The sequence below is a fragment of the Homo sapiens genome, chromosome 17 (assembly GCF_000001405.40).
Source record: "Homo sapiens chromosome 17, GRCh38.p14 Primary Assembly".
Taxonomy (NCBI): Eukaryota; Metazoa; Chordata; class Mammalia; order Primates; family Hominidae; genus Homo; species Homo sapiens.
Window position 1 is genome coordinate 35,291,116 of NC_000017.11, and position 54,360 is coordinate 35,345,475.

The following is a 54,360-nucleotide window of genomic DNA, read 5'->3' on the forward strand; positions in this document are numbered from 1 at the left end:
GTAATCTCTTTCAAAATTCCAGCTTCTCTTTTTGCAGAAATTGATAACATGATCCTAAAATTCATATGGAAATCAGGGGATCCATAATAGTCAAAATAATCTTGAAAGAGAACAAATTTAGAGGATTCACTCTTCTTGATTCAAAAATTTAAAGCAGTGTGGTATTGCATGAGGGTAGACACATAAATCAATGGAATAGAACTGAAAGTCCAGAAATAAATACATTTATGATCAACTGATTGTTGACAAGAGCGTCAGGTTAATTCCATGTGAAAAAGACTAGTCTTATCAACAAATAGTGCTGAGACAACTGGATATCCACATGCAAAAGAATCAAGTTAGACCTATATCTCATATTGTACACAAGAAAATAACTCAAACTGACTCATAGGCTTACTTGTAAGAGCTAAAATTATAAAGCTCTTAGAATAAAACATAGGAGCAAATCTTTGTTAGCTTGGATGAGGCAATGATTTGTTAGATATGACAGGAAAAGCACAAGACGGGAAAAAAGATGAACTGTACTGCATTAAAATTCAAATTTTTTGTGTGTTTCAAGGGACATCATTAAGAAAGTGAAAAGATAGCCAGGTGCAGTGGCTCAAGCCTGTAATCCCAACACTTTGGAAGACTGAGGTGGAAAGATTGCTTGAAGCCAGGAATTTAAGACCAGCGTGGGCAACATAGAAAGACCTTGTCTCCATAAAAAATAAAAATTAAAAATTATCTGGATGAGGCTGTGCACACCTGAAGTCCTGGCTACTCAGGAGGCTGAGGTAGGAAGATCTTGAGGAGTTAGAGGCTGCAGTGAGATATGATTGCACCATCGCACTCCAACTTGGGTGATAGAGACCCTGTCTCTAAGAAAACAAAACAAAACAAAGAACCAGTGCTTCAAAAAGTTATATGACTCAGCAAGGAAAGCAAAACCATATGTCCTCAGAAAAATTTGTACACAAAAATTCATAGCAGCATTATTCATAACAGTCTGAAGTGGAAACAATCCAAACATCAATCAACTGATGAATGGATGAGCAAAATGTGGTACACAATGAAATTCTCCCATACAAAAAGGTGAAGTACTGATACGTGCTACGACAGATAAACTGTGAAAACATTATGCTAAGTAAGTGAAAGAGGCCAGACACATATTGTATGTATTTATTTATATAAAACATCCAGAAAAGGCAAATCCATAGGAACAGAAGTTAGATTAGTGGTTGCCAGGGACTGAAGGTAGGGAAAGGGAGATTGAGGAGTGACTGCTCTGGGTATGGGGGTTTCTTGTTGGGGTACTGAACGTGTTCTGGAATTAGATAGTGAAGATGGATGCACGACTCTATGAAAATACTAAAAATCCCAGAGTTGTATACTTTAAAAGAGTGAACTTAATAGTATGTAAATTGTATCTCAATACAGCTGTTATTATAAATAAATAAATATGCTTTGTTTCTCAAAAAGCATTTTTTTTGTTGTTGTTTGTTTATTTTTTTTTAGCAGTGGGGCTGTGGACCTGGGTCCAGAGTATGGAATGATGCAGGTTGGAGGGGCCATCCCACGCACGCTAGTAAAGTTAGTGAACATGAATGAAACATGGAAGTGTATGTGTCTTGATTATGGTCTTCACTCTGGGATCTGAGAGAAACACACAGCTCCTCAGTGGTTCAGACTTGCAAATAATTTATCTTGAGTCTTATCAGCTTACAGCCACCTAAAACACGAAGCTATGCTAATGTTCCCTGTGATAGCCTTGTTTGGGTTTAGAAAATTCTTATGTGGCCAGTTGGGATCTGAGGTATAAATCTACTCTTAAATAAACAGCAGGAATTGCCTTTAAAGACTTGCTCCAAGACAAATGAAGAATTTGTGGCTTACCTGATGTAGTTGTGACTATGAAGATCATGGAAAAGATTAAGAATGTGCTTTACTGTGGCAACATTCTTGGCATTTGTGGAAATTTGCTTTTGAGTAAATTTATTAGGTAAGCAATTTGACTGCGATGATAGCAAATAAATATTATTACTTATTTGCTATCCATTTCATTTTCCTAAATAACTTAGAGAGGGATTCTTTCTGGTTTCATTGGTAAAAGTAATGTTACATATTCTCAATACATTGCAGTTTAGTATTTAACTTTGCTTCTTTGTTAACTGGGAAAGCATGACTTGGTTTCTAAAAATTTTAACAGAATGAAAAACATCTGCCAGGCAGTGATACAAAAATTCTTCATGAATCATCTCAATAGATGCAGAAAAAGCATTTGATAAAAGTCAGCACCCTTTCATGATACAAATCTTCAACAAACTTCAGAAGAACTACCTTAAAATAATAAAGGCCCTATACAACAAACCCACAGCCAGCATCATACTGAATAGGAAAAAGTTGCAAGCATTCCCTCTAAGAACTGGAGCAAGACAAGGATGTTCATTCTCACCACTCCTATTCAACATAGTGCTGAACTCATAGGGCAATCAGGCAAGAGAAAGAAATAAAAGGTATCCAACTTGGAAAAGAGGAAGTCAAATTATCTCTGTTCACTGGCAATATAACCTTATATCTAGAAATTGCTAAAGACTTCTCCAAAAAGCTCTAGATCTGATAAATGAATTCAGTAAAGTTTCACAATACGAAATCAGTGTACAAAAGTCATTAGCATTTCTCTGCATTAATAATGATCAAGCAGAGAACCAAATCAAGAAGGCAATCCCATTTAACATAGCTACAAAAAATGAAGTAAAATAAAATAAAATGCCCAGGAATATATTTAACCAAGGAGATAAAAGATCTTTACAAGGAAAACTACAAAACACTGATGAAAGCAGTTGTAGATGACACAAACAAATGGAAAAGCATCTTATTCTCATGGATCAGAAGAATTAATGTCATTAACATGACCATACTGCACAAAGCAATCTACAGATTCAATGCAATATCTATCAAAATACCAATGTTGTTTTTCGCAGAGTTGGAAAAAAACAATCTTAAAATTCACTTGGAACCAAAAAAGAGCCCAAATGGCTAAAGCAATCCTAAGCAAAAAGAACAAACTCGGAAGCAACACATTACCTGATCTCAAACTATACTACAAGGCTATGGTAAGCAAAACACCATGGTACTGGTACAAAAATAGACATATAGATTAATGGAACAGAGAACTCAGAAATAAAGCCACACACATACAGCCAACTGATCTTTGGCAAAGTTGACAAAAACATACACTGGGGAAAGGATCCCCTTTTCAATAAATGATGGTGGGGAAATTGGATTGCCACATCCAGAAGAATGCAACTGGACTCCTATCTCTCACGATATACAAGATGGATTAAAGACTCAATTATAAGACGTGAAACTATAAAAATTCTAGAAGAAAACCTAGGTAAAACTCTTGTGGACATTGATCTAGGCAACGAATTTATGACTAAGGCCTCAAAATCACAAGCAACAAAAACAAAAATAGACAAATGGGACTTAAACTAAAAAGCTTCTGCACAGAAAAAAAAATCAATAGAGTGAACAGACCTGCAGAATGGGAGAAAATATTTGCAAACTATCCATTCAACCATTCAACAGGGGACTGGCATCCAGAATTTGTGAAAAACTCAAACTTCAACAACAATAACAGCAACAACAACAAAAGTGGGCAAAGGATTTGAATAGACATTTTTTTAAAGAAGACATACAAATGACCAACAAGCATATAAAAAAATTTTCAGCATCACTAATTGTCAGATAAATGCAAATGAAAACCACAATGAGATATCATCTTACATGAGTCCGAATGGTTATTACTAAAAAGTCAAAAAATAACATATGTTGGCAAAGATGCAGGTCACATTTCTGACCCCTCCAAGAGCAGCTGAAACAACTGTTGCACAGAACCTTCAACTCTTTCCAGCCTCCAGGGTGAGACACAACTGTATATTCTAAAGGGTGATAACTGATTGGAAGGCTTTCCATCTAAGAAGTTTCATACACAGGCTCCTACCCCAGCCTGTGTATGAAACTAGTAGATCTAAGTGCTGGGAGTCCAGAGGCAGACATGACAGGAAAGTTCTGGAATATGTGAACAAACATGAGTACACGGAATGGCAGAGCATGAAAAGGGATAATAGGGTTGTAAAGCAAGGCAGTACAACAGAAAGGCTCTCGGTATCTGTGAATGTGTGTCTGTCTGGTTTGTCTGTCTGGTAAGAGGAGTTGGTACATTAGACTGGGAAGTCAGGGAGGCCTCAGTGAGCAAAAAGCTGCCATGTGAAACCCTAGGGCAGGTTCTTCTCAGTCTTGACATTCACACTGTGATTGAGTGTGGATATGAAGGATGGGACGGGCGGGGCGGGCATTGTGTCAGGTCTTGGAGAGGCCAAGAGAGGCAGAGGCAGGGGCAGGGTAGAAAAACAGAATCAGAGCAAACATTGTCAGTTGCAAATTATCACTTTTGCAACACTGAATTTTCTTGTTTTTCTCCCCTTTCCCTTTCCTTGGCTGGTTAGTTAATATATTTTTATAGCGCCCTTTTCTTTCCTTTGCATGATTGTGAAATCTTGCTGTTTACCTCTACTTTTAACACCATCCTTGTAAAGTCCCACAGTCCTCACAGTGGTCAGGCTGCATCAGCATAATGGAAAAAACAATATTTCTCCTTGATTTAACTTTGGAGAGAGTCTGACAGAAGGAGTGAGTGCTCTCAAATGCCTTCAGTTCTGCTGAGTCCTTAGGAGTCCAGTTAGGCCTTCCTGGGCCATCACTGCTTGAAGCCCAATTATGTGATTTGTCACATCTTCCTCTAGACTATACTCATGCCTAAAGAATCTCCATCCTTGAAACTCCCATTTCCTGCGTTAATTTCCAGGAAATGGACTCCCTTCAAGGATCCTCAGAAAGAATCTAAAAAAGGGTCCTTGAAGGCAGTTAATTTCTGGTTAAATAAAACATCTGCCATCTTTTCAGAATATAGACTTTTCCTTCTTACCATAAAAAACGTGAGCTTGTTCTGGGCAGTGATTTCTTTGCTAGGTCCCAAAAGTACAGGCAATGAAAACAATAATAGACAAATGGTATTGCATCAAACAAAAAAAACTACTGCACAGCAAAGGAAATAATTAACAGAGTGAAGATACAGTCCACGGATTGGGAGAACATATTTGCAAATTATACAGCATAAAATGGGCTAATATCCAAAATATACAAGGTATTCAAATGACTCAATCGAAAGAAACAAATAACTTGATTAAAAACTGGGCAAACAATGTGAATACACATTTTTCAAAATACACACAAATGGCCAATAGATATTTGGAAAAATGCTCAATATTACTGATCAGGGAAATGTAAATAAAACCACAATAATATATCACCTCATGCTGTTAGATTGACTATTACAAAAAAGATGAATGAAAACAAGTGTTGGAGAGGATGAGGAAAAAAGAAAACTCTTGTACACTGTTGGAGGAAATGTAAATTAGTACAGTCATTGATATGGTTTGGCTGTGTCCCCATCCAAATCTGAGCTTGAATTGTATCTCCCGGAATTCCCACATGTTATGGGAGGGACCCAGGGAGAGGTAGTTTAATGATGGAGGCCGTCTTTTCCCATGCTATTCTCATGATAGTGAATAAGTCTCATGAGATCTGATGGGATTATCAGGGGTTTCCTCATTTGCTTCTAGCTCATTTTCTCTTGCCACCACCATGTAAGAAGTGCCTTCACTTCCCGCCATGATTCTGAGATTTCCCCAGCCATGTGGAACTGTCCCAATAAACCTCCTTTTCTTCCCAGTCTTGGGTATGTCTTTATCAGCAGCATGAAAACAGACTAATATAGTAAATTGTTACCAGTAGAGGGGTATTGCTGAAAAGATACCAGAAAATGTGAAAGTGATTTTGGAGCTGGGTAACAGGCAGAAGTTGGAACAGTTTGGAAGCCCCAGAGGAAGACAGGAAAATGTGGGAAAGTTTGGAACTTCCTAGAGACTTGTTGAATGGCTTTGACCAAAATGCTGATAGTGATATGGACAATAAGGTCTAGGCTGAGGTGGTCTCAGATGGAGATGAGGAGCTTGTTGGGAACTGGAGTAAAGGTGGATCTTGTTATGTTTTAGCAAAGAGGCTGGTGGCATTTTGCCCCTGCCCTAGAAATTTGTAAAACTTTGAACTTGAGAAAGATGATTTAGGGTATCTGGTGGAAGAAATTTCTAAGCAGCAAAGCATTCAAGAGGTGACTTGTTAAAGGCATTCAATTTCATAACAGAAGCAGAGCATAAAAGTTTGGAAAGTTTGCAACCTGACTATGCAATAGAAAAGAAAACCCCATTTTCTGGGGAGAAATTCAAGCCAGCTGCAGAAATTTGCATAAGCAGTGAGGAGCCTACTGTTAATCCCCAAGACCATGGGGAAAATGTCTTTAGGCCATGTCAGAGACCTTCACAGCAGCCCCTCCCATCACAGGTCTGGAGGCCCAGGAGGAAAAAGTAGTTTCCTGGGCTGGACAGAGGATCCCTGTGCTGTGTGCAGCCTAGGGACTTTGACAGAACAGGAGCATCACCATCTTGGACAAACACCACCATTCTAAAGTTCCCCTTAATCAAAAACCACCTAAATCCACAGGGCATCAGCCTAAAGGCTAAGGCCAGCATGACCATAAACCATAAATGACATCTCTGACCAGAAACATTTCAACCATAAGATAAACCCCTCCCCAGAGAGATGTCAGCCCCAAGACAACCTCCCCTCCTACCAGAGACATTCCAAACCCACAATAAACTTCTTCCCCACAAAGAAACATTCCAAGCCTATGATAAGCTCTCTCACCCTAAAATCAACAAATACGCTTAATCTGTAAGAGAGTGTGCTCCTGACCAAAATCAGCCAGAAGCCCCTCTCAGGTTTATTCTCCAAAATAAACCTGTCTTTGACTGGTGAGTCACTTTTCGTGTTTCTTTCCTCTTTCTTTAACTCTTACATTTGCTGCCAAAACTCAGGATGGGTGCTGGGGGTAGAGGTTCTCCTGCAACCCAAAAAGCAGTGGACAGCAGCTGCTCATCCTGCTGGATCCTGAGAGTCTCTGGCCACCCATCTTGTCTTGTCTCTCACTTCACTTTTCTAGCAATTTGTCTGAGGAGGACAACTAACCTGAAGGGGACTGTGAGGCTCAGGCTGGGGCAAATCTCCAGTGAACCCTCAAAGCCCTCAGGTCTTAGGAATCCACCTCTGGCTGCCCACAATGGGTATTTTGCTCTCTTCCCTCCTCCCTCATCCTCTTCTCTCTCTCTCTCTCTCTCTCTCTCTCTCTCTGTCTCTCTCTCCCTCTCTTCCTTGTGAAGCTCTAGTCCAAGGGGCCCTTTGCCAATTCCAATCAGAACATCCAACATCGGACACTAATCCAGCTGACTAGTAAGATCTGCCCTCTCCTGACTTTCTCACAGCACCTGGGAGAGTCAGGTCAGCTGTCCCGGTCCTCAGAGGACCAGTGGGACTAAGCTAGAAGAAATCTTGGAGATGCCCAGTTTCTTCGCAGCTTGATCATCCTCTTTATAAAGAGGATTCCAGGTTTCTGTCTTTTATCTGTGGATGCCTAGAACAAAAACAGACACCTTCAGCTTCCTCTTACCAGTCCACATGGGTGCCAAACAATCCCACTTTCCTAAGTCCTCTCCATTGGGCTGTCTCCTTCACAATGTTGCTAAGCTTGGCTTAAAGGAAGCATAAAGCCAAAGAGTATGCTTTTTTATTGCAACATGGCCTGGCCCCAATACAAATTAGATAATGACAGCTGGTAGCCTGAAAATGGCACCTTTGACTTTCAAATTCTCAGGGACCTTGACAACTTTATAACTAGGAACAGCAAATGGCAGGAGGTTCCCTATATTCAGGCTTTCTTTTACTTTAGATCCCAACCCTCCCTGTGTCAAACTTGCACCCCTCATGAAGTCTTTCTTCTTAATGATAACCTTCCCCAGGTCTCTCCTTTCTCTGAAACTCCTTCCTCCAAAACCCCTTTGACCCTGCAGATGAACCCCCTCCATATTCTTATCCCCCTGCATCTGCTCCTCAACCTATCTGAATCCTCCACTTCAGTGACGCCTCCTGCCCGCAAGCTTTCAGCTCCAAACCCTGCTCCTTCTCCTTCTCCATCTGTTACCCATTCAAAAACTGCTCCAACCAGTCAAACCACCCTGCCATTCTCCGTCTCCAGGAAGTGGCTGCGGTTGAAGGCATTGCTCCCATTCATGCCCTTTCTCCACATCTGATTTGTCGCAGATCAAACAGTGCCTGGGATCTTTCTCTGAAAATCCCCCTGACTAGTGCAGGGAATTCCTGCACATAACCCAATCCTTTAATTTAACATGGCATATTTATATAATTCTAACCTCCACCCTCACCCCTGATGAAAAACAGCTCTCAATTTAATTAAAATGAATATTCAAGCTATGAGTATATTCAAAAGGCCTTTATGTTTTTCTCTTCATAAATCTTGTTTTCCTGGAAAAGGTTTTTTTCCCCAGTCAACTGAATTACTTTTCTCCACTCTGTCTTACCACTCTTGGTGCATATATGAAAAATCCCAAAATGACTTCTGGTGGCCTGGGACTCCTTGGGAAAACAGAAAAGCTGCCACAAATCCCGTTTTGGGAAAAAATCTGTTTTCCTTATGGAACCCCTGGAATTAAAGATGAATAAGTACCTCTCAAAATCTGTCTTTGTCTTCCAGCTATGCTTGTTTATTAGGCCCTGGAAACTGTTTTCATAGCCCTGTTCTTAAAGGGTCTCACCCAAAGGCCAGTGATCCAATTGGGAAAGGGGCAAAAAAAAAAAAAATTCTAATTACTGGATCTTCTTCTGGTTGTCTGTGTGGCTATGTATGTGTTATGTGTGCAATGCCTATTTAAAAAGCTCTAATTAATTGACCTAAGAAAAATAAGCACTTAAATCAAATATTTTTAACAGAAAAGTAAAAGCTGTGGGACCTTTCAGTTCATGTGACTTTAATCTTTAAAACTTACTAGTACAGTAAGATTAGAAATGTCTTAAAAGTTTCCAGCATACATTTTTGTTTGCATTTATTAATCAAGCAATTTCATAGTTATCTCTGCCAAATACTATAAGATGTGAAAATTTTGCATAGAGGCCACAAAACTATAACTCAGCCCAAACAGAATAATCTTTGCTTCTGTAATTTTTTAATCAATGAAACATTAATATTGGTTTAATAAAGATAGCTACATCTTGAACTATTTAGTGAAATACCCTAACTTCTAATCTTGATATTAAAGAAAAAAGAATTTATGGCCAGGCACAGTGGCTCACGCTTGTAATCCCAGCACTTTGGGAGGCCGAGGCAGGTGGATCACGAGGTCAGGAGATTGAGACCATCCTGGCTAACATGGTGAAACCCCGTCTCTACTAAAAATACAAAAAATTAGCCAGGTGTGGTGGCAGGTGCCCATAGTCCCAGCTACTCGGGAGGCTGAGGCAGGAGAATGGCATGAACCCAGGAGGCAGAGATTGCAGTGAGCTGAGATCGCGCCACTGCACTCCAGCCTGGGTGACAGAGCAAGACTCTGTCTCAAAAAAAAAAAAAGAAAAGGAAAATTTATATAAAAAAGAATCTTATATGGTAAATTCTTGTCCTAAAGTAAATTAACTGGTTGTTTAAGGAGAGGGATGTTTACAAGTCAGAAAGTCAAGGCATGTCAGAGATTGTCTGTGTAAGTCATGAAAAATTTTATAAAAGGGAGAGTATGGACAAGATGGATGAATAGGAACAGCTCTAGTCTGCAGCTCCCAGTGAGATCAGAGCAGAAGTCAGGTGATTTCTGCATTTCCAACTGAGGTACATGGCTCATCTCACTGGGACTGGTTGGACAGTGGGTGCAGCCCATGGAGGGTAAGCCAAAGCAGGATGGGGCGTTGCCTCTTCTGGGAAGCACAAGGGGTCAGGGAACTCCCACCCCTAGCCAAGGGAAGCCATGAGGGACTGGGCCATGAGGAATGGTACATTCTGGCCCAGATACTATGCTATTCCCATGGTCTTTGCAACCTTCAGACCAAGAAATTCCTTCGGGTGCCTACACCACCATGGCCCTGGATTTCAAGCACAAAACCAGGCAGCCATTTGGGCAGACATTGAGCTAGCTGCAGGAGTTTTTTTCATACCCCAGTGGCACCTGGAACCCAGCAAGATAGAACCATTCACTTCCCTGGAAAGGGGGCTGAAGCCAGGGAGCCAAGGGGTCTAGCTCAGCAGATCCCACCCCCCATGGAGCCCAGCAAGCTAAGATCCACTGCCTTGAAATTCTCTCTGCCAGCACAGCAGTCTAAAGTTGACCTGGGATGTGTGAGCTTGGTGGGGGGAGGGGGGTCCACCACTACTCAGGTTTAAGTAGGTGGTTTTCCCCTCACAGTGTAAACAAAGCCTCTGGGAAATTGAACTTGGTGGAGCCCACTGCAGCTCAGCAAAGCTACCGTAGCTAGACTGCCTCTCTAGATTCCTCATCTCTGGGCAGGGCATCTCTGAAAGAAAGGCAGCAGCCCCAGTCAGGGCCTTATAGATAAAACTCCCTTCTCCCTGGGACAGAGCACATGGGGGAAAGGGGCAGCTGTGGCCACAGCTTCAGTGGACTTAAACTTTCCTGTCTGCCGACTCTGAAGAGAGCAGCAGATCTCCCAGCACAGCACTCGAGCTCTGCTAAAAGACACATTGCCTCCTCAAGTGGGTCCCTGACCCCCGTGCCTCCTGACTGGGAGACACCTCCTAGCAGGGGTCAACAGACACCTCATACAGGAGAGCTCTGGCTGGCGTCTGGTGGGTGCCTTTCTGGGATGAAGCTTCCAGAGGAAGGAGCAGGGAGCAACCTTTGCTGTTCTGCAGCCTCCACTAGTGATGCCCAGGCAAACAGGGTCTGGAGTGGACCTCCAGGAAACTCCACCAGATCTGCAGCAGAGGGGCCTGACTGTTAGAAGGAAAACTAACAAACAGAAAAGAGTAGCATCAACATCAACAAAAAGGATGTCCACACAAAAACTCCATCCAAAGGCAACCAACATCAAAGACCAAAGGTAGTTAAGTCCACAACAATGAGGAAAAACCAGCGCAAAAAGGCTGAAAATTCCAAAAACCAGAATGCCTCTTCTCCTCCAAAGGATTAGAGCTCCTCACCAGCAAGGGAACAAAACTGGACAGAGAATGAGTTTGATGAATTGACAGAAGTAGGCTTCAGAAGGTGGGTAATAACAAACTCCTCCGAGCTAAAGGAGCATTTTCTAACCCAATGCAAGGAAGCTAAGAACCTTGAAAAAAGGTTAGAGGAATTGCTAACTAGAATAACCAGTTTAAAGAAGAACACAAATGACCTGATGGAGCTGAAAAACACAGCATGAGAACTTCATGAAGCATACACAAGTATCAAAAGCCAAATCAGTCAAATGGAAGAAAGGATATGAGAGATTGAAGATCAACTTAATGAAATAAAGTGTGAAGACAAGAATAGAGAAAAAATAATGAAAAGAAATGAACAAAGCCTCCAAGAAATATTGGACTATGTGAAAAGACCAAACCTACATTTGATTTGTGTACCTGAATGTGACGGGGAGAATGGAACCAAGTTGGAAAACACTCTTCAGGATATTATCCAGGAGAATTTCCCCAACCTAGCAAGGCAGGCCAACATTCAAATTCAGGAAATACAGAGAACACCACAAAGATATTCCTCGAGAAGAGCAACCCCAGACACATAATTTTCAGATTCACCAAGGTTGAAATGAGGGGAAAATGTTAAGGGCAGCCAGAGAGAAAGGTTGGGTTACCCATAAAGGGAAGCCCATCAGACTAACAGCGAATCTGTCTGCAGAAACCCTACAAGCCAGAAGGGAATGGGGGCCAATATTCAACATTCTTAAAGAAAAGAATTTTCAACCCAGAATTTTATATCCAGCCAAACTAAGCTTCATAAGTGAAGGAGAAATAAAATCCTTTACAGACAAGCAAATGCTGAGAGATTTTGTCACCACCAGGCCTGCCTTACAAGAACTCCTGAAGGAAGCACTAAATATAAAAGGAAAAACCAGTACCAGCCACTGCAAAAACATATCAAATTGTAAAGACCATCAATACTATGAAGAAACTACATCAACTAATGGGCAAAATAACCAGCTAGCATTAATAATGGCAAGATCAAATTCACACATAACAATATTAATCTTAAATGTATATGGGCTAAATGCCTCATTTAAAAGACACAGACTGGCAAATTGGATAAAGAATCAAGACCCATCAGTGTGCTGTATTCAGGAGACAAATCTCACATGCAAAGACAAACATAGGCTCAAAATAAAGGGATGGAGGAATATTTACCAAGCAAATGGAAAGCAGAAAAAAAAGCAGTGGTTGCAATCCTAGTCTCTAATAAAATAGACTTTAAACTGACAAAGATCAAAAAAGACAAAGAAGGGCATTATATAGTGGTAAAGGGATCAATGCAACACGAAGAGCTAACTCTCCTAAATATATATGCACCCAATACAGGAGCACGCAGATTCATAAAGCAAGTTCTTAGAGATGTACAAAGAGACTTAGACTCCCACACAATAATAGTTGGAGTCTTTTACACCCCACTGTCAATATTAGATAGATCAATGAGACAGAAAATTAACAAAGAAATTCAGGACTTGAACTCAGCTCTGGACCAAGTGAACCTAATAGACATCCACAGAACTCTCCACCCCAAATCAACAGAATATGCATTCTTCTCAGCACTACATCACACTTATTCTAAAATTGACCACATAATTGGAAGTAAAACACTCCTCAGCAAATGGAAAAGAATGGAAATCATAGCAAACAGTCTCTCAGACCACAATGCAATCAAATTAGAACTCAGGATTAAGAAACTTACTCTAAACCACACAACTACATGGAAACTGAACAACCTGCTTCTGAATGACTACTGGGTAAACAACAAAATTAATGCAGAAATAAATAAGTTATTTGAAACCAATGAGAACAAAGACACAACCTACCAGAATCTGTGGGACACAGCTAAAGCAGTGTTTAGAGGAAAATTTATAGCACTAAATGCCCACAGGAGAAAGTAGGAAAGATCTAAAATCAACACCCTAACATCAAAATTAAAAGAACTAGAGAAGCATCTGGCCCCACCAAAGTGTTAAAGGCGCACCGGAAAGAGAACATAAACTCCGCGAGCTAGGCACCAAAACTATGTCCCTTACAAGCAGTAGGAGGAGAATTTGGGCCCATTCATGTGCATGCCCCCTTCTCACTCTCAGATTTAAAACGAATAAAGAGCAGAAAACAAATAAAGGCAGATTTAGGGAAATTCTCAGATAATCCTGATAACTATATATAGGTCCTGCAAGGATTGGGGAGTCCTTTGATCTAACATGGAGAGCTATCATGTTGCTTCTTGATCAGACATTAAGTCCTACTGGAAAAGAAGCAGCTTTAGCAGCAGCTCAGCAATTTGGGGATCTGTGGTACCTTAGCCAGGTAAACGATCGAATGGCCCAGGAGGAGAGGGAAAAATTCCCCACAGGGCAAGAGGCAGTCCCCACTGTAGACCCTCATTGGGATACTGACTCAGATCATGGAGATTGGAGCCACAGGCATTTGCTAACTTGCATTTTAGAAGGGTTGAGGAAGACTAGGAAAAAGCCTATGAACTATTTAATGCTATCCACAATTACACAGGGAAGAGAGGAAAACCCCTCAGCTTTTCTAGAAAGGCTAAGGGAGTCCCTAAGAAAGCACACCTCCCCAACTCCAGATTCTGTAGAAGGCCAACTTATTTTAAAGGATAAATTTATCACCCAATCATGGCTGACTTTAGGAGAAAACTCCAAAAGTCTGCTTTAGGCCCAGAACAAAATTTGGAGACGTTATTAAACCTGGCAACCTCGGTGTTCTATAACAGGGACCAAGAGGAACAGGCCAAAAGGGAAAAGTGAGATAAGAGAAAGGCTGCAGCCTTAGTCATGGCCCTCAGACAGGCAGACCTTGGTGGCTCAGAGGGAACCAAGAGAGGAGCAGGCCAATTGCCTAGAAGGGCTTGTTATCAGTGCGGTTTACAATGACACTTTAAGAAAGATTGTCCAACCAAAAACAAACCGCCCCCTCGCCCATGTCCAATATGCCAAGGCAATCACTGGAAGGCACACTGCCCCAAAGGATGAAGGCCCTCTAGGCCAGAAGCACCCAACCAGATGATTCAGCAATAGGACTGAGGGTGACTGGGGCAAGTGCCAGCTCATGCCATCACCCTCACAGAGCCCTGGGTAAGTTTGACCATTGAAGGCCAGGAAGTGGACTTCCTCCTGGACACTGGTGCGGACTTCTCAGTTTTAATCTCCTGCCCTGGACGACTGTCCTCAAAGTCCGTTACTATCCGAGGAATCTTAGGACAGCCTATAACCAGGTATTTCTCTTGCCTTCTCAGCTGCAACTGGGAGACTTTGCTCTTTTCACGTGCATTTCTTGTTGTGCCTGAAAGTCCCACACCTTTATTAGGGAGGGACACATTAGCCAAAGCTGGGGCCATTATCCATCCCAGTCCTAAACACCACCAAATCAGTCCCATAATCCCCAATTTACCAGCCACACAGGCCTCAAATCTCACATGCATAAACTTCAGCATGGCTCTCAATAAGAACACCTCCCAATGTCAGTCCTGGATATCAATAACCTCAGGTTTCACCTGTCTAACTTCAGGCATTTTTTTCAACTGGGATAACACAGCCTATCAATGCCTAAACGGCATTCGGAAAGAACTATGCTTTCTCTCCTTTCTAGCACCTCCTATGTCCATATATACTGAACAAGAGTTACAAAGTCTCCTTATACCCCAATCTCGCCACACATGAGCCCTTATTGTAGGAGCCGGAATACTGGGTGGGCTTGGGACTGAAATTGGAGGCATAACCTCCTCCACCCAATTCTATTATAAATTATTACAAAAATTAAAGGATGACATGGAACTAGTTGCCAACTCCCTAGTGACCCTACAAAGCCAGCTTAATTCTCTAGCTGCAGTAGTCCTTCAAAACCAGAGAGCCCTAGACTTACTAACAGCTGAAAGGGGAGAAACCTGCCTCTTCTTAGGAGAAAAATGTTGCTATTTCATTAACCAGTCAGGAATCATTACTAAAAAGTCAAAGAACTAAGAAAATGAATAGAAAGTAGAAAAAAAGGAGCTTGAACACTCAGGGCCCTGGAATATGTTTAACCAATGGATACCTTGGCTCCTCCGCTTTCTAGGCCCTGCGACAGCCATCCTACTATTATTCGCTTTTGGGCCTTGCATTTTTAACCTCCTTGTCAAATTTGTTTCCTCCAGAATCAAGGCCATCAAGCTACCAATGGTCTTATAAATGGAACCTCAAATGAGTTCAACTCACGGCTTCTACCGAGGACCTGTATCGACCCACTGGTCCCTCACTAGCCTAAAAAGTTCCCCTCTGGAGGACACCACAACTGCAGGGCCCCTTCTTGGCCCTTAATCAGCAGGAAGTAGCCAGAACCACCACCGCCCAGTTCCCAACAGCAGTTGGGGCGTCCTGTCTAGAGGGGGAGCTGAGAGGAGGTGCCCACTGGGCTTCCTGGGTTGAGTAGGGGCTCAGAAAGCTGTGAAACTCACTCATTTCCTGCATCAGGACTTACTTTGGTCCTGGATGAATAATATTGAAGATATATGCTTAAAATATTCCTAACATCAGAATTTGCACACGTGTTTTTTTCCCCAAGAAAGCTATAAACAGCAAAAATTTTGCTGTGAGCTTCCCTGTGTCCTCTCTCCCTCTCTCCCCTCTTCCTCCCCTGAAACTAAAAGGAATGTTAAAAGCCCATTTTTCTGTGACCAGCAGACCTTAGCTATGCCCCCAATTCCAATTCCTTGTAAACACAATTTGTAAAATCCTGTGAGATCCTGTCTCCTTTGCCATGCCACTGCAAGGTTATAAAGTCGATAAAACTTAAGTTACAATTCCGGTTTTTCTCAAGATCCGAGACATGTTAATTGTCTTTGTTTCTCGCTCTGGTAACATCTTCCCTCTGCATGTATTTCTCACCTTAAAGACTCTAAGAGGTGATCAAAAAATCTAACACTGGCTACCCGCTCGGGACTCCTTCCATGCTGTAGAAGCTTTGTACTGTCACTCTGCTTAATAAAGCCTATAGCTTTTTTTCTCTCAGTCCAATCCTTGTCTCTCTCTCACCACGAGCTGCCGCCACACCAAATCTTTGGCGTGGCTAAGGCAAGAACCTTTGGCATTACAAATCTAGGAGCTGGTTTTTTGAAAAGATTAACAAAATAGATAGATGGCTAGCCAGACTAATAAAGAAGAAAAGAGAGAAGAATCAAATAGACACAATAAAAAATGATAAAGGGGATATCACCACCGATCCCACAGAAATGCAAACTACCATCAGAGAATACTATAAACACCTCTGTGCAAATAAACTAGAAAATCTAGAAGAAATGGGTAAATTCCTGGACACATATGCCCTCTGAAGACTAAACCAGGAAGAAGTTGAATCCCTGAATAGACCAATAACAAGTTCTGAAATTGAGGCAGTAATTAATAGCCTACCAACCACTAAAAGCCCAGGACTAGACAGATTCACAGCTGAATTCTACCAGAGGTACAAAGAGGAGTTGGTACCATTTCTTCTAAAAGTATTCCAAACAATAGAAAAAGAAGGAATCCTCCCTAACTCATTTTATGAGGTCAGCATCATCCTGATACCAAAACCTGACAGAGACACAACAAAAAAAGAAAATTTCAGGCCAATATCCCAGATGAACATCGATGCTAAAATCCTCAATAAAATACTGGCAAACAGAATCCAGCAGCACATCAAAAAGCTTATCCACCACGATCTTGTCAGCTTCATCCCTCAGATGCAAGGCTAGTTCAATAAACACAAATCAATAATCATAATTCATCACATAAACAGAACCAATGACAAAAAACACATGATTATCTCCATAAATGCAGAAAAGGTCTTCAATAAAATTCAACACCCCTTCATGCTAAAAACTCTCAATAAACTAGGACTGATAAAACATATCTCAAAATAATAAGAGCTATTTATCACAAACCCACAGCCAATATCATACTGAATGGGCAAAAACTGGAAGAATTCCCTTTGAAAACCAGCACAAGAAAAAGATGCCCTGTCTCACTACTCCTATTCAACATAGTATTGGAAGTCTGGCCAGGACAATCAGGCAAGAAAAAGAAATAAAGCATATTCAAATAGGAAGAGAGGAAGTCAAACTCTCTCTGTTTGCAGATGACATGATTGTATATTTAGAAAACCCCATGGTCTCAACCCTAAATCTCCTTAAGCTGATAAACAATTTCAGCAAAGTCTCAGGATACAAAATCAATGTGCAAAGATCACAAACATTCCTATACACTAATAATAGACAAACAGAGAGCCAAATCATATGAACTCCCATTCACAATCACTACAACAAGAATAAAATACCTAAGAATACAACTTACAAGGGATGTGAAGGACCTCTTCAATGAGAACTACAAACCACTGCTCAAGGAAATGAGAGGACACAAACAAATGGAAAAACATTCCATGCTCATGGATAGGAAGATTCAATATCATAAAAATAGCCATACTGCCCAAAGTAATTCATAGATTCAATGCTATCCCCATCAAGCTACCATTGACTTTCCTCATAGAATTAGAAAAAACTACTTTAAATTTCATATTGAACCAAAAGAGAGCCCATATAGCTAAGACAATCCTAAGCAAAAAGAACAAAGCTGGAGGCATCACACTACCTGACTTCAAACTACACTATAAAGGTACAGTAATGAAAACAGCATTGTACTGGTGACAAAACAGATATATAGACAAATGAAACAGAACAGATGCCTCAGAAATAACGTTACACATCTACATCCATCTGATCTTTGACCAACCTGATAAAACAAGCAATGGGGAAATGATTCCCTCTTTAATAACTGGTGTTGGGAAAACTGGCTAGCCATATGCAGAAACCTGAATCTGCACTCCTTCCTTACACCTTATGCAAAAATTAACTCAAGATGGATTAAAGACTTAAATATAAAACCTAAAACCATAAAAACCCTAGAAGAAAACCTAGGCAATACCATTCAGGACATAGGCATGGGCAAAGACTTCATGACTAAAACACCAAAAGCAATGGCAACAAAAGCGAAAATTGACAAATGAGATCTAATTAAACTAAAGAGCTTCTGCACAGCAAGAGAAATTATTGTCAGAGTAACAGGCAACCTACAGAATGGGAGAAAATTTTTGCAATCTATCCGTCTGACAAAGGGTTGATATACAGACTCTACAAGGAACTGAAACAAATGTACAAGAAAAAAAAACCCATCAAAAAATGGGCGAAAGATATGAACAGACACTTCTCAAAAGAAGACATTTATGTAGCCAACAAATGTATGAAAAAAAAGCTCAGCACTGGGCATTAGAGAAATGCAAATCAAAACCACAATGAGATACCATCTCATGCTGGTTAGAATGGCAATCATTAAAAAGCCAGGAAACAACAGATGCTGGAGAGGATGTGGAGAAATAGGAGCGCTTTTACACTGTTGGTGGGAGCATAAATTAGTTCAACCATTGTGGAGGACAGTGTGGCGATTCCTCAAGGATCTAGAACCAGAAATACCATTTGACCCAGCAATCCCATTACTGGGTATATACCCAAAGGATTATAAATCATTCTACTATAAAGACACATGCACTCGTATGTTTATTGCAGCATTATTCACAATAGCAAAGACCTGGAACCAACCCAAATGCCCATCAATGATAGATTGGATAAAGAAAATGTGGCACATATACACCATGGAATACTATGCAGCCATAAAAAATGAAGAGTTCATGTCCTTTGTAGGGACATGGATGAAGCTGGAAACCATCATTCTCAGCAAACTAACACAAGAACAGAAAACCAAACACCACATGTTCTCACTCATAGTGGAAGCTGAACAATGAAAACACATGGACACAGGGAGGGGAACATCACACACCAGGGCCTGTCAGGGGGTGGGGGCATAGGGGAGGGATAGCATTAGTAGAAGTACCTAATGTAGGTGATGGGTTGATGGGTGCAGCAAACCACCATGGCACATGTATACCTATGTAACAAAACTCCACATTCTGCACATGTATCCCAGAACTTAAAGTATAATAAAATAAATAAATATATAATAAATAAATAAATAAATAAAAAGCAAGACTCAATGATCTGTTGCCTATAAGAAACATGTTTCACCCATACAGATACACATAGGCCGAAAATAAAGGGATGGAAAAAGATATTCTATGCTAATGGAAACCAAAAAAGAGCAGGAGTAGCTATACTTGTGTCAGACAAAATAGATTACAAGACAAAACTTTTGGCCAGGTGCAGTGGCTCATGTTTATAATTCCAGAACTTTCAGAGGCCTAGATGGGCAGATTGCTTGAGCCCAGGAGTTTGAGACCAGCCTGGGCAACATGGCAAAACCTCATCTCTATTTAAAATAGAAAAACCACTCAGGTATGGTGGTGCATGCCTGTAGTCCCAGCTAGTCAGGAGGCTGAGGTGGGAGGATCACTTGAGCCTGAGAAACAGAGGTTTCAGTGAGCCAAGATCACACCGGTGCACTCCAGCCTGGGTGAAAGAGCAAGACCCTGTCTCAAAAAAAATTAACTTTTTGTTGTTTTTATTCATCTTATTGTACTGACTATGTCTTGAAAAGTTGGTTTTTACTATATTTGTTTATCATTTAATCTTTCTATTTAAGATAAGAGTAGTTTACACGGCACAGTTACAGTGCTATACTATTCTGTGTTTTTCTGTGTACTTTCTATTGCCAATGAGATTTGTACCTTCAGATTATTTTTTCTCATTCATTAATGTCTTTATTTCTGATTGAAGTACTGCCTTTCACATCTCTTGTAGGACTGGTCTGGCGTTTATGAAATCCCTGTTTCTGTATGTCTCGGAAAGTCTTATTTCTCCTTCATGTTTGAAGGATTTTTCACCTGATATACTATTCTAGGGTGGGTGTTTTTTTCCTTCAGCACTTTAAATATGTCATGCCAGCTCTCTCCTGGCCTGTAAGGTTGAAATGTCTGCTGCCACACTTATTGGGATTCCATTGCATATTATTTTTTTCTTTTCTTTTGCTGCTTTTGGGAGCTTTTCTTTAACCTTGAGCTTTGGAAATTTGATTATTACGTGCCTTGAAGTAGTCTTCTTTAGGTTAAATCTGCTTTGTGTTCTATAACCTTCTTGTAATTGGATATTGATTTCTTTCTCTGGGTTTGGGATGTTCTCTGTTATTATCCCTTTGAATAAACTTTTTACCCCTATCTCTTTCTCTAGCTCCTCTTTGTCCAATTTCCACTCTGTGCCTTTTAAGTGGAACATTTAGACCATTTACATTCAACGTTAATATTTATATGTGAGGTTTTTAATCCTGTTGTGATGTTGTTAGCTGGTTTCTTTGTAGTCCCGATTTGTGTAGTTGCTTTATAAGGTCTGTGAACTATGTATAATACTTAAGTGTGCTTTTGTGGTAGCAGGCATCATTCTTTCATTTCCATATTTAAAACTCTCTTAGGATATCTCGTAATGCTAGTCTAGTGGTAAAAAATAAGGTCCTTTAACAATTGCTTGCCTGGAAAATATTTTATTTCTTCTTTGTTTATGAAGCTTAGTTTGGGAAGACATCAAATTCCTGGTTGGACTTCCTTTTATTTGAGAATACTGAAAATAAGTACTCAATCTCTTCTCATTTGTAAGGTTTCTGCTGAGAAGTCCATTGTTAGCCTAATGGGGTTCCCTTGTAAGTGATCTGACATTTTTCTCTAGGTGTCGTTTAACATTTTTTCTTTAGTATTGACTTTGGATACTCTGGTGACTATGTGCCTTGGTGACATTTGTCTTGTATAGTATCTTGCAGGTGTTCTCCAGGTTTATTGTGTTTGGATGTCTACCTCTCTAACAAGATTAGGAAAACATTTTTGAATTATTCCTTCAAATAAGTTTTCCAGCTGTTTACTTTTTCTTCTTCTCTCAGGAATTCCAATCTTTTGTAGATTTGGTTGCTTAACATAATCCTATGTTTCTAAAAAATTTTACTCATTTTTAAACAATTCTTTATTTCTGTGTGACTGAGTTAGTTAGAAATATTGGTCTTCATGCTCTGAAATTCTTCCTTGTGCTTGATCTAGTCTGTTGATAGAGATTTCAATAGTATTTTGAAATTCTGTAAGTGAGTTTTTCAATTTCTGAAGATCTGATAAGTTTTAAAAAGATGCTTATCTCTTCCTTCATTTTCTGGATTGCTTTAGTAGTTTCCTTGCGTCGATTTTCAGCCTTGTCTTGGATCTCGTTGAGCTGCCTTGCAATCCATGCTTTGAATTCTCTGTCATTTCTGAGCTTCCTTTTTTGTTAGGGTCCATTGGTGGAGAGCTAGTGTAATCTTTTGGTGGTGTCACAACATTCAGATTTTTCATGGTGCTGGAATTCTTACACTGTTTCCTTCTTATCTGGAGAGGCTAGCACTTCTAATTTTTGTAATTAATTTAATGTGGAAAGAATTTTTTTTCTTTGCCTTTCTCCCCCACCCCATCTCTAGCAGGGTATAGCTACAGAGTATGTTGAGTAGGGCCTTCTGGCTTTGCTTCTGTAACCCTATGCACTTCTGTTGGCAGGTTTTACACTGGGCTGTGATATTTGATCTACAGGCCAGTAGATGGCGCTTAAGGGTAATTGTCAGCTGCGGCACAAGCAGAGGAGTATGTAACTGATCTTTGTTTACTGTGAAGTTCTCTCTATTGTCTCAGGAGGTGGGCTGGGCAGTGGAGAGCCCCCTACCCTAAGCTTTCCTGTTCTTGGAGGGTAGCTGGAGCCCCTAGCTTGCCTAAGAAGGCCCCAGTAGTGAGTGCAGGCACCAGCCCTGATGACAGTGGGTGGGTGGCTCCCGGTGAAATGCGCTGAGGTGTCTTTGGGGTGAGGAGGTTAGGGGGCTGTACTGGCTCCCCATCCTACATAGGCAGGAACATGATCTGTTTGCCTATCACACCCCTGTTCTGGGCGGGGTTGGTGACTCCTAGTTCAGACACACATAGCCAATCTCTGGACCCCTACGTGGTTGAGAGCCACAGGAAACTGTTTTGTGAGTCTCCGTGGGAGTGGTTTGGGGGCAAAACTTTGTAACTCAGCCCAATAGAGATAGCTTTGTGGCTCCTCTGTTTTCTGATGTGGTAGCACTGCTGCTTCATGTGAAGGGTGGGGCGGGGAGAGCTCCACCCCAAACCCTTACATGGTTGGTTATGGTGGTGTCCGCTGATTGGGTCCACCTGACCTCGGCCCCGGTGGAAGTTATCGGGTGGCAGCAGAGTTGGAATGGGATAGGTAGTTCCCCGTTTCCAGGACCCCAGACGGCCTGCTGGGACAGTGTATATGAGTCCGGAATGGGCTGGACCAGGGTCAGGCTAGCCCAGACTTCAGGTACGGGCTGTGATGACGAGGAGTGGGCTAGTCTCCCGGGTCGGTCACCGCTGAACTCTCAGGTGAGGGCAGGCAGAGCACTTGGGCGGTGGAATCCCAAGGAAGATCAAAAGCTTGGGGGGTTGGGTTTTCAGAAGGGCTCTGGGCTGCAGCTGAAAATGTTTACATGGGGCAGGGTGGCTGTGCTGTGGGTCTTTCACCGGGGAGGGCAGGACCCCTCAGCTGGGGCAGTGGGGACGGGGCACTCTTGCACTTCCCTCCCACGCAAGCAATGCTGGATTTCACTGCTGCGGGCACACAAAGGTGCAAAGCCTCCTCTTCCCACGCTGGCCTGGGGGTGGTAGGGATGGAGCCAAAAAGCTTGTTGCTGGCCTCAGGGAATTGGGCTCTCAAAGGAACCGAGCCATGGCCATAATTTCAGGAAGGGGCAGGAAGGCCGTTGTGGGCCGGAAGCCAGCGAGCCCGATTTGGCAGGGGACAGCAGACGCGGGGAGTCCTCGGTTACACAGTCTCCTCCTTCTTATCTCAGCTGAGACATCAGTGCTGAAGGCACAGGAAGGTGTCCAGCCTCCTTGTTCCCTCCCAGACCCGGGGGCAACAGGGGTGGAGGGGGAGGCAAAGGCAACAGAGATCGAAAAGGGCCTGTCAGCTACCTCAATGAGTCCTGCACGCAGAGGAACACCAAGTCTCCACCGCGGTGTTCGGGCAGGAATGGGGCGGGTGCACTGGGTGCCAGAAGGTGGTGAGCCTCATAGTGTATGCAGAGAGTTGCCCGGTGTGTGCAGTCTGTCCATTGTTCCTCCGTATCTTGGCTGTGACATCCATGCTGGAGGTACACACAAATGTGTCCAGTCTTCTTGTTCCCTCCTTGGCCTGAGGGCAGCAAAAGCGGAGGCAGCGGCAGTGGCGACTGTGGAGGGCTTGTCAGTTACCTCTGGGGAACTTGATCCCCATTACAAGCCATTACGAGCCACAGTGTTCAGGCGGGGTCAGGGCAGCTGTGCTAGGAGCCCAGGCCTGGGACCCTGTCTGGTGAGGAGCAGTGGGGATGGAGATGTTGTGCAGTGTGCAGTTTGGCCTCTCCTCAGCACCACAGCTGCACCACAACCTAGGGTTGTGCAGAAGAGGCTGGTCCCACTTGTTGGCAGGGCTGCATGGGGATCAAAGGCCCAGGGGTTCCACGTGGGCTTGAGTGTGCCTCTGCATAGACCCTCTGTAGGTCTGGAGGCCTACACAGTGGGGTGGGGGTTGGTCAAGGGACTCTCCCATACCCTGAATTGCAAAGACCTAAGTGTAGATTCCCCAGGGACTCTTTCTCTGCCTTAGGGAGCTTCTCCCTGCTCCAGCTCTGCCTCTCTCTCTGTTCTCTGTGGGTCCCATCACTTCCTTGAAGAAAATCCTAGCATGATCTCAGCCTATTCACTTGTAGAGTTAGTATTTACTCACTACTTTGTGTTCCTCTCTGAGAGAGAGGCAGGCACTAGCTGCTTCTACTCAGTCATCTTGAACCGGAACCTGATACTCTTCTTTTTTTTCTTTTGAGGCAGGGTCTTGCTCTGTAACCCAGGCTGGAGTGCAGTGGTGTGACCTCAGCTCACTGCAGCCTCAACTTCCCAGGCTCAAATGATCTTCCCACCCCAGCCTCCTGAGTAGCTGAGACTACAGGCACACATCACCATCCCCAGCTAATTTTTGTATTTGTTGTAGAGACAAGGTCTCCCTACGTTGCCCAGGCTGGGCTCATGTTTCCCAGGCTGGGCTGCAACTCCTGGGCTCAAGCGATTCACCCACCTCAGCCTCCCAAGTTGCTGGGATTACAGGGAGGGGCCGATACTCTTTTTCTGATAAATGACTCAGTCTTTTTGTGTGGCTGCCAATGGAATCTGTTTTTACATTCCGACAAGTATATTTTGGGTTATGTCCCAGTGTTGACTACTCAGTGTTAAGCTTCTCAGACACACGGTAGGCCTCTATGATATATAGATTCAGGTGCTCTTTTAGTTTGAACACATTTTATTCCATTATCATTCTAAATATTTGCTCCATTCTACTGCTTTATTTTACTCTTTGACAGGTTCCAATTATATATACACTGAAAATCCATTGACTATCTTCTCGTTAATCTGTTTTTTTCATTTCTTAAAAAATAGTCTTTTATTTTTTAGAGCAATCTTAGATTCCCAGCAAAATTGAGGGGAAGTACAGAGTTCCAGTACACACCCCACCCAGCACATGCAGACTCTACCCCCAACCCTCTGCTTCTTAATCAACATCTTTACCAGAGTGGTACATTTGTTACAATTGATGAACCTACATCGACATATCATTATCACCCAAAGCCCATACTTTACATTAGGTTTCTCTCTCAGTGTTGTACCTTCTATGGATTTGGACAGATTATTTTTTAAATTTCATTTCAATAGCTTGTTGGGGAACTATTGTGGTTTTTGTTTACATAGATAAGTTCTTTAGTGGTCATTTCTGAGTTATTGGTGCAGCTGTCATCCGGGCAGTGTTCACTGTACCCAATGTGGAGCCTTTTATCCCTCACCACCCCTATTCTTCCCCCTAAGTCCCCAAATTCCATTGTAACATTCTTGTGCCTTTGTGTCCTAATAGCTTAGTTCCCACTTATAAGTGAGAACGTATGATATTTGGTTTTTCATTCTTGAATTATTGCACTTAGAATAATGGTCTCCAACTCCATCCAGGTTGCTGCAAAGGCCATTATTTTGTTCCTTTTTCTGGCTGAGTCATATTCCATGGTATGTGTATTTTATTTATATATATATATATATATATACACACACACACACATACACACACATATATATATGTGTATATATATGCCAACATCTACTTTTTTTACTTTTAAATTATGGCCATTCTTGCAGGAATAAGAATGGTAAGGTGGTATCACATTGTGGTTTTGATTTGCATTTCCCTGGTCATTAGTGATGTTGAGCATTTTTTTCATATGTTTGTTGGCCATTGTATATCTTCTTTTGAGAATTGCCTATTTATGCCCTTTGCCCACTTTTTGATGGGATATATATATATATATATATACACACACACACACATACACACACATATATACATATATATGCATATATATGTGTATATATACTTATATATACATGTATATATATACATATAAAGAAAATGTGGTATATATATATATATATATATACCACATTTTCTTTATTCACTTGTTGGTTGATGGGCATTTAGGCTGGTTCCATATTTTTGCAACTTCAGGTTCTCCTGCTAGAAACATGTGTGTGCAAGTGTCTTTTTCATATAATGATTTATTTTCCTCTGGACAGATATTAGGTAGTGGGATTGCTGGATCAAATGGTAGATCTACTTTTAGTTTTTTAGGGAATCTCCATACTGTTTTCCATAGTGGTTGTACTAGTTTATATTCCCACTGGAAATGTAAAAGTGTTCCCTTTTCACCACATCCATGCCAACATCTATTTTTTTTTATTTTTAAATTATGGCCATTCTTGCAGGAATAAGAATGGTAAGGTGGTATCACAGTGTGGTTTTGATTTGTATCTCCCTGATCATTAGTGATGTTGAGCATTTTTTCATGTTTGTTGTCCATTATATATCTTCTTTTGAGAATTGTTTGTTTATGTTCTTTGCCCACTTTTTGATTGGATTATTTTTTTTTTTGCTAATTTTTTTGAGTTCCTTGTAGATTCTGCATATTAGTCCTTTGTTGGATGCATAGTTTGCAAATGTTTTCTCCAACTCTGGGTTGTCTGTTTACTCTGATTATTATTTCTTTTGCTGTGCAGAAGCCTTTTACTTTAAGTCCCAACTATTTTTTATTTTGTTGCATTTGCTTTTGGGTTCTTGGTCATAAATTATTTGCCTAAGCCAATGTATAGAAGAGTTTTTCTGATATTATCTTCTAGAATTTTTATGGTTTCAGGTCCTAGATTTAGGTCTTTGATCCATCTTTAGTTGATTTTTATATAAGGTGAGAGATGAGGATCCAGTTTCCTTCTTCTACATGTGGCTTGCCAATTATCGCGGCACCATCTCTTGAATAGGGTGTCCTTTCCCTACTTCGTGTTTTGTTTGCTTTGTCAAAGCTGGGTTGGCTGTAAGTATCTGGGTTCTCTATTCTGTTCCATTGGTCTATGTTCCTATTTTTATACCAGTATAGTTTGAAGTCGGGTAATGTGTTGCCTCCAGATTTGTTCTTCTTGCTTAGTCTTGCTTTGGCTATGCGTGCTCTTTTTTGATTTCATATGAATTTTAGGATTGTTTTTTCTAGTTCTGTGAAGGACAATGATGGTATTTTGATGAGAATTGCATTGAATCTGTAGATTGCTTTAGGCAACATAATCATTTTCATAATATTGAATGATACCCATCCATGAGCATGGAATGTGTTTCCGTTTGTTTGCATCATCGATGATTACTTTCAGCAGTGTTTTATAGTTTTCCTTGTAGAGATCTTTCACCTCTTTGGTTAGGTATATTCCTAAGTACTTAACTTTTTTTTTTTTTTTGCAACTGTTTTAAAGGGGGTTGAGTTCTTGATTTGATTCTCAGCTTGGTGTGCAGCAGTGCTACAGATTTACATACATTGACTTTGTATCCTGAAACTTTACTGAATTCATTTATAAGATCTAGGAGCTTCTAAATGAGTCTTTAGGGTTTTCTAGGTATACAATCATATCATCAGTAAACAGTGACAGTTTGATTTCCTCTTTACAGATTTGGATGCCCTTTATTTCTTTCTCTTGTTTTTCTGTTTCCCCTTATTTGTCCTCTTGTCATAGATTTTGAGTACTATGTTGAATAGAAATGGAGACAATAGGCATCATTGTTTTGTTCCAGTTCTCAGGAGGAATGCTTTCAACTTCATCCAAGCCTTCCATAAAATCCTTGTATAAGCACTGGTAATAGGATAGGGAAGTTTCAGTCCTGCTAACTCCTGTTCCTACTCCTACTCTACCTCATATTGGGTTGGCAGTCTTTACAAGCACGTCAGCCTTTGAATTGGTGCCCTGGAAGTTTTCTCTCTAATCCAATGGCACGATCTCCAAAGTTATCAGAAACTTGCATTTAAGAGTTCTTTTCATGAACCCCTCCAAAGAAGTAATTCTTGAACTGTAGCTGATTATAACTCACTTTTTTTTTTGAGAAGGATCAAAGCCAAACATCAATTGTGGATGACAAAAGTCTTAAGACAGACATAAAGACACAGTTGACCAGGAAATTAGGTTATTTATTATTTTAACATAATAATCATACATTACTGACAACATATATTAAGACACATTAGAATTTTAGGAATTTCATATAATCCTGGAACACATATTAACGACACATTTATATAAATATAACCCAAAGGAAGCTTAACACCACCTCAGATTTGACAATGCTTCCGGTATAATTCTTTTTTTTTTTTTTTTTTTTTTGAGACAGAGTTTCACTCTTGTTGCCCAGGCTGGAGTGCAATGGCACGTTCTCAGCTCACTGCAACCTCTGCCTCCTGAGTTCAAACAATCCTCCTGTCTCAGCCTCCTGAGTAGCTGGGATTACAGGCATGTGCCACCACACTGGCTAATCTTGTATTTTTACTAGAGATGGGGTTTCTCCATATTTGTCAGGCTGGTCTCGAACTCCCAACCTCAGGTGATCTGCCCGCCTTGGCCTCCCAAAGTGCTCGGATTACTGGTGTGAGCCACTGTGCCCAGCCACTTCCTGTATAATTCTAACATTACAAATAAGCCTAATAAGCCCAGCATGTCTCTCTTGAAGTTCAGGGAATCCATTTCCCAATAAGTTCCTTATTTCCATTTGAGAACTCCTCAGCCTGGAGTTCATTGTCCATATCACTATCTGCATTTCAGTCAAAACCATTTAACCAATATCTAAGAGCCTCCAAATTTTCCCTCATCTTCTTGTCTTCTTCTGAACCCTCAAAGCTCTTCCAATACCTGCCTGTTACCCAGTTCCAAACCTGCTTCCACACAAAAACTCACTATCACAAGGACAGTACCAACAGGGATGGTGCTGTCATTCATGAGAAATCTGCTCCCATGATCCAATCACCAGCAACCAGGCCCTACCTCCAACATTGGGGATTACATTTCATGAGATTTGGGTAGGGACATATGTCCAAACTATATTAACCACATATATCTGTTTCTCCAGGATTGGTCCCTGGTGACTTATTTAGTTGTTTGGTGTGGTCATGTTTTCCTGGATGATCTTGATGCTTGTGGATGTTCATCAGTGTCTGGGAATTGAAGAGAGGTATTTATTGTAGTCTTCATAGTTTGGGCTTATTTGTTCCCATTCTTGTTAAGCATTTCCAGGTATTCAAAGGGACTTGGGCCCCAAGCCCAACAATGCTGTGGCTTTTGTAGACTTGTAGAGGTACCACCTTGGTGGTCTTGGATAAGGTCTGGAAAAAGTCTGTAGATTACCAAGCAGAGACTCTTGTCCTTTTCCCTTACTTTCTCTTAAATAAATGGAGTCTTTCTGTCTGTGGTGAGCCACCTGGAACTGGGGGTGTGGTGATACAAGCACCCCTGAGGCCACCACCACTGAGACTGTGCTGGATCATACCTGCAGCCAGCATAGCACTGGGTCTTGCCCAATGCCCACAATAACTACAATCTGGCTACCATCTATGATCACTCAAGGCTCTAAGACTATACAATCAGCGGGTGGCAATGGCAGCCAGGTTTGTATCCTTTCCTTCAGGGCAGCAAGTTTCCCCAGGCAGGTCCAGAGATGCTGTCTGTGAGTCAGGAATTGGAGGCAAAAACCAATAAATAATAAACATCAGAGAAGAAATAAATAAAATTGAGACTTTAAAAAAAAAGAAATAAAAAAGATAACAAAAGGAACAGTTGGTTTATTTATTTATTTATTTATTTATTCATTTATTTTTGAGATGGAGTCTCGCTCTGTCACCCAGGCTGGAGTGCAGTGGCGCGATCTCGGCTCACTGCAAGCTCTACCTCCTGGGTTCACACCATTCTCCTGCCTCAGCCTCCTGAGAAGCTGGGACTACAGGCACCCGCCACCACGCCTTGCTAATTTTTTGTATTTTTAGTAGAGATGGCGTTTTACTGTGTTAGCCAGGATGGTCTCGATCTCCTGACCTTGTGATCCACCCACCTCGGCCTTCCAAAGTGCTGGGATTAGAGGCGTGAGCCACCGTGCCAGGCCTGTTTTTTTTTTTTTTTTTTGAAAAGATACATAAAGCCAGGCACAGTGGCTCATGCCCAGCACTTTGGGAGGCCAAGATGGGAGGATTGCTTGAGCCCAGGAATTCAACATATGCAAATCAATAAACATGATACATCATGTCAACAGGATCAAAGACAAAAACCATGTGATCATTTCAAGAGATGCTGAAAAGGCATTCAATAAAATTCAACATTCCTTCATGATAAAAACTCTCAACAAATTGGGATAGAAGAAACATACCTAGACATAATAAAGGCTATATGTGACAAACCTACAGTTAATATGATAATATTACATTTCCAGCAGGAGTGTAAAAGTATTTCCTTTTCACCACATGCATGCCAACATCTGTTAATTTTTTATTTTTAATTATGGCCATTCTTGCAGGTGTAAGGTCATCTTGTTGTGGTCTTAATTTGCATTTCCCTGTCCATTAGTGATGTTGAGCATATTTTCATATGTTTGTTGGCCATTCGTATATCCTCTTTTGAGAATTGTCTATTCATATCCTTTGTCCACTTTTTGATGGGATTCTTTGTTTTTTTCTTGCTGATTTGTTTGAGTTCCTTGTAGATTCAGGATATTAGTCTTGTCAGATGCATAGTTTGAAAATATTTTCTCCCACTCTGTGGGTTGTCTGTTTACTCTGCTGATTATTTCTTTTGCTGTGCAGGAGGTTTTAGTTTAATTAGGTCTGATCTATTTATTTTTGTTTTTGTTGCATTTGCTTTTGTGTTCTTGGTTATAAACTCTTTGCCTAAGCCAATGTCCAGAAGTGTTTTTCTGGTGTTATCATCTAGAATTTTAATGGTTTCAGGTCTTAGATTTAAGTCTTTAATTCATTTCCTTTTCCCTAGAGACAATCAAGCTTTCGATGATCATGTGATGAGGTTTCCAGTCAGTTCCAGGTGAAGACACCACTGGCCATCAAGAAGCTACCCTCTCCCCACCAGACAGAGCAGGATGAGAGTTCTATAATCCTCAATAGGTAGGGACGGTGCTCCAAGTCAGCATGAAGCAGTTACAGAAGAAAGACCCTCAGTCCCCCTGCCTCCCATAAAGATTTATGGGGATCACATCTCTCAGAGGGGAAATGCACAGGAGAACTGGGCCTGGAGGCAGAGAACCTAACCCCACCTCTCCACACCCAAGTAGTAAAGGGATCAGAGGCTACTTTCTTTGTAACTCTCCCCATCTTTTCTGCATTGCAGATGAAAAATGAAAGTACCTCTGATTGGCCAAGTCTTCATGTATAACTTTGTAACTTTACTTCAGACTCTGATTGGTCACCTTCCACAACCATTCAGACTGGTTATGGGCCATTATTTCATTTACATAGGGTGTAAAGCAAATAACCAATGGGAAACCTCTTGAGGGTATTTAAACTCCAGAAAATTCTGTAACCCCTGCTCTTGAGCCACTTGCTTCAGCCCACTCCCATTCTGTGGAGTGTAGTTTCATTTAAATAAATCTGTGCTTTTCTTTCATTGCTTTGTGCATTTTGTCCAATTATTTGTTCAAAACACCAAGAACCTGGACACCCTCCACTGGTAACATCATCAGTAATAATTATGATTATTATTTTAAATTGCATGCCACAGAAATAACCAAATTTCCTTGTCAACTGTGTCTTTGACTACGGCTATCCTAAGACTTTTTTCATCCACAAATGTTGTCTTGCTGTGATCCTTCCAAAAAACGTTACTAATAATCAGCTACAGTCCAAGTCTTGTTTCTTTGGAGGAGTTCATTAAAAGGACTCTTGAATGCAGGTTTCTGATAACTTTGCAGATTGTACCATTAGATCAGAGAGAAAACTTTCACTGCACTTATTGAAAGGCTGATATGTTCATAAAGATTGCTAATGCAATATGAAGCAGAGTGAGAGTTGATTGCATTGACAGAACTAATGGAGGACTGAAATAATTTTTATGGCTTTTTTTGTTTGAAATATTGCTGATTCTTTTTGTTTTGTTTTTTGGAGTCTGAAGAATTGTTTTCTTTTGAGCTATTTATAAACTTGAAACATATTTTAAGTGTATTAAGTAAATATACGTTTGTAAACAGAATTTGAGTCATATTTTTCTCTCTGCCTAATTTCTCCAGAATTTGTAAACTATTTGTAAATATTCTTAATTCACAGCAATGTATTTGATTGCATATGGTTCATAACAACATGTTTTTGATGCAGGATATTTTCTTGATGCCTTTGTGGGACTTGTGACTGGAGTGCCTTGTATACTCAGTCCACTGTGCTCAACCCCTTGCAGGAGGAAGCACTCAATTGAACAAGTGCAGGAACCAGCTGGCTGCCTCAGCACTGACAGAAGCAAATTCCATTTGCTTGGACCCACTGCATTCCATCCCTTGTGGAAGAGAGCATGTAAGCAAGTGAGTGCAGGAACTGGCTGGCTGCTTTGGTGCTGGCAGGAGCAAACACCATGAAGGCCCCATGGCAGAGTCCAGGTAGGGGTGCCTGCAACCCCAAGGCCCCAGAGGGAATGTTACAGTGCTCTCTTAGCTCCACCTTTCACAGATAGCACTGTGTTATCAGCTCAGTGGGCCCTTTGACTCATCAATGGGGCTGCTGCCCTCTGCCAGTGAGAGCAAAGGGCCAGTGTGACAGCCCTTTTGGGTACCTGCACTTGGTGGGTCCCCAATTTTTGTCCAGTGCCAAAGAAGAATGAGGTTGGCCAGGCGTGGTGGCTCATGCCTGTAATCCCAGAACTTTGGGAGGGCAAGGTGGGTGGATCACAAGGTGAGGAGTTCAAGAGCAGCCTGGCCAACATGGTGAAACCCCGTCTCTACTAAAAAAAAAAAATACAAAAAATAGCCGGGCATGGTGGCACACACCTGTAATCCCAGCTGCTCAGGAGGCTGAGGCAGAAGAGTTGCTTGAACCCAGGAGGTGGGGGTTGAAGTGAGCCGAGATCGCGCCACTGTACTCCAGCCTGGTGACAGAGCAAGACTCCATCTGAGTAAAAAAAAAAAAGCAAGAATGAGGTCAGGTCACACAGATGAAGGATGGTGAAGGTGGAGTTTACTGAGTGATGAAAGTGGCTCTCAGTAGAGAGAAGAGCTGGCAAGGTGGCAAAGGGATGGGAAGGGCAGGTTTCTCTCTCCTGAAGTCAAGTCACCACTCTGCCTCTCTCCTCCAAAGTCAAGTTGCCTCTCTGTGACATCCAGCCATCATCTATGTAGTCAATTCATCTTTCCCCAATGTCCAGCCACTTCTTCTCCCTCCTGGTTGAGGGAGGGAGGTTGAGGTCTTTATAGGCACAGGATGGGTATGGGCAGGCCATAGGTAGTTTTGGAAAAGGCGACATTCCATTGGTAAAGATATTATTCAGAAAGAACCAATCAGGAGAGAGTAGGCAAACAGGAATAGAAGTTCTCACTTTGGGCAGTGGGTTTAAGGATATTTCTGGCTTGAAGGTGGGATTTCCACTGGGGACCCTCCCCTGTCTGCTTAGAGTTTCTCTGCTTCCAAAGATTGTGTTTCAGAAGAAAAGTCTATATTAGATTAACGTCTGATTCTTGGGCAGCCACGTGGTCACCCATGGTATGGAGCTGCCTATGACACCCCTCCTCAGCATGAAGCAGCCAGAAAGATTGATGACCAGATTCCTCATGTCTGAGGAATTGATAAATAGAAAGTGGGGGCTGAAACTGACCCAATAGTCTCATAGACTGATCTTTTTGATAAACATAGAAATTGACCCTTCTGGTCTTAAAGCTTGAAACTTATATTTGTTTTATCTGCATTCCTTCCTCAGGACAGGACCTTCAGGCCTCTGAAAAAAAAAGGATCAAAGAACTGAAACTCACCAGATCACCTCACCAGATGCTGGACCCCTCATTCACCATGTTTGCTTCCTTGCCTCTCCCTAGTTCTTATTTTCTTACACATTGTTACATTTCTTCCCTGCTATATCAACCCCTAGTTCTAGTCAGTCATGGAGATGGATTTGAGACTGATCTCCCATCCCCTCAGCTACACCACCTGATTAAAGCCTTCTTCCTTGGCAATAATCATTGTCTCAGTCATTGGCTTTCTGTGCAGGGAGCAGCAGGACCTAGACTAAACCCCTGGTGTTTTGGTAACAAAATAAGGCCAGGCACAGAAAGACAAACATCACATGTTCACACTTATTTGTGGGATCTAAATACCAGAACAATTGAACTCATAGAGATAGAGAGTAGAAGGATTATTACCAGAGGCTGGGAAGTGTGGTTGAAGGAGTTGGTGGGCAGTGGGGATGTAGAATGTGTCCAAAAAAAGGAATAGAATGAAGAAGTCCTAGTATTTGATAGCACAACAGGGTGACTATAGTCAATAATCATTTAACTGTACATTTTAAAATAACTTAAAAGGTGTAATTGGGTTGTTTGTAACACAAATGATAAATGCTTGAAGGAATTGCTACTCCATTTTCCATGATGTGATTATTGTGCATTGCATGCCTGTATCAAAATGCCTCATGTACCTCATAAATATATATACCTACTATGTACCCACAAAAATTTTTTAAGAAAATATACCACTGCTTTTCCATTTGTCAAGTGAAAAACTTCTGGGTTATTTCCAGGTTTTGACTATTATGAATAGAGCTATTAAGAATAATAAAATACCATGGCCAGCATACTGAATGGGGAAAAGTTGAAAGCATTCCTCCTGAGAACTGGAACAAGGCAATGATGCCCTTTCACTGTTTTTTTTTTTTGTTTGTTTGTTTGTTTGCAGCTATTGTACAAGGGGTTGATTTCTTGATTTGATTCTCCCCTTGGTCGCTGCTGATGTATAGAAGAGCTATTAATTTGTGTACATTAATGTTGTATCTGAAAACTTTGCTGAATTATCAGTTCTAGGAGCTTTCTGGAGGAGTCTTTAGGGTTTCCCAGGTAAATGATCATATCATCAGCAAACAGGGACATTTGAGTCCCTCTTTATTGATTCGGATGTCCTTTATTTATTTCTCTTGTCTGATTGCTCTGGCTAGGACTTCCAGTACTATGTTGAGGAGTGGTGAGAGTGGGCATCTTTGTTTTGTTTCAGTTCTCAGAGGGAATGCTTTCAACTTTTCCCCACTCGGTATTATGTTGGCTGTGACTTTGTCATAGATGGCTTTTAATATATTGAGGTATATCTCTTATATGCCAATTTTGCTGAGAGTTTTAATAGTAAAGTGATGCTGGATTTTGTCAAATGCTTTTTCTGCATCTATTGAGATGATCACATGGTTTTTGTTTTTAATTTTGTTTATGTGATGTATCACTTTTTTTTTTTTAGACAGAGTTTTGCTCTTGTTGCCCAGGCTGGAGTGCAATGGCCCAATCTTGGCTCACCGCAACCTCTGCCTCCTGGGTTCAAGCGATTCTCCTGCCTCAGCCTCCCGAGTAGCTGGGATTACAGGCATGTACCACCATGCCTGGCTAATTTTGTAATTTTTTTCTAGTAGAGATGAGGTTTCTCCATGTTGGTCAGGCTGGTCTCGAACTCTCAACCTCAGGTGATCCACCCACCTCGGCCTCCCAAAGTGCTGGGATTACAGGGGTGAGCCATCGCACCCAGCTGTGTCACATTTATTGACTTGCATATATTAAACCATCCCTGCATCCCTGGTATGAAACCCACTTGGTCATGGTGGATTATCTTTCTGATATGTTCTTGAATTTGGTTAGCTAGAATTTTGTTAAGGATTTTAGCATCTAATGTTCTTTATGGATATTGGTCTGTAGTTTTCTTTTTGATTATGTCCTTTCCTGGTTTTGGTATTAGGGAGATACTAGGTTCATAGAATGACTTAGGAAGGGTTCTCTCTTTCTCTGTCTTGTGGAATAGTGTCAAAAAGATTGTTACCAATTCTTCTTTGAATGTCTGGTAGAATTCTGCTGTGAATCCGTCTGGTCCTGGACCCTTTTTTTTGTTGGTAATTTTTAAATTACCATTTCAATCTTACTGCTTGTTATTGGTCTGTTCAGGACATCTAATTTTTCCTGATTTAAGCTAGGAGGGTTGTGTCTTTCCAGGAATTTATCCATCTCTTCTAGGTTTTCTAGTTTACGCATGCAAAGGTGTTCATAGTAGCCTTGAATGATCTTTCACATTTCTGTGGTGTCAGTTGTAATCTCTTCCGTTTCGTTTCTTACTGAGCTTATTTGGATTTTCTCTCTTCTTGGTTAATCTTGCTAATGGTATATCAATTTTATTTATCTTTTCAAAGAACTAGCTTTTTGTTTTATTTATCTTTTGTATTTTTTTGTTTTAATTTCATTTAGTTCTGCTCTGATCTTGGTTATTTCCTTCCTTTCTTCTGGGTTTGGGTTTGATTTGTTCTTGTTTCTCTTGTTCCTTGAGGTGTGACCTTAGATTGCCTGTGCTCTTTCAGATTTTTTGATGTAGGCATTTAGGACGATGAAATTTCCTCTTAGCATCACCTTTGCTGTGTCTCAGAGGTTTTGATAGGTTGTGTCACTATTGTCATTCAGTTCGAAGACTTTTTAAATTTTCATCTTGATTTCATTTTTGACCCAATGTTCATTCAAGAGCAGGTTATTTAATTTCCATGGTTTTGAAGGTTCCTTTTGAAGTTTATTTCCAGTTTTATTCCACTGTGGCCTGAGAGAGTGCTTGATATAATTTCAATTTTCTTAAATTTATTGAGGCTCATTTTGTGGCTATCATATGGTCTATCTTGGAGAAAGTTCCATGTGCTGTTGAATAGAATGTGTATTCTGCAGTTGTTGCATGGAATGTTCTGTATATATATGTTGAGTCCATTTGTTCCAGGGTGTAGTTTAAATCCATTGTTTCTTTGTTGGCTTTCTGTCTTAATGACCTGTCTAGTGCTGTCAGCGGAGTATTGAAGTTCCTCAGTGTTACTTTGTTGCTGTCTATCTCATTTCTTAGATCTATTAGTAATTGTTTCATAAATTTGGGACCTCCAGTGTTAGGTGAATGTATGTCTAGTATTGTGATAGTTTCCTGTTGGACAAAGCCTTTTATCATTATATAATGTCCCTCTTTGTGCTTTTTTTTATTATTATACTTTAAGTTCTGGGATACAAGTGCAGAATGTGAAGGTTTGTTACATAGGTATACACGTGCCATGGTGGTTTGCTGCACCCATCAACCCATCATCTACACTAGGTATTTCTCCTAATACATCCCTCCCCTAGCTCCCCACCCCCTAACAGGCCCCGTTGTGTGATGTTCCCCTCTCTGTGTCCATGTGTTCTCATTGTTCAACTCCCACTTATGAGTGAGAACATGTAATGTTTGGTTTTCTGTTCCTGTTAGTTTGCTGAGAATGATGGTTTCCAGCTTCATCCATATCCCTGCAAAGGACATGAACTCATCCTTTTTATGGCTGCACAGTATTCCATGGTGTACATGTGCCACATTTTCTTTATCCAGGCTATCATTGATGGCATTTGGGTTGGTTCTAGGTCTTTGCTATTGTGAACAGTGCTGCAATAAACATACGTGTGCATGTGTCTTTATGGTAGAATAATTTATAATGTTTTGGGTATATACCTAGTAATGGGATTGCTGGGTCAAATGGTATTTCTGGTTCTAGATCCTTGAGGAATTGCCACACCGTCTTCCACAATGGTTGAACTAATTTATGCTCCCACCAACGGTGTGAAAGCGTTCCTATTTCTCCACATCCTCTCCAGCATCTGTTGTTTCCTGACTTTTTAATGATCGCCATTCTAACTGGCATGAGGTGGTATCACATTGCGGTTTTGATTTGCATTTCTCTAATGACCCAGTGATGATGACCTTTTTTTCATATGTTTGTCAGCTGCATAAATGTCTTCTTTTGAGGAGTGCCTGTTTACATTCTTTGCCCACTTTTTGATGTGGTCGTTTGTTTTTTTCTTGCAAATTTGTTTAAGTTTTTTGTAGATTCTGGATATTAGCCCTTTGTCAGATGGATAGATTGCAAAAATTTTCTCCCATTCTGTAGGTTGCCTGTTCACTATGATGATAGTTTCTTTTGCTGTGCAGAAGCTCTTTAGTTTAATTAGATCTCATTTGTCAATTTTCGCTTTTGTTGCCATTGCTTTTGGTGATTTAGTCATGAAGTCTTTGCCCATGCCTGTGTCCTGAATGATATTGCCTAGGACTTCTTCCAGGGTTTTTATGGTTTTAGGTATTGGGTTTAAGTCTTTAATCCATCTTGAGTTACTTTTTGTATAAGGTGTAAGGAAGGGGTCCAGTTTCAGTTTTCTGCTTATGGCTAGCCAGTTTTCTCAACACCATTTATTAAAGAGGGAATCCTTTCCCCATTGCTTGTTTTTGTCAGATTTGTCAAAGATCAGATGGTTGTAGATGTGTGACATTATTTCTGAGGCCTCTGTTCTGTTCCATTGGTCTATATATCTGTTTTGGTAGCAGTACCATGCTGTTTTGCTTACTGTAGCAATTGTAGTATAGTTTGAAGTTGGGCAGCTTGATGCCTCCAGTTTTGTTCTTTTTGCTTAAGATTGTCTTGGCTATACGGGCTCTTTTTTGGTTCCATATGAAATTTAAAGTAGTTTTTTCTAATTCTGTGAAGAAAGTCAACAGTAGCTTGATGGGGATAGCATTGAAACTATAAATTACTTTGGGCAGGATGGCCGTTTTCATGATATTGATTCTTCCTATCCATGAGCATGGAATGTTTTTCCATTCATTTGTGTCCTCTCTTATTTCCTTGAGCAGTGGTTTGTAGTTCTCCTTGAAGAGGTCCTTCACATCCCTTGTAAGTTATATCCCTAGGTATTTTATTCTCTTTGTAGCAGTTGTGATTGGAAGTTCACTCATGATTTTGCTCTCTGTTTGCCTGTTGTCAGTGTGTAGAAATGCTTGTGATTTCTGCATATTGATTTTGTGTCCTGAGACTTTGCTGAATTTGCTTTTCAGCTTAGGGATATTTTGGGCTGAGACAATGGGTTTTTTGAAATATACAATTATGTCATCTGCAAACAGAAACAGTTTGACTCCCTCTCTTCCTATTTGAATACGCTTTATTTCTTTTGCATGATTGCCCTGGCCGGAACTTCCAACACTATGTTGAATAGGGGTGGTGAGAGAGCATCCTTGTCTTGTGCTGGTTTTCAAAGGGAATGCTTCCAGCTTTTGCCCATTCAGTATGACATTGGCTGTGGGTTTGTCATAAATAACTCTTATTATTTTGAGATATGTTCCATCAATACCTAGTTTATTGAGAGTTTTTAGCATGAAGGGGTGTTGGGTTTTAACGAAGGCTTTTTCTGCATCTCTTGAGATAATCATGTGGTTTTTGTCATTGATTCTGTTTATGTGATGGATTACGATTATTGATTTGTGTATGTTGAACCAGCCTTGCATCCCAGGTATAAAGCTGACTTGATCGTGGTGGTTAAGCTTTTTGATGTGCTGCTGGATTTGGTTTGCCAGTATCTTATTGAGGATTTTAGCCTCAATGTTCATCAGGGATATTGGCCTGACATTTTCTTTTTTTGTTGTGTCTCTGCCGGGTTTTGGTATCAGGATGATGCTGGCCTCATAAAATGAGTTAAGGAGGATTCCTTCTTTCTGTTTTGTTTGTAATAGTTTCAGAAGTAATGGCACCAGCTCCTCTTTGTACCTCTGGTGGAATTCGGCTGTAAATCCGTCTGGTCCTGGGCTTTTTTTTTTTTATTGGTAGACTATTAATTACTGCCTCAATTTCAGTACTTGTTATTGGTCTATTCAGGGATTTGACTTCTTCTTGGTTTAATCTTGGGAGGGTGTATGTGTCCAGGAATTTATCCATTTCTTCTAGATTTTTGAGTTTATTTGCATAGAGGTGTTTATAGTATTCTCAGATGGTAATTTGTATTTCTGTGGGATCAGTGGTGATATCCCCTTTATCATTTTTTATTGTGTTTTGATTCTTCTCTCTTTTCTTCTTTATTAGTCTGGCTAGCCATCTATCTATTTTGTTAATTTTTTCAAAAAACCAGCACCTGGAATAATTGACTTTTTGAAGGGTTTTTTTATGTCTCTATCTCCCTCAGTTTTACTCTGCTCTTAGTTATTTCTTGTCTTCTGCTAGCTTTTGAATTTGTTTGCTCTCACTTCTCTAAATTTCTACTCTGATCTTAGTTCTTTTAATTGTGATGTTAGGGTGTCTATTTCATATCTTTCCCGCTTCCTCCTGTGAGCATTTAGTGCTATAAATTTCCCTCTAAACACTGTTTTAGCTGTGTCCCAGAGATTCTGGTACATTGTGTCTTTGTTCTCATTGGTTTCAAAGGACTTCTTGATCTCTGCCTTAATTTTGTTATTTACCCAGTAGTCATTCAGGAGCAGGTTGTTCACTGTCCTTGTAGTTATGCGGTTTTGAATGAGTTTCTTAATCCTGAGTTCTAGTTTGATTGCACTGTGTTGTGAGAGACTAATTGTTATGATTTTCATTCTTTTGCATTTGCTGAGGAGTGTTTTACTTCCAAATATGTGGTCAGTTTTGGAATAAGTGTGATGTGGTGTTGAGAAGAATGTATATTCTGCTGGTTTGGGGTGGAGATTTCTGTAGATGTCTATTAGGTTCTCTTGGTTCAGAGGTGAGTTCAAGTCCTGAATATTCTCGTAATTTTCTGTCTCATTGATCTGTCTAACAGTGACAGTGGGGTGTTAAAGTTTCCCACTATTATTCTGTGGGAGTCTAAGTTTCTTTGTAGGTTTCTAAGAACTTGCTTTATGAATCTGGGTGCTCCTGTATTGGGTGCATATATATTTAGGAGAGTTAGCTCTTCTTGTTGCATTGATCCCTTTACCATTATGTAATGCCCCTCTTTGTCCTTTTTGATTTTTGTTGGTTTAAAGTCTGTTTTATCAGAGACTAGGATTGCAACCCCTGCTCTTTTTTTTTTTTTTTTTTTGCTTTCCATTTTCTTGGTAAATATTCCTCCATCCCTTTATTTTGAACCTATGTGTGTCTTTGCACGAGAGATGGGTCTCTTGAATATAGCACACCAATGGGTCTTGACTCTATCCAATTTGCCAGCCTGTGTCTTTTAATTGGGGTATTTAGCCCATATACATTTAAGGTTAATATTGTTAGCTGTGAATTTGATCCTGTCATTATGATGCTAGCTGGTTATTTTGCCCATTAGTTGATGCAGTTTCTTCAGAGTGTCGATGGACTTTATAATTTGATATGTTTTTGCAGTAACTGGTACTGGTTGTTCCTTTCCATATTTAGTGCTTCCTTCAGGAGCTCTTGTAAGGCAGGCCTGGTGGTGATAAAATCTCTCAGCATTTGCTTGTCTGTAAAGGATTTTATTTCTCCTTTGCTTATGAAACTTAGTTTGGCTGAATATGAAATTCTGGGTTGAAAATTCTTTGCTTTAAGAATGTTGAATATTGGCGCCCACTCTCTTCTGACTTGTAGGATTTCTGCAGAGAGATTCACTGTTAGTCTGATGGGCTTCCCTTTGTGGGTAACCCGACCTTTCTCTCTGGCTGCCCTTAACATTTTTTTCTTCATTTCCACCTTGGGGGATCTGATAATTATGTGTCTTAGGGTTGCTCTTCTCAAGGAGCATCTTTGTGGTGTACTATTTCCTGAATTTGAATGTTGGCCTGTCTTGTTAGGTTGGGGAAGTCCTCCTGGATAATAACCTGAAGTGTGTTTTCCAACTTGGTTCCATTCTCCCTGTCAGTTTCAGGTACACCAATCAAATGTAGGTTTGGCCTTTTCACATCGTCCCATATTTCTTGGAGGCTTTGTTCATTCCTTTTTATTCTTTTTTCTCTAATCTTGTCTTCATGCTTTATTTCATTAAGTTGATCTTCAATCTCTCGTATCCTTTCTTCTGCTTGATCAGTTTGGCTATCAATATTTGTGTATGTTTCACAAAGTTCTCATGCTGTGTTTTTCAGCTACATCAGGTCATTTATGTTCTTCTCTACACTGGTTATTCTAGTTAGCAATTCCTCTAGCATTTTTTTCAAGGTTCTTAGCTTCCTTGAATTGGGTTGGAACATGCTCCTTTAGCTCGGAGGAGTTTGTTATTACCCACCTTCTGAAGCCTGCTTGTGTCTATTTGTCAAACTCATTCTCCGTTCAGTTTTGTTTCCTTGCTGGCGAGTACTTGTGATCCTTTGAAGGAGAAGAGGAATTCCGGTTTTGGGAATTTTCAGCCTTTTTGCGCTGATTTTTCCTCATCTTTGTGGATATATCTAGCTTTGGCCTTCCAGTGGGGTTTCTGTGTGGACGTCCTTTTTGTTGATGTTGATGCTTTTCCTTTCTGTTTGTTAGTTTTCCTTCTAACAGTCAGGCCCCTCTGCTGCAGGTCTGCTGGAGTTTGCTGGAGGTCCACTCTAGACCCTGTTTCCCTGGGTATCACCAGCGGAGGCTGCAGAACAGCAAAGATTGCTGCCCGTTCCTTCCTCTGGAAGCTTTGTCCCAGAGGGGCACCTGCCAGATTCCAGCTGGAGCTCTCCTGTATGAAGTATCTGACAACCCCTGCTGGGAGGTGTCTCCCAGTTAGGAGGCATGGTGGGGAGGGTGGTCAGGGACCCACTTGAGGAGGCAGTCTGTCCCTTGGAAGAACTTGAGTGCTTTGCTGGGAGATCTGCTGCTCTTTTCAGAGCTGGCAGGCAGGAACGTTTAAGTCTGTTGAAGCTGCCCACAGCTGCCCCTTCACCCAGGTGCTCTGTCCAAGGGAGATGGGAGTTTTATCTATAAGCCCCTGACTGGAGCTGCTGCCTTTCTTTCAGAGATGTCCTGCCCAGAGAGGAGGAATCTAGAGAGGCAGTCTGGCTACAGTGGCTTTGCTGAGCTGCAGTTGACTCTGCCCAGTTCGAGCTTCCAGGCAGCTTTGTTTACGCTGTGAGGGGAACACCACCTACCAAGCCTCAGTAATGGTGGATGCCCCTCCCCCCACCAAGCTGTAGCATCCCAGGTGGACTTCAGACTGCTGTGCTAGCAGCAAGAATTTTAAGGCAGTGGATCTTAGCTTGCTGGGCTCTGTGGGGGTGGGATCCGCTGAGCTAGACCACTTGGCTCCCTGGCTTCAGCCCCATTTCCAGGGGAGCGTATGGTTCTCTCTAGCTGGCATTTCAGGCACCACTGGGGTACGAAAAAAATTCCTGCAGCTAGCTCAATGTCTGCCCAAACGGCCGCCCAGTTTTGTGCTTGAAATCCAGGGCCCTGGTGGCATAGGCCCCCAAGGGAATCTTTTGATCTGCGGGTTGTGAAGACCTTGGGAAAAGTGTAGTATCAGGGCCAGAGTGCACCATTCCTCACGACACAATCCCTCACGGCTTCCTTGGCTAGGGGAGGGAGTTCCTCAACCCCTTGTACTTCCCCGGTGAGGCAACACCCCACCCTGCTTCTGCTTGCCCTCCATGGGCTGCACACATTGTCTAACCAGTCCCAGTGAGATGAGCCAGGTACATCCTTTGGAAATGCAGAAAACACCCGCCTTCTGCATTGAACTCCCTGGGAGCTGCAGACCAGAGCTGTTCCTGTTCGGCCATCTTGCCAGCCACCCCCATGTTTGTCTTTTTTAACTGCTGTTGCTTTAAAGTTTGTTTTGTCTGATATAAGAATAGCTATTCCTGCTCACTTTTGGTGTCCGTTCATGTGAAATGTCTTTTTCCATCTTTTTACCTTAAGTTTTTGTGAGTCCTTATGTGCTAGGTGAGTCTCCCAAAGGCAGCAGATGGTTGGTTGGTGAGTTCTTATCTATCCTTCAGTTCTGTATCTTTTAAGGGGAGCATTTAGGCTATTTACATTCAATGTTAGCATGGAGATGTGAGGTATCATTCCATTCATCGTGCTATTTGTTGCCTGTATACCTTTGTTTTTTGTTTTTTGCTTTTTAAATTGATTGTTTTATAGGTCCTGTGAGATTTATACTTTAAAGAGGTTCTCTTTTGATGTGTTTCTAGGATTTGTTTCAAGATTTAAAGCTCTTTTTTTGCAGTTCTTGTGGTGGTGGCTTGGTAGTGGTGAATTCTCTCAGCATTGGTCTGAAAAAGACTGTCTTTCCTTCATTGATGAAGCTTAGTTTCACTGGATACAAAATTCTTGGGTAATAATTGTTTTGTTCAAGGAAGTTGAAGATAGGGCCCCAATCCCTTCTAGCTTGTAGAGTTTCTGCTGAGAAATTTGCTGTTAATCTGATAGGTTTTCCTTTATAGTTACCTGGTGCTTTTGCCTCACAGTTCTTAAGTTTCTTTCCTTAGTCTTAACTTTAGATAACAATAACCTGATGACAGTGTCCCTAGGCAATGATCTTTCTGTGATGAATTTCCCAGGTGTTCTTTGTGCTTCTTGTATTTGGATGTCTAGGTCTCTAGCATGGTCAGGAAGTTTTTCTTGATTATTCCCCCAAATATGTTTTCTAAACTTTCAGATTTCTCTTTTTCCTCAGGAACACCAATTTTTCTTAGGTTTGGTCACTTAACATAATCCTAGACTTCTTGGAGGCTTTGTTCATATTTTCTTTTTTTGTCTTTGTTGGATTGGGTTAATTCAAAGACCTTGTATTCAAGCTCTGAATTTCTTTCTTCCGCTTGTTCAATTCTATTGTTGAGAGTTTCCAAAGCATTTTGCATTTCTAGAAGTGTTTCAGGAACATTGTTTCCTGAAGTTTTTATTGTTTTTTATTTACGTTATTTCCTTAAATATTTCTCCCTTCGCTTCTTGTATTATTTTCTGGATTTCCTTGCATTGGGCTTTGCCTTTTTCTGATGCCTCCCTGATTAGCTTAATAACTAACCTCCTGAATTCTTTTTCAGATACATCAGGTATTACTTCTTGGTTTGGGTCCATTGCTGGTGAGCCAGTGTGATTTTTTCAAGGTGTTAAAGAAACTCATTCTTAAATGAGAATAAAAAAGGAATTTATTAATCGCAAAAAGCAAATTGTAACTGCACAGTGGGGAAACCTGGCAGATGTCACTTTATCCAAATGATCAGAGTTAACATCATCAGGAATGGAACTAATCACTATCAAGTGCCTTCTAATACCATGAACTGAGAACCATAACATCCCTTCTATGGTATTCATGCCAAAAATGCATAACCTGCATCTAATCATGAGAACACATGGAATGACCCAAAATCATAGATACTCTGCAAAATAATAGGCCAATCCTCTTCAATAGTGTCAAAGATATGACAAACACTGATTAACATTTCCAGATTAAATAAGACTTAAAAGAAATGAAAGCTCAATACAATGCACGATCTTAGATCAAATCCTAGACCAGAATTATTTCTCATTTGCCATAAGACATTTGTGGCACAACTGATAAAATTCAATAAAGTCTGTAGATTAGATAATAGTATCAATGTTAATTTACTGATTTTGATGATGGTACTATAAATGTCCTTTTAGGAAATACCCACTGAAGTATTTAGAGGTAAATGGGAACCTGTCTGCTACTTATTTTCGAATATCTCAGGAAGAAAAATGGTAGAAGGAGGCACAGGGACAAGGCGAGAGAAGGCCATCAGGATCATCTGTGGTCAAAGGACTCTGGGCACACTGACATCCAATACCTAATTTTAAACTTTTGATTGTTTTATTATTATTTTGTTAGAGATAGGGTCTTACTCTATTGCCCAGGCTAGGATGCAGTGACATGATTATTGCTCACTACAACCTTGAACTCCTGGAATCAAGCGATCCTCTTGCCTCAGCCACTGGAGTATCTAGGACTGCAAGAGCACACCACCACACCCAGATAATTTTTCGTTGTTGTCTTCTGGAGAGGGGGTATCTATGTTGCCCAGGCTGGCCTCATATGATCCTCCCACCTCAGCCTCCTCCTGCTAATATTATAATTTAAGTATTTGCCTTTTGCTATGCTCAAAGTTTTACTTAGCCTTGTTGAAAGTAGGGCCAAGTGTTGACTGCTAATGTGTGAAACAAAAGATATGACTTCTTTCCATGCTTGGGATACAGAGGAGCATAGAGGAACAGAAGCTTAGAAAAGCCATTATGTCAAGCCAACTAGAAACTATCAGAGGCCTTGGTACAGCATTTTATTGCAAGAAGTGGCCGGAGACTACCAGGACAGATCTGTGGAACATGGAAGCATTCCTGGAATTCTCAGAAATCTCAATAGAAAGAAGCTAGGTTTAAAAAACAAAAACCTTTGTCTATTTACACATAATAAGAGCTCAGACAATATTAGTGGGTACTAAAAATCTCAGTGACACTGATACCTGGAGAATTTAGATACATTCCAATTTCAAATAAATAAATTTTTCTGCTATAAAGTAGAATAAATTAAACAAATATCTTGACCCTCCCTCCATTGCCCCTTGTGTCCAATCTAGAAGTAAGAGAAAGAGGAAACATAGGTGCTGTGGGGTTGTTGGTCATATAGATTCCCCAAAAAACAAGGAGAACCTCATCCTGGTGTTCAGAACCAAATCACATACATTGTAAATGTGATCAATGCCTTGAACAGGGAAATAGCTAAGAAGTACATTTTGGGGAATGAGGTATTTACAGCCTTATGCAAAAGAAAATAAAAGGCTGTAGGAGGGTGGGATGTGATAGATGTGGAGATGCACTCCCTAGATCCCCTTTTAATAAAGGACTTGCTGCCCAGATATGGAGAGGGCACTCAGCAAACAGCCTGCAAATGTCAGCTCCTTTGAAGTCTGCCTCAGCTGCAGAGCCACCTTGCCTGGGGTCACAATCCCTTCCCAGAAAGTTCACAACTGGCCCCTGAGCAAGGCTACATTCCTCCTCATGTGGGGATCCAGGCTGACAGAAGGTCCCTGTCTGAGACATTGTCAGTCTTGAGGCAGAAAGAAACAAGTGTATGGAGGATCTAAATGGTGGCTCTGAAAGCTCTTGTTCAGGGTAGCACACATCATTTCTACTCACATTTATATTTGGCCAAAACAAAGCACATGGCCCAGCTTGATTACAATGGAGTAGCAAGTGTAATCCTAAGAGTGTAAGAAAATGTTTTGGAAAGGAATACAGTCAGCCAGGCATGGTGGCCTCTGCCTATAGTCCCAGCTACTCAGAAGACTGAGTCAGGAGGATTGCTTGAGCCCAAGAGTTTAAGTCCAGCCTGGGCAACATGTCTCTTAAGAAAAAAAAAACCTATCAAAAATATTTGCTCACAAATATTCACTTTTATTCCTTTTATATACCTTTCCTTCCTTAGAGAAATAACAAAAATTCCATTCCAATGCAATGCCCCATCATAGACAAAATCCAGATCATGTGATGGTCTTTATATCAGGCCTGGGTATGACTCCTTTGGAGATATTTGAATTAAAAATACAAGTTATCACACATACACACACATTATACAACAGTGAAATAAATAGTAACAGAATAACATTTAATAATCCTCTCATTTGATAGGCCAGGAGTGATGGCTTATGCCTATAATCTCAGCACTTTGGGAGGCCAAGGCAGATGGATCCCTTGAGTATGGGAGGTTGAGACCAGCCTGGGCAACATGGTGAAACCTCATCTCTAAAAAAAAATTACAAAAAGTATCAGGCATGGTTGTGTATGCCTGTGATCGCAGCTACTCAGGAAGCTGAGGTGGGATGGCTATTGCACAATGGCAATCCAGCCTGGGCGACAGAGTGAGACCCTGTCTCAAAAAAAAAAAAATCACCTCTCATTTGGGAAGGGGAAGAATGGGAGGCACAGAATAGTCCCTGGTCCCTAGAAATTTTGAAATGCTGTTGGGCAGACACTCTGAGGCACTGTTACCCAGGGGTGGGGACTATTCCCTGTGGTTCTGATTCTAGTCAGTGGTTGCCCATGGTGTTTTCCTCCATTTCACTCTAGCCTTACTGAGGTATGATTGACAAATAAAATTGTATATATTCACAGTGTACAACATGATGTTTTGATACATTTATACATTGTGGAATGATTAAACTCAGCTAATTAATGTATCTGTCACCTCACATAGGTATGTTTTGTGATAAGAACAATTGAGTTCTACTCTCTTGGGAATTTTTAAATATACAATACATTGTTATTCCTTGTAGTTGCCATGCTGTACAATAGATCTCCAGAACTTATTCATTTTGTCTAACTGAAACTTTTTACCATTTGACCAACATTTCCCCATGTTCCGACCTCTGCCCACCATCCAGCCCCTGGCATTCTTTCTTTGCTTCTATGAATTCGACTTTTTTAGATTCCACATATAAGTGGAATCATGTAGTAGTTGTCCTTCTGTGGCTGGCTTATTTCACTTAGCATAATGTCCTCCAGGTTCATCCACCTTGTTGCAGATGACAGAATTTTCTTCTTTTCTAAGTCTGAATAGTATTCCCGTGTGTGTGTGTGTGTGTGTGTGTGTGTGTGTCTTACTTTCTTTAATCACACATGCATCAATGGACAGTTTTGGTTAATTCCATATCTTGGCAATTATTAATAATACTACAACAAACATGAGATTGTAGATACTTCATTGATCTACTGATTTCATATCTTTCAGACATATACCCAGAAATAGGATTGCTGCATCATATGATAGCTATGTTTATTTTTAATTTTTTTTAGAAATTAGATTTCACTCTGTTGCCCAGGCTAGAGTGCAGTGGTGGCATCCTAGATCACTGCAGCCTCAACCTCGTGAGCCCAAGTGATCCTCCCGCCTCAGCCTACAGAGCAGCTGGGAACACAGGCTCATGCCACCATGCCCAGGTAATTTTTAAAAATGTTTTGTAGAGATAAGGTCTTGTTGTGTTGCCCAGGCTGGTCTCAGATTCCTGGCTTCAAGTGGTCTCCCTGCCTTAGCTTCCGAAAGTGCTGGGATTACAGGTGTGAATCACTTAGCCTGGCATATTTTTAATTTTTTGAGGAACTGCCATATTGTTTTCTCTAATGGCTGCACTAATTTAAGTTCCCACCAACAGTGTGCAGATACTCCCTTTTCTCCACATCCTTGCCAACACTTATCTTTTGTCTTTTTAGTAATAGCTGCATGAGTATGAGATGAGATGATACCTCTTTGTACTTTTAATTAATATTTCCTTCATTATTAGTAATATTGAACACTTTTTCATATACCTATTGGCCATTGAAATGTCTTCTTTTGAGAAATGTCTACTCAGATACTTTGCTCATTTTTAAATTAAATTATTTGTTTCCTTGCTATTGAATTGTTTGAGTTCTTTTTATATTTTAGATACTAACCCCTTATTAGATGTATGGTTTGCAAATATTTTCTCTCCTTCTGTAGGTTGTCTCCATTCCTTTGATAATTTCCTTTGCTGTGCAAAAGCTTTTTGTTTTATGTCATTCATTTGTCTTTTTTTGCTTTTGTTGCCTGTACTTTTGGGGTCATATTCCAAACATTCATTGCCAAGACCAACATCAATAAATCACCCTTTGGGTTTTCTGCCAGTGGTTTTATAGTTTCAGCTTTTACATGTAAGTCCTTAATCAATTTCGGGTTTATTTTTATGTGGTATGAGATAAGGACCCAATTTCATTCTTCTGCATTGGATATCCAGTTTTCCCAACACTATTTATTGGAAAGAGTATCCTTTCACCATGTATGTTCAAGGTAACTTTCTCAAGGTTGCTTGGCCTATGAACGTATATATTTATCTCTGGGATCTCTATTCTGTTTCATTGGTCTATATGACTCTCTTTATGCCAGTACGATGCTGTTTTGATTACTATAGCTTTGTGCTACATTTTGAAATCAGGTAGTGTAAAGTCTCCTGCTTTGTTCTTCTTACTCAAGATTGCTTAGGCTATTTGGGATCTTTTGTGGTTCCATAGAAATTTTAAGACTGTTTTTCTATTTCTGTGGAAAATGTCCTTGGAATTTTGATAGAAATTGTAGTGAACCTGTAGTTCACTTTGGGTAGAATAAACATTTCAACAATATTAATTCTTCCAATCCATGAACATGGGATATCATTTCATTTATTAGTGTCGTCTTCAATTTCTTTCATCAATGTTTTATAATTTTTAATGTGCAGATCTTTCACTCCCTTTGTTCAACTTATTGCTAAGTATTTTTTTTGTAGCTATTGTAAATGGGATTGTTTTCTTGATTTCTTTTCTTTCCTTTTTTTTTTTGTGTTTTTTTTTTTTGTTTTGTTTTTTTGAGACAGAGTCTCATTTTGTTACCCAAGCTGGAGTGCAGTGGCTTGATCTTGACTCACTGCAACTTCCACCTCTTGGGTTCAAGTGATTCTCCCACCTCAACCTCCCGAGTAGGTGGGATTACAGGTGTCCACCACCATGCCCAGCAAATTTTTGTATTTTTAGTACAGACAGCATTTTACCATGTTGGCTAGGCTGGTCTCAAACTCCTGACCTCAAGTGATCCACCCTCCACAGCCTCCCAAAGTGCTGGGATTATAGGTGTGAGCCACCACGCCTGGCTGATTTCTATTTTGCATAGTTGTTATCGGACAGAAACACTGCTGATTTTTGCATTTCTAGTTTTGTACCTTGTAACTTTACCAAATGTGTTAATTAGTTCTAACAGTTCCTGTGGAGTTTTTAGGGTTTTCTTGTAGGGAGACCCCCTGAAACTATTGCTACAGAATAAAAGATGAAATGCTCCTGATTATTATAAATACAAAATTGCATGCAGGATTGTGTAAAGACAATGCAAGGTTGGGCTGCCTGAATGAGCCAACAGCACATGATGTGCTTCCTCCTGCAGAGAGCCTATAAACGGATGTGCAGTCAGGGAGGTTTCACATCACCAATATTCTTATCCCAGAAAAGCAGATGTTCACAGCTCTGGGAATGGAATGCGACCCTTGTGGAGAGCCTATAAATGGACGCATGAGGGGCGGCCATTCATATGTATAAAATAGGGTTTTAAATGCCCTTATCTTGCCATGGCTCTTCTAGGTCTCTTTAGGGTTAAGGCATACTCCCTTCTGAGAATTTGTGGTCTCACCGGTTGTCTAGTTTCACATCCTGTTTCCATCAATTGTTTGCAACCAGCTTTTGCTGCAACTGTTACTGCTGATTAATATCTTGCTAAACATAGGTTATGGATAGACTGTGTTTCTGTTTTAAGGCTCTGTTAAAAATCACTGACACACACACTGTATTGTAAATTCTTATCTCTGTATTCTGCACTTCTGCATACAGATGTTATGTTAAAGAATTACTTCATCCCCATGTGACCATCTCACCTCATAATCAAAGACCCTAAATCCCTCACTAACCTACCCCCACCCTCACTAAACTTAATAATAAATGCTGCTATATCCAGTGCATTCGTGGCATCACAAGACCAGAAGGCGGTGACCCCCCTGGACCCAGCTTTCACTATCTCGCATGTGTCTTTTATTTCTTGACCTGCCGATCCACCTGGGAACAAAGAAAGAGCCCCGTTGGATTGCAGGCTGCTGGTCAGATCCCACAATATTTTCCGTATATAATATCATGACATCTGCAAACACAGATAATTTTATTTTGTCCTTTCCAATTTGGGTGCCTTTTATTTCTTTTTCTTGCCTAATTGCTCTGGCTAAGAATTCAGTATCTCTTGAATAGAACCCATGGTTCCTGATTTCACTCTCAAGAGGGTGTCATTATCTTTTTCCACTTTTTTTTTTTTTTTTTTTTGAGATGGAGTCTCACTCTGTTGCCCTTCTTCCACTTTTAAAGTGGAAAGTTTCCCTTTTCTATTATTTTCTTCAACCACATTTAAAGCAGGAACTGGGGACTGTACCTTCCTTTAGAACTAACCAGCTTTCTCAACCTACTGCTTGCCCAAAGAATGTTGGAGTCCAAGGGTTGTGTTTAGTCTGAAAGCATCACAGTTTTTGCTTTCTGGATTTTAAAAATCTAGGTATGGCTCCTTGGCAATTTAACTTTCTCAAAAACTTCTTGTTGTTTTTCTAAATCTATACGGTCCCAGTTAACTCTGTGTGCTAATACAATTCAGTATTTTTGAGATGTGCTTCTCTCTTTAGATTTAATTATATTACCTTGAATTAGCAGGCTTTCATCAGAAAGCAATGCACTCAAGCTCTTTTCTCTGAGCAATTTTGTCTGAAAGGATTTATTGGCTGACATCTTAGTTGATTCAGAGGTTTCCACCATAGGTTTAATAGCTACTTATTAACTGCCTCTTTGCCAAAGACTGAGTTTGAATTTCTGTCTTTGTTACCCAAAGACATTCTCAGATTTTTTATTAGTTGAAGAAGAGAAATATTTGCAACTTCTTATTCTAAAAGTCCAAAAATGTGTAGACCATTTTCTTCCCTTCCTGCTTGCAAAGAGTTTAGTGCTTTTCCAAGCACATTTTTCCTCCCACCTTTTGTATTACCCTACCTAGTAGCGATCAAACTATATTACTAGCATCTGTTTCCTTACTTCTTCACTCAAATCCACAGGCTCATTTAATACATTATCTTCATTCTAAGTTATTAAAGGTGACTGTTTTGTCCAGTCTTTCACTGCTACAAAACAGGGGTTGACATTTTCCCAGCCTCCAATAATATTTTCTTCATTGCCCATCACTCAGCCCTGGAACCAAAGCCACAATTTAAATTATTTTGTTATGCAGCATCCCACTCTAAGCACCAATTTCTGTACAAATCAGAACTAGCCAGATTTTGCTGTGGTAACAAATTATCCCCAAAGTTTCCATGACTGTTTAAAAATAACAAATGTTAATTTCTTTCTTAAACTATATGTCTGTTGTGGATCCCATTTGGCTCTACTCTTCATTGTTTTCATTCCAGGACCCAGACAAAGCAGCCAAATCTGGGTCATTGCCTATCTTATACCAGAAGGGAAAAAGAACATGGCAGAAACACTCAATGACTCTTAAGAGTTCTTCTTGGAAGTAACACACGTTATGCCTGCTTATACTTCATTGATCATAACAAGTCACATTGCCAAGCCTGAGACCAATGGGGCACAGAATATGATCTACTTCTGGGTAGGGATATCAACCTTATCAAACAATATTTCAATTTATCACACCATCTTTTGCTCCAAGATGACTGTACCAGATTCTGGCATCTTGTCAACATTTCAGCCAGCAGAAAAGAATTCACACTCTTTTCACGAGCACAATATGAAAATTATACACATTACCTTCCAATATTCCATTGGCCAGGCCTTGGGAACAAGCCATATCTATCTGCTTTGGAGCATGGGAAATACAGTTTGTGGTTTTTTGTTTTGGGGTATTTTTTTGTGTGTCTATCTTCCCCACTACCCCCAAAACCATACAGTTCTTACCTGGGCATCCCTATAGTGGGTTTTTTGTTTTGTTCTGTTTTTCTTTTTAATGTGGTCCAATAATTGTGTCTTACTTGGAATTTAGTCTCAACACTATTGAATAAATAACAAAAATCCAGTCTCCACTATAGGCTCTGCACAGCTGCCAATGCTAACGTGGAAGATGGCAAGGAGCCCTGTGCCTTGTCCTCTCACTCTGGGAGCACAGGCTGCAAGTTGGAAGGGCAACAAAAATGTTCTCTCTCCAGGTGTGAAACACAGTGGGCATGTAGAGCTGCGACACGGAGTGCCATACAACTGCCATCTGCAGGGTTGAGGTGATGGATGCCTTTCTTGGGTGTCAAGCTGAAAACAAGAGAACTGTGCTGTCATCTGAGGAGAATGTAATCACTCCTTCCACAACTGTTGCATGTCCCTGTGGGTACAACAGAGCAATCACTGACCTCTCTGCCAGCAAGACTGGATGGTCTAAAGAATAAGAGACGGAGAGTAGCAGAAGGCTTTCTTAGTGCACTTGCCCTAACCCTTGGTGGATCTTGTTATCAAGTGTCCAACAAAGGCTGGAACATTCCAGGGGATTAATTCTTCAAATAGGACACCATGAATCTGTCCTTTGGAAACTCATCAAGGCAGAATTTACAATTTCATCAGTTTTATTTTCAGGAATTCTCTACAATTAAGAAGATAATTTACTAAAAACAGTCTTTCCTACCTCTGAGGTGTGTGTCACACACACTGATTAGAAGTGCTATAGAAAAGAAAATTCCAAATCGAATGACCTTCAAAATTTGCCTGTTAATACCCAGGTGTGGAAACAGTTCCATTCATTCAGAGAACTTTTGTATGCTTGTGGTTGATCAGTTTTAAAAAAAGAGAATAGTAATAAATAAAGTACAGTTTAAAACCCAGAATGGGCAGGGTATGGTGGCTCATGCCTGTAATCCCAACAGGTGTGACTAGGATGAGAGGAGTGACACAGGGCCCGGCAAATGCAAAGTTGGATCCTCTCTTCATTTAGCATTTTTATATTTTATTCATCAGAAATGTTTGCATTAATTTTGATTTTAAAATATTGTTTATCTTGGTCACTGAGAGGTGGTGTTTCTTTGGTGCCCCCTTCAATTTTGCACTAGCAGGTGCCTCACTCTCCTGCCTCACTCTCCTTACCCAGCCCTCCCCATAGGCTCATTGTCTTAAGTGCGGTGATGATTTCAAGGGATTCTACATAGGCCGATATCCATCATTTTGTACACTTTAAACAAGTGCAATTTCATGTATATCGATTATAGCTCAATACAGTTATTTTTATAGTAATATATAAAGCAATAGAGCACAGGCTCTGTGCACTGGTCGCCTTTTCCCTGCAGCTGTGGTCTCCGTCCTAGTTTCTCGCA

The 54,360-nt window shown here is 40.7% G+C and overlaps 1 pseudogene, besides 5 other annotated features; it reads left to right on the forward strand.

Moving 5' to 3' along the window:
• Nucleotides 20,572–21,073: an enhancer, noted in NCBI's record as "NANOG hESC enhancer chr17:33638706-33639207 (GRCh37/hg19 assembly coordinates)". NCBI's record gives its function as "activates a minimal SCP1, AML or CMV promoter by ChIP-STARR-seq in primed H9 embryonic stem cells {active_cell/tissue: H9 hESC(primed)}" and the evidence as "EXISTENCE:reporter gene assay evidence [ECO:0000049][PMID:30033119]".
• Nucleotides 22,252–22,911: an enhancer, noted in NCBI's record as "H3K4me1 hESC enhancer chr17:33640386-33641045 (GRCh37/hg19 assembly coordinates)". NCBI's record gives its function as "activates a minimal SCP1, AML or CMV promoter by ChIP-STARR-seq in naive H9 embryonic stem cells {active_cell/tissue: H9 hESC(naive)}" and the evidence as "EXISTENCE:reporter gene assay evidence [ECO:0000049][PMID:30033119]".
• Nucleotides 23,573–24,231: an enhancer, noted in NCBI's record as "NANOG-H3K27ac-H3K4me1 hESC enhancer chr17:33641707-33642365 (GRCh37/hg19 assembly coordinates)". NCBI's record gives its function as "activates a minimal SCP1, AML or CMV promoter by ChIP-STARR-seq in naive H9 embryonic stem cells {active_cell/tissue: H9 hESC(naive)}" and the evidence as "EXISTENCE:reporter gene assay evidence [ECO:0000049][PMID:30033119]".
• Nucleotides 42,345–42,846: an enhancer, noted in NCBI's record as "H3K4me1 hESC enhancer chr17:33660479-33660980 (GRCh37/hg19 assembly coordinates)". NCBI's record gives its function as "activates a minimal SCP1, AML or CMV promoter by ChIP-STARR-seq in naive H9 embryonic stem cells {active_cell/tissue: H9 hESC(naive)}" and the evidence as "EXISTENCE:reporter gene assay evidence [ECO:0000049][PMID:30033119]".
• Nucleotides 42,847–43,346: an enhancer, noted in NCBI's record as "H3K4me1 hESC enhancer chr17:33660981-33661480 (GRCh37/hg19 assembly coordinates)". NCBI's record gives its function as "activates a minimal SCP1, AML or CMV promoter by ChIP-STARR-seq in naive H9 embryonic stem cells {active_cell/tissue: H9 hESC(naive)}" and the evidence as "EXISTENCE:reporter gene assay evidence [ECO:0000049][PMID:30033119]".
• Nucleotides 53,078–53,459, forward strand: LOC101060119 (RING-box protein 2-like; annotated as a pseudogene).
• The last annotated feature ends 901 nt before the right edge of the window (nt 53,460–54,360 follow it).